General features: G+C 50.5%; 1 protein-coding gene across 3 annotated transcripts; it reads left to right on the top strand.

The window, feature by feature from the left end:
- The first annotated feature begins 3,590 nt into the window (after window positions 1–3,590).
- On the top strand, window positions 3,591–29,239 carry SPARC (secreted protein acidic and cysteine rich). Of its 3 annotated transcripts, none has more exons than XM_021708311.1 (10): window positions 3,591–3,878; window positions 16,060–16,129; window positions 17,088–17,147; window positions 17,737–17,824; window positions 19,393–19,514; window positions 22,181–22,301; window positions 23,998–24,131; window positions 24,755–24,903; window positions 27,258–27,406; window positions 28,087–29,239. In XM_021708311.1, exons 1-10 carry the CDS (start codon window positions 3,682–3,684, stop codon window positions 28,113–28,115), a joined length of 1,119 nt encoding a protein of 372 aa, XP_021563986.1. In that variant the 5' UTR covers window positions 3,591–3,681; the 3' UTR covers window positions 28,116–29,239. The 3 variants fall into 3 exon arrangements, with proteins under 3 accessions (XP_021563986.1, XP_021563985.1, XP_021563984.1); XM_021708310.1 differs by having other exon boundaries at window positions 17,085–17,147; window positions 27,258–27,404; XM_021708309.1 differs by having other exon boundaries at window positions 17,082–17,147; window positions 27,258–27,404.
- Window positions 29,240–51,277: the final 22,038 nt, after the last annotated feature.

The following is a 51,277-nucleotide window of genomic DNA, read 5'->3' as shown; positions in this document are numbered from 1 at the left end:
AAAAAAAAAGGGTGGGGGTGGGTGGGTGGGAAGGATAATAATAGCCCCAGATTTCCAAGGGCTAAATCAGAAAATATATGCAAAGAGTTTGGCTGGGTACTTGGCCCATAGTAGGTGTTCAGTAAGTGCTGACTCCAATTCCTACAATTCTGCTGTCCAATCTGTTTCACAAATGAAAAGGTGTAGCTCAGACAGGACAGGAATGAGCCCAAGTCACCCCAGGACTCAGTGGCAACGTGGGACTTGCACCCAGGCTGGTGTATCTGGCTGTGCTGTGCTTCCTTCTGTGCCTGTGAGGCCCGCGGTGGTGGTGGCCTTAGTCCTGGTGGTCTTCCTTTCTAGGTCAGAGTCATCCTTGCTCCAGAGGTTCGTGCTTCCCAGGCACTCTTGTCCCTAGATAGATATCCTACTGAGTTTTCCTTTGCTGAGGAATCTGGGCTCAGGGTGTCGGAAGGGGCCTTCTGATGGTACCTCTGTCCCAGAGCTTCAGCCTAGCCCAAACAGCTTTCCACTTCTCAAGGTGAAGGTCATTGGGGAACCCTAGCCAAAGGCTGGGAGCAGTTCCACGGCCTCAGCCTCATCAGAATCATCTTCTTAGTTTATGAAGAAAACACAAAACTTCAGTTAATTTTAGTCCCCAGGATGCCCAGGAGCTACAGCAATCAATGCCACAAAAACATACATCTGTCCAGATGGCAAAGCAGAGATCTGGCGAGTCTGCCAGCATCCTGTATTCGAGGGTCAAAAACCCTTGGCTTTTAGGTCAGTGAGATGCTTTGGTGGGGTCATTTGTTTTTTGAGATAGGATGTTGCTACGTTGCCCAGGTTGATTTCAAGTTCCCCTCCTCAAGGGATCTTCCTACCATGACCTCTTGAGTAGCTGGGTTTATAGGTGTGTGCCACCATGCCCAGCTATTTTTATTTTTATTTTTTTGAGATGGGGGTCTTGCTATGTTGCCCAGGCTGACTTCAAATTCCTGGACTCAAGCAATCTTCCCACCTTGCCTCGACCTCCTGAGTAGCTGGGATTACAGTTGCATACTGCCACCAAACACCCCTTGGGGGCCATCTGGAGCCACGCTCCTTCTTGGATTCCTGACTGGTCCTTTTGAGGACCTGAAAGAAGCCATGGACCTTCTCTGCAGAACAATGCACAGATGCCCAAACTTTTATATTCAATTTTAGTAGGTTTGATGGTCTCTTGAAGACTGGTGTTTGGTACTATTCTCGGCTAGAACCCTAGTAAACGACAATCCCCCACTTTTTTTTTCAGATGAGTAAATGGAAGTCCATTCATTTGTTGCATAAACATTGCTTGAGGGTATAATGGTTCATGCCTGTAATCCCAGCACTTTGGGAGGCCAAGGCAGGAGGATCATTTGAGGCCAGGAGTTTGAGACAGCCAACTTTGTATGGGGTTAGACAGACTGTGGAACATGGCAGTGAACAAGATACAGGGAGTCCCTGTTCTCATGGAGCTTCTATCTAGTGCGGGAGACAAATGGTTTCTGAGAGTGACAAGTGCTGGGGAGGAAACTAAACAGTGTGAGGGGACGACCCGTGTCTGCGAGAGGCCAGGAGATAGCTCAAGTTGAATGGCCAGGAGGACCCCTCTGAGGAGGTAATGTTTGAACAGGCACGGGAATATCAGGAGGAAACGTGTCTCCAGCAGAGGTGGGAGAGGTCTGGGAGTAGTGGAGGTAGCGGAGGGCCTGGAAGGAAGCTGATGTGGCCGGAGCATGTGGGCACAGAGGACAGCGGCAGACAGCGGCAGGGGAAGAGAGGCGGGACCACAGAGGGCGGAAGTGTCTCTTCAGAGTGTTCCTTGCCTCCTCGCTTTCCGTGGTATGCAAACCCAATCCACACTGTGAGGTTTACCTCTTCCAGGAAGCCTCTGCCAATCTGATCCTCCAGGATAAGCCTGAGAGTCTGTACGCTCATGTAAGCGGGTATATCCGTAAGGCACGTACTTGAGATCAGGGTACTTGAGACCCAAAGCGCCTTGAGATCAGGGACCAGGTATTCATTCTTGTACCTCCCAAAGCACTGGGCATGCAATAAGTATTCCACCAAGACCTGCTGCACGGAGTCGTTCACATACAAGAGGTAAAATTTAGAATCAACCTGTTTACACCACGTTTTTGCCAGGTGATCTTAGGCAAGATACTTAGCCTCTCCGAGCCTCTGTTTCCTTATTGTTAAAATGGGCATATTAGAGACACATAAGGCAAGGAGTTGCTGTGAAGATTGCTAAGTCGTCAATAGAACCTGGCTGTTGTTACTCCTCTGATTGTTGTCAATATCAACAATCAGGCCAGGTGCCGTGGCTCATGCCTGTAATCCCAGCACTTTGGGAGGCCAAGGTGGAAGGATGGTTTGAGCCTAGGAGTTCAAAAGCAGCCTAGGCAACATGGTTGCCTCATCTCTACAAAAGACCTCATCTCTACAAAAATAAAAAAATTAGCTGGGTGTGGTGGCGCACCTGTAGTCCCAGCTACTTGTAGAGGCTGAGGTGGGAGGATTGCCTAGGCCCAGGAGGTCAAGGTTGCGGTGAGCTATGATCATGTCACTGCACGCCAATCTGGGCAATATAGTAATACTGCTACAACAACAACAACAAAACAGATTGTACAGTAGCACAATCATGGCTCACCCCAGCCTGGACCACCCAGACTCAAAGGATCCTTCTACTTCAGCCTCCCAAGTAACTGGGACTACAGGCACATGCTACCATGCCTAACATATTATTCTGATTTTTTTTTTCAGAGATAAGGTTTTGTTATTTTGCCCAGTCTGGTCTCAAACTCCTGGGCTCAAGAGATCTCCTGCCTCGGCCTCCCAAAGTGCTGAGATTATAGGCATGAGCCACTCAGTCTGGCTACATATTCTTTTCTTTTTTCTTTTTTTTGAGTTGGAGTCTCACTCTGTTGCCCAGGCTGGAGCGTAGTGGCACGCTCATGGCCACCCCAGTCGACTTGCTGGGCTCTGGCAATCCTTCCACCTGTGCCTTCCAAGTCGCTGGAACTACAGGTGTCCATGCTCGGCTAATTTTTGATTTATTGTAGAGACAAGGTCCCACCAGGTTCCTGGGTTGGTCTCAAACCCACGGGTTCAGGCAATCCACTTGCCTCGGCCTCCCAAAGTGCTGGGATTACAGGCTGAGCCACTGAGCCCGGCCCACATATTCTTTTCTCTACGAATGACACAGGTGCTCCATCTAGAAGTTTAATCCCTACGTGTCTATCAGTCATACAACTAGAGTTAAAGTGGTTTTTTTGGACCACGCCCAAAATCATCAAGGATGATGCCACTAGTAGCAGCTTGTCTTGTCTGTACAGAGGCAAGTCCTGGCCTTTGTCACAAATACAAACCCCTTGAATTGCTGTGCCCTTTTCAGAGTTGCCTATTATTGGAAGGACTCTTGTCCAGATCACTGGCCAGAAAGTCAGGATGCTTGGGCCTGGCTCTGCCCCTGGGGGCCATTGGGCAACCCCCTGTACTCTCCAGGCCTCGGTTGCCCTCTGAACAAGAAGGAGGCTGTTCTAGGTGATTTCCTTCCAGCCCTGGCACTCTCTGAGTCTGTTTAGGCAGCAGCCCCAGAACAGATGAGGCGAGCAGGGTTGGGGTGTCTGGTCAGAACAGCCCACCGCAAAAGGAGGAGGAAAGAAATGAAAGACAGAGATGGCTTTGGCTGTAGGAGAAGGGGGAGGCTGGGGGAAGGAGGAGACAGAGGAGGAGGAGGGACTGTGGGGTGGAGGGGAGCGAGACCCAGCCCAGAGCTCGGAGTGGTTTCCTGTTGCTGTCTCTAAACCCCTCCACATTCCTGCAGACCTTCAGACTGCCCGGAGCGCGCTGCCTGCCGCCTGCCTGCCACCCAGGTATGCACGACCCCCGCCCGACCCTTCCCTGCTATAGTGGCATCAACTCCGACACCCCGGTTCACTCCTCTGTTGTGCAGGGGAGGGGACACGCATCTCCTGTGGCTCCATCCTGGCTCCCCTTAAGGGCGCCCGGGCACGTCTGCCTGTTGCTTTTCGGAAGGTGGACATACCGCATGACTTGGTCTCCCTTTTAGGCTTGCACAATGTAATTTCATCATGTCTTTTGGGGAATATTTCTTCTCTCTGTGTGTCTCTGCGTCTGTCTCTCTGGTTTCAGAGGCTGCCTGCCTGTCCTTTTTGCTCCCTTTGCAAATGTGGCAGTCTCCTCCTGTCCCAGGAATCTGATCCCATCACAGCTGCCACAGGGACCTGGCTGTCAGCCGGCGTTCGTTCCGCTCCCCGCTCTGCATTTCAGGAGAAGAAACTCCTAGACTCGGTCCTTGCTCAGGCACTGTATTTTTCAAAAGGGACTTTGCCCCAATGATACATCGATCTCTGAAAGGCAAAGGGGGAGACTTCCCCATTAACCCGCACCTCCAGGAAGATCCCTGTCTCCCTCTGATTCTCCCCACTCCTAAACGCCCCCTACCCCCACACTTAAACTCCGGCGCCATTCAGCCTGAAATGGCATTATCACATCCTCTGCCTTGGTTAGGCATTGTTCCTTTCCTGGGTTCCCTGGGACGGTAAACACAGGCACGCCCAGCAGAAGCCCTAGGTAATCTCCATCCCAAGAACCCAGGTGTCGGGTGTCATCCAACCAAGCGAGAGGGGGGGTGTGGGGGTGTGTATTCACAGGGATGCGGAAAGGTACACAGAGGACTCCAGGGACCCTTTCCACACCCCACACAGGACCAGCGGGCAGCCTGTCAGGGTGTTAGGTCTTCCTCAGACACCCTCTTGCCTTTCACTGACTCCACTAACTGGTTGTTGGGTGAACTTCCTGAACGTCCCAAAGGACACCAAGAGAAAGGTAGGCAGTGGCACGAAGCAGTCTTGCAGGAATCCCAGTCTGCCCAAAGGAAACAGAGAGGCATGCATTTTCTTCAGGAAATGACCACACTTTTGCATTAGAGAAAATGTCTTTACCAGTAATTCTCTGGGGTTAAAATTCTATGGGGAGCCCAGTGCCAGTGGTGTCACGAGGGCTGAAGTGGCAGGATCACTACACATTTTACGTGTGATCTTCGGTAAGTGTTTCTCCTGGACTTGGCTTCCCCGTCTGTAAAGAAAGAGGGCTGGACTGGATAGTCTTGGGTTCTTGATTGTCTTGGGGTGCCTGGCATCCTCTGAAACTTTCAAAGGAAGATAAGTGGAATTTATGGACTGGCCTTTGAAAGGAGTCTTAAGATGTCTACAAAGCCCCTTAGAATTGTATGGTGTGTGTATGTGTGTGTGTGTGTGTGTGTGTGTGTGTGTGTATAAGAGAGATAGAGACAGGGAGAGAGAGGGGAAGAGAGGGAGGGGGGAGAAAGAGAGAGAGAGAGAATGGGTGTTCACACTTTCAGCCTTAAGACATTCTCAAGTGGATGCAGAGGGCATGAAGTGGGGCTGGAAACTAGGAACAATTGAGTGTTTGCACGCTGATGAAATGGGAGTGGCTGGGAAGAGAGAGAGTTAACTCGCAGCTATCAGCTGCCACATCGACAAAGCCTGGTGCAGAGATGGGGAGGAGGGGTGGAAGGGGGTTGCCTGGAGAAGGAATCAACTTTTGAAACTTTCTCCAAGTCCCACCCACCAGAAGCCTCTTCTCCATGACTCACACTCCGAGGAATGTGAGTTGCCACGGTAACCTTTTTTTCAAGGTCTCTGCCTGCTGGCAGGGAGGGGACGCTGGGAACCTTGAGAGAACATCAGGCTCAGTCTGAGTGTCCCCACCCCACCCCCAAAGACAAGGCAAACTCTAGGTCCTGCCCTTGCTGTCTCCCAGGACCCTGGGAACCCTGGGCTGAGACACTCACTCCCTGCTTCTCAGGGTGTCTGAAGACCTGGGTTTCAGTCCCAGCTGTGCCCGGAAGGTATCTTTTGACTTTGATCGAATCTCTTTTCTGGGCCCCAGTTCCCTCCTCTGTTAACAAGCAGGAATAGCACCTACCTCTTGGGGATAGCGTGTGGAGGAACTGGGACCAGACACAGGGAAGCAGTTGGCAACCTCTGGCTCTCTCACCTAAGACGAAGGGTTCCAGGACTGATGATTTACCTCATCCAAAACACTTGGGAAGTCACTCTCAGCTTTTTTTCCCCTGGCAGCCCCATCAGCTTAGAGTTTGTATAGAATTTCCCTTTAGTAAAAGTGCTGGCATTTTGATTTGGGGACTCTCTCGTGTGTTGCCCAAGAAGGTTATGCTCTCCATGTAGGAAGAGCACTGGACAAGGGTTCTAGCAAAAGTGGGTTTTTTGGTTTTTTGTTTTGTTTTGGTTTTGGTTTTGAGACAGGGTCTCACTCTGTCACCCAGGCTGGAGTGCAGTGGTGCAGTCATAGTTCACTGCAGCCTTGACCTCCTGAGCTCAAATGATCCTCCTGCCTCAGCCTCCCTGCCAGCTGGGACTATAGGTGTGCACCACCATGCCTGGCCCCAAAGTGGGTTCTAACTATGTATGACGTTGGGAAAGACACCTCCCCTCTCTGGACCTCAGTTTCCCAATCTGTGGAATGGCGGATCTAAGCTAGATGGTCTCCCAGGCATCCTTCTAACTCTGAAGTGCTGTAAACCTAAATTCCAGATATGGCTTTTATTCCAAGGAATAGCTGGTCTGCATTTTTAACACCCCTTTTCTCCCCCTAGTTGAAAAGAACACAAGCGTGCAGGGGCTGGAGGACCCTGGGTTGCCTAAAGATCATGCTAAAATCTTTATCCACTGTAGACTTGTCAACCGACAGCATGGTTGGGGCTTGCTGTTCCCAAGAGCATTTTCCTCGCTGAAAACAAGCTATAAATAAGAAAGGATGTGGGGGAAAGGAAAGGGCGGAGGATGTGAAGTAAACAGTGGGATACTTGGCTTTTGAGGCTCCTTAGGTGGGTAAATGAGTATGCAGAGTTACACAGGGACAGAGACAAACCCACAGGAAAGCAGAGAAGAAACACTGATTTCATCAACAGGCACACACGGGCACAGCTCAAAATAAGTGCCTCACGACAGGCACAGACACAGGAAGCCGTCACTCACACACCTCTCCCCAGATAAGGCTTTGACTTAGACACAGACAGGTTCCAGGAATACAGCTTGATAAATATGAGAAGTCAGACCCTCACCTGTTACCGGTGGAAACTGACAGATGCTGAGTCAGGATGTATGGAACTCGAACAGACATTCCACCAGGTGTGCAAACACACTATCACCTGCAACCACACATGATGTGCACAATCAAACGTGACCAGAAGACTTGTAACCCACAGATACCATCCGGCCGCCCCTGTGTGTTAGAGAGAGAGAAATTGAGGCTCAGAAAGAGAAATCAGTGCCCTGGAGGGCACATGGTGAGCTGGTATCTGAAGCAGACTTCCAAATATTTGGAGCTGTTCCAATGTTCCCCTTGCCTTTCTTCCTTCACCTGGTAGGTCTGAAATCCTTCTCAAGCACCTTCCTTCATAGGCCACAAGCCCTGTGGATAAGAAGTAAGCAACGTGTTTTCCCTCCCCCTTGCTGGCTGATCATGCCGATCTCAGCCCACGTGGCCTTGTCATTAGACCCCAGGGACCAGCGCAAGTGGCCAGTGGTCAGCTTCATGTGCCTCCTGCTGCTCCCTCCTGACATGGACTTAAGAGGAGAGAAGGAAAGTTTGACCCTTTTCAGCCAGCCCTGAAGATGAAGGAGGAAGCTGTCTTTTTTCTACAACACAGAATCCATGCTTCCCTCCCTCCCGACTCCAATCCTGAACCCAGGGATGCCAGCCTGTGCAGAACCAGGACCAGCAAGTAGTGATCTGGCAGAATTATTTAGAAAAACAGCCTCCCCCTTAGTCAGGAGGAAAAATCAACTCTACTGTCACCCATCCAGCCAGAGAGCTTGATGTCTGTAGGGAAAATATGAACAGATGCCAATCCTCTTCAGAGCAGGGTTCTTTCAGAAACTTGATATTAACCCTTCTCAACTGGGGGTTCCTCTGGGTTACCTTGTATTGGCATGGCATTAGAATTTCTGATGGATCCGATTTTTTTTAAAAAGCAAGGTGAACATCTGGATGTTTCTGAACATCTGGACATTTGGCTCAGACACCAGCTTGCTATATGACATTGAGTTACCTTCTCTCTCTATGCCTCGATTTCTCTATCTCTCAAATAAGAGACATGACCAGGAGGCTTCACGTGACTTGAAAACACTAGTCCATTGGTAGTGGCTGCCAGTATTACGTTCAGGATTCTGATACCTCTCTAGGCTATGGGGGGAAAGGACATTGATTGATTAGTAATGTCTGCCACATGCAAAGGAGGGGCAGGTGGAGGCATATATGCCACGTATTTGCTATGTTTGGGATCTTTTAAGCCTTTCCAGATGTGATAGTCTGGACACTTTGATGTTATTTCTCATCCCTTCTTTTGTGGTCACCCCAGTGCAGCAGTGGTCCCCTAGAGGGAGCCAAAGAGGAAGCCTGAAGCTCCTCCCAGCCTCTGCTAACCACAGTGAAACGTGGCATCTCAGATGCCTTCATGGAATGCTGGTCAGGCTGACTCCAGCCTCAAGCTCTGGAGCCACCTCTGAGTTGATCCAGAACCTCTCCAATCCTAGGTTTTAGCATCCACAGCACCTTTAGTGCTTTCCCTTAGCTTCTTCCCCCCAAGCAAGAAATATTAGAAGTAGAAACAGAGAGTAAAGGGGCAAGTAATACTCTTAAAAGCCTCTGCGGAGTTAATTCAGAAAGTCAGAACTGGCCAGCCGTGGTGACTCACGCTAGTAATCCCAGCGCTTTAGAAGGTCAAGGTGGGAGGATTGCTTGAGGCCAAGAGTTCGAGACCAACCCGGGCAATATAGCAAGACCCTACCTCTACAAAAAAATAAAAATATTAGCTGGGTGTTGTGGTGTGCGCCTATAGTCCCAGCTAATCAGGAGGTTGAGGTGGAAGGACTGCTTGAGCCCAGAAGTTTGAGTCTGCAGTGAGCTAATCCAGCCTGGGTGACAGAGTAAGACTGTTTCTACAGAGCTGCAAGAAGTCTTAGGGACCACCCTGTCCAGGGGTTTTACACTGTGGTCCTAAGAGAATCTTCCAAGGCATCTTGGGGGAGATCCATGTGTGTAGGACCCCCAGCCCCCATCCCCACTCCATTGTCACCTGCTTTTTAAAAAAATTTTTTTGGGGAGGGTCAGAATCTCACTCTGTTGCCCAAGCTGGTGTGCAGCAGCATGCTCATGGCCACCACAGCCTTGACCTTCCAAGTAGCAGGAACTACAGGTGTGTACCATCATGCCCAGCTAATGTTTTTTATTTATTATAGAGAGGAGGTCTTGCTAAGTTGCCCAGGCTCGTCTTGAACCCCTGGACTCAGGCAATCCTCTCGCCTCTGCCTCCCAGAATGCTGGGATTGGAGGTATGAGCCAATGCATTCGACTGCTTTTGCTTTTTAATTTCAAACTCATTTATTGAATAGATGATAGTCACTCATATTTCAACAAGTGCTAAAAGTGTTCATCTGTTGAAATATTGGACTTCTGCAGACGACTTCCTTGAAAGACAGGTTCTCTGGCTTGCATGGTTTTGGTCACTGATCTTACACCGTCGAGCTGGGGTAGGTGTCATCTGGAAAGCAGAGACTTCTCTGGGTTTGTGGGAGCCACGTGAACTCGCGCTCAGGGTTCCTGACTCCGACGTCACCAGGCCGCCTCCGAACCGCTGTGTCTACTCCCGGGTGTAAACCCCAGTGCCAGTGTGGCCACACACGGTCGCCTCTCTGGCCTGCTGACCTCTCCATCCTCCCTTTTCCTGACCTGGCTCATGGCTTCCTTTATTCGCCTCTAGACTTGTTTTCCTCTCTGTGGGCTTGTTTACCAGCAGCGGGTGTTTTTGGAGCCCTTGTTTCCAAGCCCAGTCGTGGGAGTGAGATGCTTGGCTTGTGTCACCTGCACAACAAAGGGGCCAGCCCGGGGCCTGGGCTTTGTCACTGCATCCTCTGGAGGCTGCGCTGGCATCCTTGGGCCAACAGGGGCAAGAGATCCTTTGTTTCACCCCAGCACCCCTTTCTCCCTGGGCTTGTAGACAAAGCACTGAGATTCTTGGGCCGCATTCTTACAGGGGTGGGTGGAGACTCTGGGCTCCCCGGATTTCCAGACGCTCTTCCCAATGTCAGCATTTCTCTCCTCTCCACTGGTATCCTCTTGTGTCAATCACCCACGCACCTCTCAAGACATGTTGTTATTTCCATTTTACAGATGAGGAACAAGTTGAGGTCCAGAGAGATAAAGTTGGTTTCTGAAGGTCACATAATTGCTAAGTGGCAGAGCCAGGATTTGAACCAGACAGGCTGGCTCCAGAGCCCACGAGTTTACCTTTATGCCATTCTGCCTCTATAAATGTTGATGGCCAGCTGCTGGGCATTTGGCTCACACCTGTAATCCCAGCACTTTGGGAGGCGAAGGTGAGAAGATTGCCTGAGCCTAGGGTTCAAGACCAGCCTGGGCATCTTGTTGAGGCCTTGTCCTTACAATAAATCAAAAAATTAGCCAGGCACAGTGGCACATGCCTATAATTCCGACTACTTGGAAGGCTAAGGCGGAAGGATCTCCTGAGCCCAGGTCGAGGCTGCAGTGAGGCAGGGCCTGGGAGACAGAGTGAGACTCTGACTCAGGAAAAAAAAAAAAAGAGGTTGATAATCACTGTCTGCTATGGTAGCCACCAGCCACATGTGGCTGTTTAGATTTAAATTAGTGAAAATGAAATCGATGAACATTCAGTTCTTCATGTGCACTGGCAATAATGAAGTGTTCAACAATCACCTGTGACTAGTAGCTGTCATATTGGGCAGTAGAGAGAGAGAGAAGACATTCATCATCACAGAACATTCTGTTGGGTTGCATTGCTTTTAAATCCTTTCCACTCAAATTGGATTTAATGATTATAGCTCAGATTCCCTGTTTCACGTTCTGAGTCTATGATTCGGAGACCCATAGTCTGGGATTCTGGGATTTCCCCCAGATCTAACATGCAGTGACTTTTCCACATCCAGGGAGAGCCCGAAGGAGGCCCTTTATGTTTTGAGGGAGACAAACTGGGGGGGCCGGCTGTACTTTTCCATCCCCAGAGTCCTTCCAAAGAGAGAGAGGTGACCTCAGCTTCGGGTCCTGCTGGCAGCCAGGGACGGGCTTTCAGCAGTCTCCAGAGCAAATAAAGGCAAAGGAAGGGACTCTATGTACGGAACAGGAGGCAGCAGCGGCAGGGTGGGGGTGAGGGGCGTCTGCCTCTGATGGCCGCCAAGCCAAGGGAAACACACCTTCTGTTCTTCCCCTGGCCCAGGACGTTTTCCCTCCCAGCACCTTGGTCCCATTCACGGCCCAGCTGGGCCCCATTCAGGTGACTACCTGGGAGGGGGTGGTGCCAAGGAAATAATGTGCTGAGGCAGGGGCATGCCTCACCCTGGCCCTGCCACCCACACACTGCTATTGGCTATAGGATTTTTTCCCTCTATCTAGACCTCAGTCTTCTCGTCTGTACTCTGGGCAGAAAGATGTGCCTTGAGTTCCCACTGGGATACTGGATTATGAAAACACTCTGGAAAGGATAAATGTGCGCATCATCATAGATTAAAGAGATACAAAGGAGGGGATTTTCCTTTAAAGCTGGTCATTTAGATGAAGGGTGATTCTGTTTTCACAGGGTGTGCGGCACCTAGGTTTGATTGGCAGAGGATCACAGCTGTGAATGCTGAGGTTCGACCTTGTGTTCTGACCTTGCTGGGACGACTGTTGTACCCTATTAGCTTAGCAGGGTGGACCCGGGCCACTTTGGCCAGTGGCGTCTTCGAGACCCTCAGAGAGGTATCTCAAGGGTGTCCAAGGAGCATGAATTGTGAATCAAGAATCGTCCAGATACTTCCCTTCCCTCCCATGCCTTCACCTGGGGAAATAGTTCTGGAACTGCTGATGCAGCACTGGGCACTGGACAGGAACCAGAATTTGGAAAGTAACTTTTCCAAGTATATTTGTTTTTACAGTTTTCTTCCAGAATCTCAGAGGAGGATTCCAAGATTCCATGCCATGTCCTTAACAGGCTCTCTGCATTTCTCTCAGCCTCTACCCCAGTCTCTGAGCATAGTAACTGCTAGCCTCACCCAACTTCACGAGAAGGGAAGCTTGCCAATCTGTCTTGGGCCTGACTGTCGTATGACTCTGGGCAAGCAAGTGCTTCCCTCCCTCAACCTCAAAATCCTCATCAGGAAAGTGGGACTGAGCCCCTTTCCATGCCTTCTGCCCACCTCCCGGTGTTGTCAGAAACTATGAAGCCCTGCATGACTTAGAGTTATTTTTCTCTCCTGGCTGCAACAGCGGGAAAGGGGTGGCAGAGGGGTGAGTGTCCAACTGGGAGAAGAGTGCAGGGGTATGGTAAGGCAGGACTGATGGAAGAGCCGACCAGCAGAACCTTTCCCCAGTCACAGGGGGCCATAGTCCTTTGCTAAAACAACAGAAATGTCTATTCTCCTGGTTTTCAAACCTGAGGCTTATTTAAAATTAAAAATTAAACAAACAAACAAAACCCCCAAGCCTTCTTACCTTTCCAGTTCTTGCTGGGCTGTTTCTCTATGACATGACTTTTGTGTCAATATAGCCTAGGCAGTGTGACTTTTTTTGTTCTAGCTTCTAGTCTCACTTTGATCCTCCAAATTCAAACAACCTCAGACAAGTCCTGTATTGATGTTTTGCTCCTGCTCCTTTTGTCCCAAGTCACCTTCTGGAGTTGTTTCTCTTGTGTCTTCCACATAGGGAAGCAACAGGGAGATTTTTCCACTTAAGCCTTGGGGAACAAGTGAACAACTGTGTAAGGGGAAGGAACAATCCAGAAACTGCCTGGAAAGGAAAGACTCGACTCCACTGGGAGTTGGCGTCTTTGTGAAACAGTGCCAGGCCCCCAGGTTAATTCCTTTAAGTTCCGGTTCATTTTATTTCATGCACATGCCATAAAATAGGGGGTGAGGCTTTTATTTATTTATTTATTTATTTTAGTTGAAGTCTCACTCCATCACCCAGGTTGGAGTGCAATGGCAAGCTCATGGTCACCCCAGCTTCGACCTGCTGGGCTCCGGCGATCCTTCTGCCTCAGCCTTTCAAGTAGCCGAAACTACAGGCTCGTGCTACCACGCCCAGCTAATTTGTTTTTGGTTTATGGTAGAGATGAGGTCTTGCCAAGTTGCCCAGGCTGGTCTCAAACCCACAGGCTCAGGCAATCCACTCACCTCGGCCTCCCAAAGTGCTGGGATTACAGGCTGAGCCACCAAGCCTAGCCTTGTATCTTGTTTTAGCCTATGAAAAGACCATTATGACATTGGCTCTTCCTCTGCCTGTTCCTGCTATCCAAATATTATAATCCAAGTGAAGATAGGTGATTCCCAAGAAGAGGTATGCCAAGACCAGTATGTGCCTGGGATATTTTAAGAGCATTTTCGAGGTTGAGCACAGTGGCTCATGCCTGTAATCCCAGCACTTTGGGAGGCTGAGGCAGAAGGATTGCTTGGTGCCAAGGTTTAAGACCAGCCTGGCCAACACAGTGAGAACCAATCTCTACAAATAAAAAAATAAATTAAAAACTTAGCTGGGCGTGGTGACAAGCATTTCTGTTCCCAGCTACTGAGGAGGCTGAGGTGAGTGAGAGGATCGCTTGAGCCCAGGAGATCGAAGCTGCGGTGAGCTGTGATCACACCATTGCACTCCAACCTGAGTGACAGAGGGAAAGCTTGTCTCAGAAAAAAAATAATAAATATAGGGTGCAATGGCTCATGACTGTAATTCCAGCACTTTGGGAGGCAGAGGCAAGAGGATTGCCTGAGTCCAGGGTTTTGAGACCAGTTGGGCAATGGGGACAACTTGGTGAGACCTCATCTCTACAATTAAAAAAGAAATTAGCCAGACGTGGTGGTGCGTGCCTGTGGTTCCAGCTTCTTGGAAGACTGAGGCAGAAGGATCACCTGAGCCCAGCAGATTGAGGCTGCAGGGGCCATGAGCATGTCACTGTACTTCAGCCTGAGTGACAGAGTAAGACTCTGACTCAAAAAAAAAGAGCATTTTAAGGTCGTAGCCTATCACTTCAAAGTTCACCCTAGTTTCGCCCTTTCAGTTGACTGATGGGACAACCAAGGTCTAGAGAGGCCAAGAACTGAACTGATACATCCAGATACTATTGTGGTAGAGGAAGAACCCCTGACCCTTTGTTTCAAGCTGAGTGTTTTTCTCCATGATGCTAGGTTACCTCCCACCATTGTGCTTGGTCAGTTGAGAAGTCTTGGAAGGAACTAGGGATGAGGAGCCTGAAAGGGAAAGTTTGGAGAAAAAAAGAGGGAAGACAGGGCCACTGTTGCCCCTGACCGGAAGGTTTGTTCCGTGTGCAACAGGAGGGACTGAGTGGACAGACCAGAAGGTTTGCAGGTGGCAGATACAGATTAGTACAAGGAAAAACTTTCTAAAGCCATTACGAAATGGAAATTCAGTTTGTTGGCCCAAGAAAGGAAACATCCCTAGTCATGTTGGTATGGAATCATCAGAGGAGATTCTGCTCCCAGAATCCTCACAGTCGTGAGAGTATTGGCGTTTAGAGAGCAAAGTCCTAGCAGTGACCAGGGCAGGGGAATTTTCTAGATCTCAGCTCCCCCCTGCAATCTATGGAAGTGGTTAGATTGTTTCTCTAGAAGACTTAGAGGCGTGCTGCCCCTTCTGGGTAGAATGGAGGAAAATGTGCCTCCCCCCCAACTTTCCATGGGCCACGCTATTGTTCTTTGTTTGAAAATGTGGATCTCATTGTCTCAATCTGGCAAGAGGTTGCTGCTGATTAACTTCTCTCATTCCTTCCTACTCCCTCTGCAGTGAGGAGGAGGAGGAAGAGGAGGGGGCGGGGAGAAAGGAGGAGAGCTTTGGGTGTAGGGGAAAAAAAATAATAATCTTAGAACATCAGGGATTGACGGACCCTTGAAGACGTTCTAGTTTGGCATTTCCCAGTCTTGACTAACCAGCCCTCAACCTCAGTCAAATCACTTAAAACTTTTTTTCAATAAGTGTTGAGAAAGGAGACTTTATGTTATTACCATAAATGGAAAACTCTGTGTACCTTTGTCATAAATGGAAGGAAACTAAAAATAAACACACACACACACAAGCACACACACATACACCACAGTTTTATTCAATTCCAGCTGGATAGAGTTTCCTGTGGTAGCTTTGAGCAGGAGGGCTACTTTCAGGGTTAAAGGGGGAGATAGATGAGTGTTCGTGTTAAAGACATCTTAGCACCAAACTGAGACTTTCTCCTCACATCATTGGGGTTAAAAGAATATTCAGGCTGGGGCCGCAGTGGCTCAGTCTGTAATCCCAGCACTTTGGGAGGCCAAGGTGAGAGGATTGCCTGAGTCCGGGGGTTCTAGACCAGCCTGGGCAACTTGGTGAGACCTTGTCTCTACAATAAATCACAAAAACTAACCATGTGTGGTGGCATGCGTCTATAGTTGCATCTACTTGGAAGGCTGAGATGGAAGGGTCGCATGAGCCCAGCAGCCGTGAGTGTGCCACTGCATTCGAGCCTGGGCGACAAAGAGTGAGACTCTAGCCAAGCCTGGTGGCTCAAGCCTGTAAGCCCAGCACTTTGGGAGGCCGAGGTGAGAGGATTCCCTGAGCCCAGTGAGCCCACTGCATTCAAGCCTGGGCAACTTGGTGAGACCTCGTCTCTACAATATATCAAAAAAATCAGCTGGGCATGTTAGCGCACGCCTGTAGTTCTGGTTACTTGGAAGGCTGAGGCGGAAGCACTGCCGGAGCCCAGCAGGTCGACATTGGGGTGGCCGTGAATGAGCCATTGTACTCCAACCTGGGAGAAGGAGTGAGACTCCTACAAAAAAGAAAAATAATATTCAATGAAACGAGCCTCCTCTCATGTCTTTCGCTATCATTGAACGTTACCATCTAGGTTGTCTTGCATATCTCAGGAATTCAGAAGGCGGTCCCCATGAGGAAGCTTCCCCTTCCCTGAAATCTTATCTCTTTTCCCCACAGGGTTCCCAGCACCATGAGGGCCTGGATCTTCTTCCTCCTTTGCCTGGCCGGGAGGGCTCTGGCAGCCCCTGTAAGTATCTAACCATCATATCTTCTTGCTCAGACTCCTACCCCCAGCTCCAGGAGTTTGAATCTGCCAGCCCTGGAGGCTCAGAGGCGACAGGGACTTCCCAACTCAAGTCCATTGTCTTATCTTTTTTTTGAAGTTGTTTTTCTTAAACTAACTAAGCTCAGGAGAAAAACTGGGATGTGGAGGTTCCAGAGAAAAGAGAGGGTTCCATGTCAGACCCTGGCAACCCTGATTATCTGGTAGATTTGGGCAAGAGATTTGGCAAGGTTGGCATTGATTTTAGAAGCAACCCTAGGCAGGAACTTCAAAGTTATGTTATCTTGCCTTTTCCTACTCCAAACTGAAATGACAAGAAAGAGTTGCCTAATAATAATAATAATAATAATAATAATATATTATCACACTGGGGAAAGATAATGGCATCTGTTAAAATTCATGCCATCCCCTCTGGGTGTCAGTTTTCTCATCTGTAAAATGGGAGAGTCAATGATTTTCAGGGTCAGTCTGGGTCAATGATTTTCAGACTTTATAGGAAATCAAAGCAGCAGGAATTCTTTTCCCAGCTAAATCTCAGACAGACACTTTAGATCTAAAATATATAAACAGGGAGTTGGGCCAGTTGCATGACTCATACTTGTAACCCCAGCATTTTAGAAGGCCAAGGTGGGAGGATTGCTTGAAGCCAGGAGTTTGAGACTAGCCTGGGCAACATAGTGAGACTCCATCTCTACATTTAAAAAAAAGGCAGGGAGAGGCTTCAGTGCTCGATAGGGCTCACACATCCGGTTTCTCCTCTGTCCTGCCCCCCACCCAGGCTATCCCTGAGGCCTGGCCTTGGGGATCTCCAGTGAGCTATTTTCCAAGCTCCTCCAGCCTGTGTTCCAGGACAGAGGCACTTTAGGGGAAGCTGACCTTGGTCCTGACCCCTCTGAACCCTGCTTTCTCTTCCCAGCAGCAGCAGGAAGCCCTGCCCGATGAAACAGAGGTGGTGGAGGAAACCGTGGCTGAGGTGGCCGAGGTATGTGGGCGGTGACCCCAGCCCTAGCCCTGTCTACCCACATCTATTCCCTGGGGAATACAGACAGGTGCTGTGGGTCTTGATTCTGGAGGGGAGCACTGGTCCCCATGTCCACACACAGCATGGATGCAAGTCCCATGTGTCCCCAAGCCCTGACACACCCCCGAATGCCTCCCAAACTTACAGTGGAACCCTATATTTAGGGGCCAGGATTTTGACATTTTTGGGTTTTTTAAGCGATGGGACAATTTTTCTTCCATGACCACCCATAGTCTCCCCATGCACAGACAGATGAAAGGTGTGGCTGACTAAAGGGGTGTCTTGTCACCCTCTCTTGCCCTAACACTCCTGCAGGCCTCTGAGTTTTCTCAGGAGGATTCTGAAGCACCACGATGTACTGTGGGTCTACGGACTAAATCTGGGTTCTCTACCTTACGTCTGTGCTCTGTGACCTGGACCCAGCCCGCTAGCTTGTCTTTCACAGTCCTCTTGTGGGTACTGACACTCCAGGCACATCCCCTCTCATCTTCACCCCTGCCCTCTAGGTCTGGGATGGGAGTAGGGACCACCTGACTCTTCCCCCATCTAGGTACCTGTGGGAGCCAACCCTGTCCAGGTGGAAGTAGGAGAATTTGATGAAGGTGGCGAGGATGCCGAAGAGGAAGTGGTGGCTGAAAGTAGGTCTCTCTCCTGTGACTTGCGCATCTGGCCTGCCTTGGGCTTCCCGGGCCTGTGGTGTGGGGACAGCCGCCATGAGCCTCCTTCCCAGGGAAATGCAGGGTGGGTCCTCAGTGAGCTATGGGGGAAACACGGCTTTGACTTAAACACCAGAAGACTCTGGCACTCCGTCCCCTGGGATCTAGGCAAGACCAGCTTGTGGCCAGGCCCTCCTCACTGTGACTAGCCGAAGGGAAGTGTCTCAGCTGGAAGTGACCTTCTTTCAAGGATCTTTGCCCTAAGTCCAAAGTTGGGTTTCCCTGGCCCACTGAGGTCTCTGGTCACATGGGATATCTGAGAGTAGAGATAGGGGCTCGCATGCCCATGAGCTCATCTGACTTTCCCCCAGCCCAAGGACATGCAGCCACGAGGAAATGGACCTGACATAATCACAAAGTGTACCCATAGGCCAGTACCCCTGGAGGAGAATGACCCAGAGCCCTCGGCTCGAGCCCCCCGTGCTGAGGCATTTGTGCCCACGGGGTGAAGAGCAAAGGTCTTGGAAGCAGACCAGGCAAGGGATCTGGGGTTCATTATCGCCTGCTATCACGTGCGATAATGAAGGTGGTGGTCATCCTGGGCTGTCAAGAGGCTCATGAGACAAGTGCGAGGGCACCTGGCCCCTCAGGGTCTGGCCAGGTAGGCATTCATTCGGGGATGATCAAAATACCCCAACTAAAGCTCCACAAGTTAAGGCTATGGTAAGCTCTCATTCTGAGGGGCTAACTAATGGTGTAAGCACAGCGGGTTTTTAAGATATTGTTTTTGTTTTGGGGTCAGGGTACATATTATGCTTGTTTGTTACATGGGTATATTGCGTCACAGTGGGGACTGGGCTCCTGGTACATGTCACCAACTACTGAGCACTGTACCCAGTAGATAATTTTTCAACCCTCTTTTCTGCCCTCCCCATCTCTGGAGGCTCCAGTGTCTGCTATCTCCATGTTTAGTCCATGGGCACAGGGTTTTTGTTGTAGCCGAGGGATGTCCACTGAGTCATGTTCCTTCCGCCACCATGCCCACCTCCTCCGGTGTTTACCAGACACTGCCGGGCTCTATTGTTCAGCGTGGGTCTCGGGTTCTTCTCCTTTTCCGTTACAGCTGCTTAAGTCTGCTTTGTCGGGCCTCACAGCTTCCTGCCTCCATGTCCCAGTCATTCTAGAAAGTCGATTCTAGAATCCAGAAATGCCTCACTGTGTTCAACTGAGAGCTGTGAACACAAAGGCTGCTTCAATCCTCAGGGAAGCTGTAGGGCATCCGGTGTTTCTGGGTCCCCAACTGAGCCTCCAACCTCCCCAAAAAGTACCTGATCTTGACCTTGGACTGAACTTCTAATCCCCAAACTGAGTCAACTGCTCCCCTAAATACTGATTGCTAGGCTCCGAGCAAGAACAGGGAGGAATCAGGGCTCCCCAAAGCCCAGAGTGGGGGCCACAGCCAAGGACTATCAGCCCCAAGATGTCTCTGGTTAGGAGGGGGTGAACGTACCAGCCTGGGGGTGCTAACTCCATGCCCTTGTGTCCCACAGACCCCTGCCAGAACCACCACTGCAAACACGGCAAAGTCTGCGAGCTGGATGAGAACAACACCCCCATGTGTGTGTGCCAGGACCCTACCAGCTGCCCAGCCCCCATTGGCGAATTTGAGAAGGTAAGGGCTAGGACTGGGGCACGGGTGTGGGATGGGCTCTTCAGAACACAGGGTGTCTGCCCAGGAAGCTGTTGGCTTGGTGGCTCTACAGGGCAGCTCCAATCTCAGACATCCCCTAGCTAGGTGTGGGCACAGCAGGAAAGTGAAGAGGACTCAGAGATGACATTGCCTGGCACCAGATCTTTCCAGCAGCCAGAAAAAATGTACCCTGCACATTAGGTTCCAAGCCCTTAGCCAGGCTCAGAAGAGAATGTAGCTGAGACAGGAGCGTGAGCTGGGCCTGAGATACGGGCTTTCTCTAATTGGGAGCAGCTTAAAAAGCACTGGGTGCAGGCTGGGCTCAGTGGCTCAGCCTATAATCCCAGCACTTTGGGAGGCTAAGGCGAGTGGATTGCCTGAGCCCACAAGTTCGAGACCCGCCTGGGCAACTTGGCGAGACCTCGTCTCTACAATAAATAAAAAACTAGCTAGGCGTGGTAGCGCACGCCTGTAGTTCCAGCTATTTGGAAGGCTGAGGCAGAGGGATCGCCAGAGCCCAGCAGGTCGAGGCTGCGGTGGCCGGGAGTGTGCCACTGCCCTCCAGCCTGGGCGACAGAGTGAGACTCCAACTCAAAAATAAAAAACAGCACCAGGTGCAAAAATGTGGGTTCTCGGGTCAGGCTGAAGGTCAACTTCAAATCTCCTCTCCATCACTTGTGAGAGCTTAGCTAAGTTGCTGACCCTTTCCAAGTCTCAGTTTTCTCACCTCTAAAGAGGAAATAAAAAAATAGTCCTTGGAAGGCTGAGGCAGAAGGATCGCCGGAACCCAGCAGGTCGAGGCTGCGGTGGCCGGGAGCGGTCACTGCACTCCAGTCCGGGCGATAGAGTGAGACTCCAACTCAAAAAAAAAAAAAAATAGTCCTTAACTCATAGGACTGTTGTGGTGATATGCCAGCTAATGCCTGGTACACAGTAAATACCCAATAAATGCTACTTATTCTTAGAATTATCTCTCAAATATGTCCATTCTGTCTCCAGTAGGACTCATCCAACCATCTATCCATCCAGCCAGTCTGCCACCCACCTATCTACCCACCCTTCCTTCCTTCATTCCTTCCTTCTTTCTTTCCTTTCTTCCTTCCTTCCTTCCATTCAGCCAGCCAAGTAAATGCTTTTTGAGTACCCACTCACGCCACCCACCATGCTAATGGCCATCTGGTTTATGATGGCAAATCTGGGACCATTTATTCCAACAACATTAATAGCATTATTCTATAACCTCCCATCTGATTTCTCCACCCTCCGTCTCTCTCCTAGACAGCATAGCCTCTGGTGTCCAAATTTTAACATAATTAACCCCTTCCTCCTCCTCTCCCCAGCCCCGCTGCCACTTCCCACCACTCACCAATATCCATCACTTCTCCCTCTGCAGTGACATACACGCCATACCAAGCCCCTGCAGGGTGTCCAAGGCAAGCCTCTCTTCCAACACACTGCTTACTGCCTCTGTCCTTGTCCAGCCCTCAGCGTCCCGGCTTGGCCTCCTCATGTTCAGAGATTCACTAGGCGGACTCAAATGACTCTGCTTACAGTTGTAGTCATAGCTGAGGTTTGTAGAGATCAGGATACATAGCTGGATTGTGAGGGAAAAAGAGACACAGGCAGAGTCTGGAAGGATCCTTGCGGAGACTTCCTTATGCCCTCCCCCCAAGGAGGGGTCACAGAGCATACTCTTACCCCAGTCACAGGATGCAGCCACGTGCTAGTGATGTTTCTGCCCAGGGAAGCTCATTAGAGACTCAGCACCCAAAGTTTTAATTGGGGGCTGGTCATACAGGCACCCTCTACCTAGCATGTACCAGAATTCCAGACTCCCAGAGGAAACCAGGTGCTCAGCATAACCAGATGTTTTGTAAAGCAGTCCAGGCCGGGTGCAGTGGCTCACACCTATAATCCCAGCACTTTGGGAGATTGAGATGAGAGGATTGACTGAGCCCACGGGTTTGAGACCAGCCTGGGCAACTTGGTGAGACCTTGTCTCTACAATAAATCAAAAAATGAGCCAGGCGTGGTGGCACGTGTCTGTAGTTCCAGCTACTTGGAAGGCTGAGGCGGAAGGATCTCCAGAGACCAGCAGGTTGAGGCTGCGGTGGCCGTGAGTGTGCCACGGCACTCCAGCCTGGGTAACAGAGTGAGACTCCAACTAAAAAAAAAAGCAGTCCAGCGAGCCCCATGATCAGCGAGGGAAAGATCTACAACCCTTCAGGGAACTGTTGATCAGCCAAGTTCTCAGACACAGGCCAAGGCCAGCTGCACAAGCAGGCCTTTCTGAGGACAGCAAACCCAGGTCACTATGGGAACTCTTCTGTGCACTCTCTGGTCTTTCCCTCCTCCCCATCTTGAACTCATCCTTCAAATCTCTTCCAGGTTTGTTTTTCTGTAGCTCAGCCCTGACTCAGTCACATTTCTGCTCAGAGACCCTCCATGGCTCTCAGCACGGGCCGAGCATTGTCCTGGGTGCCCAAAGATGGGCTCCTTGTTCCAACTCCACCATAAACGCTGCATGGCCTGGGGCTGACCATATTCCTTGCTTGGCCCTCAGTGTCCCCATCTCTGAAATGGGCAAGGATAGTGGGACCCGTGAAGGGCTTTGGGATTGAAGAAGGCGCTCTGGGCTTGGCCAACAGGTGTGCAGTAATGACAACAAGACCTTCGACTCCTCCTGCCACTTCTTTGCCACAAAGTGCACCCTGGAGGGCACCAAGAAGGGCCACAAGCTCCACCTGGACTACATTGGGCCTTGCAAATGTGAGTCTCTCCTGAGCCCTCCCAGACTCCCACCTCAGGGAGATAGCTCTGAACAGGTTCCAGTGTTGGCTCTGCCACCGCCCCCCGCCCTTGCTGGGTGATCTTGGGCAAATCTCTCCCCGCTTCTGAGCCTCAGGATTCCCATTTGTAAAACGAGGTGATTGTCTATGAGTAGGGTCCCCTCAATGCTGAGCTTGGGATGCCTCCTGGGGAAGACCTGGGCAGTCGTGGAGTTCCAGGTCAGGGAGGATGTCTGCAGGCCCTCACTAACACCCAAGACAACTTCATCTCATTTCTCTAACGAGGAAGAAGTTCTTCTGTAAGGCTGACCCGAATCTTTCCTGTTTCAATGCTATAAAGCAAAAATGATGCTTTACCTGGGCCTACCAAGTGTTGACAAAGTACTGGAATGCAAATGCTTTGAACAGGGGCACGCCTGTTGGTTCCTTTGGGACCCTGCTACTCATTACTGTGATATCCTCAACGCTTTTACTCCCTTATGTGCCTATCTGCCCTCTGAAGGCAGACGATAACCACCCTCTTCCAGAACCTGGGAGTCCGGTGTTTGGGAAGGGATGCCAGGGTGTTGCCTGGCCTTTGGTTAGTGACCCCAGCCCGTGATCCAGACCCAGCTGGCCTGGGCACCTTGTTCAGCGCCCCAAGACCATGCCTGCTCCCTCTGAGGCAGCATCCACATTGTGAGTCTGGTGCATTCTGGCCCCGGATGGCACGAAGGAGAGCCACTCATCTGCCTCAGGGGTGCGAGGTGCAGAAGCGGCGCGGGAAACACGGTTCTCTTGTGGTCCACTCACTCTCCCAATTGTGGGGCCCCGGGTGTGAAGTGGGAAGGCAGAGAAGGAGGACTAGGGGGAGACAGTGGGACTAAGGGGTGTCCCGAGGAGTTGGTCCAAGCGGCTCCTGCCTTCCCTGCGGCCTGTTGGTCACTCGCTCACCCCCAGTGGTTCTACCACAGACACTCTCTTCTGCTGCTCAGCTGATGGCAGAGGAAGCCCCCACAGAAGGGACTTTCTACGACCCAAAGATGAGGGAAGACAGACCCCTGAGTCCCAGGCGACCACGCTGCCCTGGGTGCGGGACAGGACTCTGATAACAAGGCCTCGAGCAAGTCCCTTCTCCCCACGCTGACCTCTAAGAGGCTGGATAAGAAGGGTGGATGTGGGTGAAATCTTCAGGTCAGATATTCTGGGATTCCAAGTTCTAAAGACCAAGGCGGGATCGTGATCTCTAGGAAAGTTCTGACGGTCAAGTACTCCTGATTCCTCTGCCCCCTCCCCACCCCCGCCACCCTGCACCAGGGGATAGACGTGATTCCTCAGCTTCCCAACTCCAAATACCAACCGTGGTTGATGCCAGCAGCATGGACCCAGCCTTGCTAGGGTCACACTCAGGGCCCAGCACCCAGGAAGGTACAGGAACTGCAGGGTGAACCATCTCCTCAGGGGATCATAGCCCTCCTGTGCACTCTCCATTTTCAGAGATTTCCCCACACACGGTCTTTTTTGTTCAATGTCTCGTAAAGACACCAGCCCAGAGAGGTGAGGCCACTGTGCCAAGGTCGCCAGTGGAGGTGTGGGGGACGGAGGGCCTGGGTGGGGAGCACAGTCCAAGGCAGCACGTCGGCCCCCAGCAGGGAAGGTCAGGGTCCGTGCCAACCACTTCTGTGTTTGGAACCTAGACATCCCCCCCTGCCTGGACTCCGAGCTGACCGAATTCCCCCTGCGCATGCGGGACTGGCTCAAGAACGTCCTGGTCACCCTGTACGAGAGGGACGAGGACAACAACCTTCTAACTGAGAAGCAGAAGCTACGTGTAAGTGGCCTCTTCCAGCCTGTCCCAGGGGGTCTGCCTGGCTCGGCTGGCTCTGTACTGGTGGAGAGCCTGTCCCATGCCTAGAACTGGGTCCTTTACCTCGTGTTGATGTCCTGCCCTGGAGCACGTGTTTATCCCTGGGCACAGGGGCACATGCTTCTCCTCCTGGTCTGGAGGCTTGTAGCAAGGCTTCCCATCAGAACAAAGGCTCTGAGAAGTCCTGTAAGAGAGACCTGCCCCCTTTGTTCAGCCTTGTGTCAAACAAGAAACAGCCCTGTTCCTCATTCCTCCTGTGGCTGTGGAAGCTTTAATGGTGCCTCAAGCACCCCAAGATACTGATAAAATTCGGATTCCTTGGCCCTGCCTCAGGCCTGCTCAAACAGTCTCTGTGAAGCAAGGTCAAGGAAGCGGCATTCTGACACACTCCCAAGGTGACTCTGATGTGGGTAGCCCATGGAGAACCCATGGAGATTGTCCGGGGCTTCCATTTCTGTGAACGGGATGCTGCCTCCGCCTCTCGCTGGGAGCTTTGGTCTCATTTGGTCCCTGCCTGCCCTGGTCTCCCTGGCCAGCCCGATGGTCTCCCTTGGGTCCCCCGTCATGCACCGTCTCTGCCCCTGCAGGTGAAGAAGATCCATGAGAATGAGAAGCGCCTGGAGGCAGGAGACCATCCCGTGGAGCTGCTGGCCCGCGACTTCGAGAAGAACTACAACATGTACATCTTCCCCGTGCACTGGCAGTTTGGCCAGCTGGACCAGCACCCCAGTGATGGGTGAGACCCGGGCCCTGGACCCCAGGGCTCTGTCCTGGCCTGCCCCCAGAGCAGGCAGGGTCAGGGGTGAGGCTGGCTGGCACTCCCCACTGGGCTCCCACCACTGGCCCAGGCATTGGGTGGAAGGAGCCAGCGTTTAGAGAAAGGAAGCGAAGGGCACCAGGACACTCTGGTGACAAACGCAAAAGTCGGTGGGAACTGGAAACACCTCCGGGCCCCTGCCTGTTCTAGGGTGTGGGCACCCGATGGAGGGAGCGTGAGCTAGAGGGAGTACCAGGTCCCAAGGGACAGGGGCTGAGGTGGGTGCAGCTGTGGGCTCACCATCCTTTGTGGAATGTCCAGGAGCAGAGCAGCTGTCTGTCCTAAGGCCCAGCCTAAGCAGGGCTCAACTGACCCTGGACGTTTCCTAGGAAATTCAGAGTCAAACTTGTTTACACTTCAAGCCCCCGGTTTGAGGGCTCTTGCCCTGTGTCCAGATGAGCCATGCAGTGCCACGCCACTGCCCTGCAGGGTGGACACTTAAGTGCTCATTACGTACCTAGCACTATCCTGGGCAGGGTTCGGAGCAGTGGTCAGAGTTGACACAACTCACACTTCACGTCGTCACCACCTTCTGACCTTCTCTTCCTGTCACCACCTTCTGACCTTCTCTTGTGGTGATGCGGTGAGAACCCTGCTCAGTCCCTCCTGGAGCAAGCCATACCTGAACCTTCCTGGAACCTTTCTTGTTTTTTTAAAGGCTAGTCAAGTGAAGCAGTGGGAGTCTGGGGTCCTTTTTGCATTTTTATTAGCGAAGCAGAGCATCACCCAGAGAGGAGAGGAGGGGCCGCCCTGCTCCAAACTCAGAGATGCTTCTCTCTGGGGCGCTCAGTTCTCTCTCTGTCCAGCTTCTGTACCAGGGGCCCACCTGCCCTGCTGGTGATCCACATGACTGGGATCTCCTGGACTCTGGGAGGCTCCCAGCTGCCTCTCTCCCAGGCTTTTGCCACGGCTGGGATCCAACGGGGTCACTCGCTGTGGCCAGGAGGGGAAAGGTCAAGGGGGAACATCCGGAGGCTGTCCATGCAGTTGGATCCCACTACCAGAGGGGCTGCAAAGTCTGCACATCTGGGAGTGTGCTCTAGCTGGGCAAGGGGTTCACTTCCTCCTCCCCTCATCTCCAAGTTGTGGGCAACCATGCCTGCCTCCCACCCTTCTCCGGGTCTCAGTTTTCCCACCAGTATGTTGAAGCGAGTGAGTCATGCTGTTGGGAAAACTGAGTTCTGAACCGACCAGTTCAAACACTTGTGTGCTTCCTTCCACGAGTGTGGGTGGGGCTGGAGATCCAGAGGTTAAGACCGCAGTTGGAGTCACACCGTTCCCTGGAGATCCTTGAGGGAAGAGTGTTTTGGGCACAAGTAATCGGGGGCTCTGGGGAGCAAATTTAAAAGCCATACATATGGAGTCCTGGAGTCCAAGGCCAACAGGGAGAGGAGGGATGGAAGACGGCGGGAGTGAAATCAGAAAGGCAGCCGGGCATGGTGTCTCATGCCTATAACCCCAGCAGTTTGGGAGGCCGAGGTGGGAGGACTGCTTGAGTCCAGGAGTTCAAGACCAGCCTGGGTAACACAGTGAGCCTCATCTCTACAAAAAAAAAAATTAGCTGGGTGTGTGGCACTCCCCTGTAGTCCCAGCGACTTTGGAGGCTGAGGTGGGAGGATCGTCTGAGCCCAGGTCAAGGCTGTGGTGAGCCATGATTGTGCTGCTGTACTCCAGCTTGGGTGACAGAGTGAGACTCAAAAAACAAAAACAAGAAACTTCTCTCAGACACTGATCCACAGTTAGAGCTTGGTGAAGAAAACTGGGGTCCCTTCGGCCCTCACTGTCCTCCCCACGTTCCTCTCAGAAGTCAGCACTGTCACCCGATGGGAGTATCTCTTTGTAGACCCCTTTCTAGGTATTTGCAGCTGTCTAAACCTGTGTCCATAGAAAACAGAGCTGTTTCATGCTGAATCTTGATCTCCCAGCAGAAGTGCTGGATATCTTGATTTTAAGTTTCTGTGCCCCCCAGTTCTCAGCCAATGAAGAAACAACTAAACACGCCTTTGTTACTGAGCCCATGGGACCTCAGAGTAGAAGGGCCTGTAGAAATTAGGGCCAACTCCTCCTCTTTCCTGGAGGGAGAAACCGAGGCTCTGAGTGGGGCAGGGCTGTGCTCCAAGCCCCAAAGGCCAGGGGTAAGCCTGGGGTTCTAGCTTCTCAACCGCTCTCACGATCTTTCCTCTGTGCCATGGGGTGGGCTCATCCCTGCCGCCTCCCCAGGCTGGGGCACGGGGCTCTCCGGAGTCTCAGGCCCTCCCTCTCCTCCCCTGCAGGTACCTGTCCCACACTGAACTGGCCCCGCTGCGTGCCCCCCTCATCCCCATGGAGCACTGCACCACTCGCTTTTTTGAGACCTGTGACCTGGACCGTGACAAGTACATCGCCCTGGACGAGTGGGCCGGCTGCTTCGGCATCAAGGAGCGTGAGTGTCTGACGGAGGGGTGAGGGACGTGGCAGGAGCAAAGCTCCCGGGGTGCCGGGCTGTCGTCCCTACCCCCTGCTCTCTCTGTCTGTGTGTCTGTCTTCGGCCTGTCTCTGCTCTCTGGGTCTATGTGACCCCTGTCTGCTCCTCCTGTCTGGGTGGGTGCCGGCTGACTTCCCAGCCTTTCTCTGACCATCTGACCAGCTCTCCCTCTCCCTATTCGTGCACTAGTGCTCACTCGGTGCCAGACACTATTTTGGAATTGGCAGCACATGGAGAGGAAACAGGAAGCGCAACTGGGCAGTGTGCAGGGACAGGCCAGAGGCAGGGAGACCAAGGTTCCTGTGTTGGGATTTCCGGAGTGACCTTGGACAGTCATGGGGGCCCTGGCCCTGGGGATGGGTGGAGACGCACTGCCTCCTTGGGAAGGGAATCTTCACCGCCTCATTTAATATTTTTAAAACATTATTATTTCTTTTAATTTTTGAAAAGAGATGAGGTCTTGCCATGTTGCCCAGGCTGGCCTCAAACCCCTGGGCTCAGGCAATCCTCTTGCCTTGGTCTCCCAAAGTGCTGGGATGACAGGCGTGAGCCACTGCGCCCAGCCATATTTGTATTTGTATTGTTTATTGTGAACGCATTGCCTCCTTTTTAACCTGTTCTCTTTTCTTGCTTTGCAGAGGACATCGACAAGGATCTTGTGATCTAAATCTGCACCCTCCTCCCGCAGTACCAGATTCTCTTTGACCCTCCCCTTCCCGTTTCCCCCAAAGTTTAAGATGTTTGGATGGTTTGTTGTTCTGCCTGGGGACAAGGTGCTAACATAGATTTCAATGAATACATTAACGGTGCTAAAAATGGAAATTCTAACCCGAGACATGACACTCTTAGTTGTAACTTGACTCTCAAGACCTTTTGCTCACCCGTTTGCGGTCCCACTGTTCTCTAGTCTTCGCGGCATTTGGCCTTCTCTTCCCTGCATACAGGCGGAAACCGATCTGCTCAGACTGCTTTTAACACACTTGGCATCTTCAGACCTTTTCTCTATTATTCTGTTTGAAACTAACACTCGCCCAGTCAGACTTTGCATTAATTTTATTTAAGGGTATCGCGGCCCGTGGGTCCTTCCCCAGGTGGCCTGGAGGTGGGCACAGAAGAGTAACACACGATGTTGGCAAGGGTGTTTCTGGGACCAGAGCGTCAGGGGCGGGACAGACCCCTACGGAAGCCACCAGCCAAAGCCTGGTGTGCCCAAGGCTGAAACTGAGAGACGGATTCTGGGGCTGTGTTAGGAGAAGACTGAAATTCTTGCATGAGCCCTGCTCTGGCCATTTCTTCCTTCTCCTTGTTTGTGGCAGCTTCTTTTCACAGAAGGCTGTGTGATCAGACTTTTAGGAACGTGGCCTGTCAGTCCTCTGGAAGGTAGAGCAGTGACACCACACGGGACTTCTTCCTCCCCAGGTGTCTTGAAATTCAGGCCTCTTCTCAGGGCCTGGGAGGCGTTTCCACCAAAAAGGCCAAAATCCAGAGTGAGATGCAGAAAGTCGTAAGACAGAAAAAGCGGAGTTGGCAAATCGGTTGTTTCCCCCCTCCATTTGGTTGACTGTCATCAGGTTTCTAGCATGTTCTTGCTTTTCTTCCTTCCCCCCTTTTTCTTCTGTGAATCAAGAGAAACTTCCGAGTCCATGGGATGGTCGGATCTCACAGGCTGAGAACGCGTCACCTCCAAGCATTTCATGAAAAAGCTGCTTCTTATTAATCACACGAACTCTCACCATGATGGAAAGAGTTTGACAAATCTATCAAAATAAAAAGTAATGACTTAGAAATGGCCCTCTCGGGTGATTTGGCATGTGTCTTAGTGTTAGTCACCTTAATCCCTGGACACGCAGACACACGGGCACACATGTCTACACACAACTGCAAACCTTCACAAACACAATAGTATGCCTTTATATACACACAGGCTTATTTACATGCAGGGAATGCGTGGTTCCCATAAGCACTAATATAGCCGTTTTAATGTAATGACCTGGAATCTAATCCTTTTCATTATTGTACTCCATTGCCAGCATCAGACCAAGCAATTATGTCCTTTTGCTAATCATGCATTTGTTCATTCAGCCGTCCAATATTTATGATGTATCTACTTTATACCTGGTCCCAGGCCAAGCCCTGGGGACACACTTATGGCAGAGCAGACAAAGCATTTGTTCTTTTGGAGTTTATGGTCTAGCGAGGGATACAGTAAATCACCACACAACCAATGCCAATGACAAGATGTGACAGAGTATGAGAGACCTTGAGTGTATGTCACAGAAGGACACAGCATTATTTTACTGTTACTCTGTCCCATATGGTAGCCCTACCCACGTGTGACCATTTGGATTTAATTTTTAATTAATTAAAATTTAGGGCTGGGCACGGTGGCTCATGCCTGTAATACCAGTGCTTTGGGAGGCTGAAACAGGAGGATTGCTTCAAGCCAGAAGTTCGAGACCAGCATGGGCAATATAGAAAGACCTCGCCTCTACAAAAATTAAAATAAATTAGCTGGGTGTGGTGGCTCACACCTGCAGTTCCAGCTACTCAGAAGGCTGAGGTGGGAGGATTGCTTGAGTCCAGGAGGTTAAGGCTGCGGTGAGCTATGATCACGCCACTGCACTGTTTTATTTTATTTTATTTTTTTTTGAGTCAGAGTCACTCTGTTGCCCAGGCTGGAGTGCAGTAGCGTGCTCACGGCCACCGCAGCCTCAACCTGCTGGGTTCAGGGGATCCTTCCCGCTCAGCCTTCCAAGTAGCTGGAACCACAGGCGCGTGATGCTATGCCAGGTTTTTGGTTTTTGTTTTTATTTGTCGTAGAGACGAGGTCTCACTAAGTTGCCCAGGCTGATCTCAAATCCCTGAGCTCAGGCAATCCTCTTGCCTCGGCCTCCCAGAGTGCTGGCATTACAGGTTTGGGCCACCGCGGCTGGCCTGACCATATCTTAAAAAAAAAATTAAAATGCAGTTTCTCAGTCATACTAGCAACATCTCAAGTGCTTGAGAGTCATGCATGGCTAGTGGTCACCGCATTGAACAGGCAGATGTAGAACATTTTCACCATCACAGAAACTTCTGATGAACAGTGCTGTTCCGGGTCATCATAAGGCCACAGAGCATGTGTCAAAGCTCATGCCTGTTTGTCAGGCTACTGGGATGTTTCGGGCTGGAGTTCTGAGCCTCCCTCCCCCACTTAGAGGTAGAAAAACAGGCCCAAGAAATATGTTCAATTACAGTGGGCCACGTGGTGGTGCCTAGAGACTGTGTCCCTCCCTCTCTTGTTTTAAATTATTTTAAGATTACTAAAATAATACAAGCTCCTAAAAATAAATCCAGAACTGTGTTCCGGTGTTCTCTTCTACACAGTGGGAGGGAGGGGAGTAGGAGAGATCACCTGGTTTGGTCCTGGCCCTTTTGGGACTTCGAGCCCAGCACTAGTCTCATAAGCTCCAGGGATCTGCAGAGAGATGATTCAAACCAGATTCAGCATGGACTGAAACTCACCCGGCAGCATTTATCAGGGCCTGCAGCATGCTGGCTGCCGTCCAGTGGTCTCATGAGAAAGCCAGGTGATCCTTGCTCCCTGGGAGCCAACGACACAGAAGTTAACAATGCTGTTTTGGATGGAACATGGGCCCCAAAGAAAATAAAGCAGGAGATTTCACGGAAAATGATTCAGACCGTGTGCTCCCTTGGTCAGGCAGGAGACGTGAAGCTTGCCCTGCAGACCCAATCATGAAGTTTGCACTCTGGTCCCCTGGGCAGGTCGCCCATGGGATGCACAGCACCCACCCTCCCAGCAGCTCGGCCACCAGCTCACTGAGGCTCAGAGAGGTTGGGTGACTTGGTCAGTGAAAGAGAGGAGCGCCGGAACCCAGAGCTTTCTCTCATTTCTGAATGTCCCTCTACAGGGAGCTCCTCCGAGTTTTCTATTTTTTTTTTTTTTAGTTGGAGTCTCACTCTGTCGCCCAGACTGGAGTGCAGTGGTCGCTCCCCGCCACCGCAGCCTCGACTTGCTGGGCTCCGGCGATCCTTCTGCCTCAGCCTTCCGAGTAACCGGAATTACAGTCATGCGCTACCATGCCTGGCTGATTTTATTTTTTTTTTATTTATTGTAGAGATGAGGTCTTGCTGCCCAGGCGGGTCTCGAACCCGCGGGCTCAGGCAATCCACTCCCCTCAGCCTCCCAAAGGTGCGGGATTACAGGCTGAGCCACCGAGTCCGGCTCCTCTGAGTTTTCAAGGAAAAGACAGCATCAGAAAGACATGAAGCCCAAATTAGTCAGGGCCCTGGAGGTCAGGATAGGGCTGCGGGCCCCGTTGACCCTGCAACATAGACCAGCTAGCTGAATGAACGGGGCTAGAGTCCTTTAATCAGAGCTTCCGTACCCCCTTCGCCTGTCCTCCTCCTCCCCCTTAAATTAAATCACTTAGGCTGGGTGTGGTGGCTCACACCAGTAACCCTAGCACTTTGGGAGGCTGAGGTGAGAGGGCCGCTTGAGCCCAGAAACTTGAGACTGGCTTGGGCAACATAGTGAAATCTTGACTCTACAAAAAGTTTTAAAAATTGGCTGGGTGTGGTGACACCTGCCTGTAGTCCCAGCTACTTGGGAGGCTGAGCTGAAGGATTGCCTGAGCCCAGGAGGTCAAGGCCGCAGTGAACTGAGATTGTGCCATTGCATGCCAGCCTGGGTGACACAGCGAGTTTTTGACTCAAAAATACATAAATCAATAAATGAATATAAATTAAATCACTTAAAAAAACACAAAAATCTTAACATTAAAAAAATTATATTACTGCTTCAGGTGAAAAAAATTAGTATTACTTACTGTAGATTAATAGAAACCTTTCAGATAAATACAGCACAGACACATTGTAGAAATAATGTTATACTGTTATGAATGTGTCCCATGCTTGAAGAATCTTCTGTTTCTTGTTAAAAGAAGAAATCTTGGAGATGCTCTCCTTGATGATCAGAAGGTTCAAAGAATTCAATTACAGTTGATTCGAGGTTAATTAGTGTCAAACACGTAACTCTCCTGAAACCCTCTCCTGGGTGGCAGTGGTGGGCACGCCCCTTCAGGGAATTCCTCTGTAAGGAAGGAAGGTGTGGGTCCTTTGGAGATCATCCCAGCCTCTGTGTCATTTCCCAAAGGGGAGCCAGCCAGGCCCTTGGGGAGATGGGAGGCGCCCAGGTCCAAGGAAGCGGAGAATGGAGGTGTCCCCCGCCCCCGTTCCTACTGCAGAACCGGACTGAGCCTCAGGAATCCAACGACCCATACTCTGAGCTTTTTCCTCATCTGTAACATCCATTATTTTAGCTTTTTAAGAGACAGGCTCTTGCTCCGTCGCCCAGGTTGGATTGCAGTGGTGTGATCACGGCTCACGACAGCCTTGAAGTCCTGAGCCGGGGTGATCCTCCTGCCTCAGCCTCCAGCCACCACGCCCGGCCCTCATCTGTCAAACCCTGGTGATAATAGTTCCTAGGCATCAAGGAAGCCATCCCAACGTCGACGCAAAGGGCCTGTTTCCCCGCTGTCTAGACTGCTCCTTTCTCCCTGGTCTATTATTAGTCGTAAGGTTTCCTCCTTCGAGGCCACCTTCAAGGTTCCTGGGACTCAGGGGTGCTCTGTCCTGGGAGGCTGTGCCAGCTGGCTGGCGTCTGCGTTGGTTTTGGCTACAGGACTGCAAGGGTTAAACATGTCCAACTGGAAACAGAAAAGTAAGGGTACCCTAAGGAGGCGAAGGGGCCTGCAGGAAAGTAGCAATCTAGTGTCCAGGACAGCTGTGTGAGCTGGACAAGAGTCTGCCCTCCAGGGGTTCAGTGCCCTGTGATGGGAGAGGGGAGCTGGGTGAGCTGGTCCTCTCTTAGAGACTCTAAGCTCTCCCCTCCTGCCCTTCTGAATAGCTGCCCTAAGGATGGGCAAGCCTCCACCCCGCCAGGCCTTGCAACCTGGTTTCCGGGTGGCCCCCCAGAGCCAGCGGGACCAGGCGCCTCCCCACTGAGTCATGGCCGCTGAGGAGGGTCAGCGCGCCCCCTGGCGGGGATGGAGAGAAGCGCTCTCAGAGCTGTGGGCGCTCTACAGAGGCCGTCTAGCACAGATGGGGAAACTGAGGCTCCGAGGTTCAGAGAAGCGGACCCCTCAAGTAGGATTTCCAGATAAAACACAAGACTCCTGGTGATTTTTTTAAATCAGAGTCTCACTCTGTCGCCCAGCCCAGCAAGTAGCTGGAACTGCAGGCACTTGCCACCACGTCCAGCTAATTTTTTTATTTATTGTAGAGACGAGGTCTCGCCATGTTGCTTAGGCTGGTCTCAGGCAGTCCTCTCACCTCTGTCTCCCAAAGTGCTGGGATTAAGCGTGAGCCACCTTGCCCAGCTCCTAGTTAACTTTGAATTTCAAATAAATAATGAATAATTTTTTTTAGTATAAACATGTCTCATGCATACTTGTCCTAAAACATTGTTCATTGGGAGTCCGGAATTCAAATTTAACCAGGTGTCGTCCTCTTTTTTTGTTTCCTTGATCTGGCAACCTTACCACTAAGTCCACCCACCGAGTGAATGTCTGAGCTCGGACTGCACCCCACACGTGGGTTAGGGCTTCTTCCCCATCATGCCTGACCAATGTCTTGTTGCTGTTGAGTCAAGGTCTCACTCCCTTGCCCAGGCTGGCGTGCAGTGGCAGGATCACAGCTCACTCCAGCCTCCTGGGCTCTGGCCATCCTTGCGCTCAGCCTCCCAAATACCTGGGGAGCCATCAAGCCTGGTTAAGTTTTTGATTTTTTTTTTTTTGTAGAGACGAGCTCTCACATTCCCCAGGCTGGTCTTCAACTCCTGGGCTCAAGTGATCCTCCCACCTCAGCCTCCCAAAGTCCTGGGATTACAAGTGTGAGCCACCGTGCCTGGCCGGGTTTTATTTCTTAAAACACAAAAATAAAACTAAAGCAAACAGGGACACATGGAAAGGTTTTTTAAAAGCAGATAGCAAGTACATGAATATTTATGATCTGATTTACTAATTTAAATATTCTGTTAAAAATACTTTCACAACTTTTTTTTTTTTTTTTTTGAGTTGAAGTCTCACTCTGTCGCCCAGACTGGAGTGCAGTGGCTGCTTCTGGCCACCGCAACCTCGACCTGCTGGGTTCTGGCGATCCTTCCACCTCAGCCTTCCGAGTAACTGGAACTACAGGCACACGCTACCATGCCCGGCTAATTTTTGATTTATTGTAGAGATGAGGTCTCGCCAAGTTGCCTGGGCAGGTCTCGAACCTGCAGGCTCAGGCAATGCACTCACCTCGGCCTCCCAGAGCGCTGGGATGACAGGCTGAGCCACCGAGCCCGGCCTTTCACAACTTTTAAGTGAGTTTTAGGGGTTTGTGATGGAGGGGTCTGAAGACTGCACCTTGAGAAACATCGGCTTGGAGAAAAGAGAGAAGAGATACACTCCCAGAAACACAGCTGGGAGAGTCGAGAGCCAGGAGTGTCGGGGAAGTTTCTGGAAGGAGAGGGACAGGACCTGGTCTTGAAGGGCAGGTAAGCTTCGGAGAAGTAGAGGGAATCATCATGGTCAGTCGGAGCAAATGGGACAGTAAGTGCCAGAAGACTCAGGTGTGCCTTGTTCACAGCTGGCGCCTCTTGAGTGATGTCTCAAGTCTATCACAACTACCTTAGTCGCTGCACTAGCCACAACAACCTCCTTTCTGTTCCTGAGACAGGCCAAAGTCTGTGCTGCCTCATGGTCTTTGCACTCACTGCCCCTTCTAGAACTACACACGTATACTCTTTCCTTTGCTTTTCACTTAGAACCTATTTCTTCTGCACCCTCAGCTCTCAGTTCAAATGTCACCTCCTTAGCGAGGCTTGTGTTGTCTGTCCCCTCACACTCCTCTTTTCTCTTCTTCATACCAAGGATCACAGGCTTCATTATTATCTTGTTTATTTTTGTCATCTCTGACCCCTCTCCCTCCCTACTCCACCAAACGACAAAATGTAAGTTCCCTGAGGTCAGAGGCCTGGTCTCTCTTGTTCCCTGCTATGTTCCCAGCATGGAACACTTGCTACATACTCATGCCCAGTCAATGTTTGCTAAGAAAATGAAAAATTAAGACTGGGCATGGTGGCTCAAGCCTGTAATCCCGGTACTTTGGGAGGCTGAGATGAGAGGATTGCCTGAGCTCAAGGGTTCGAGACCAGCCTGGGCAACTTGGTGAGACCTTGTATCCACAATAAATCAAAAAATAAGCTTGGCCTGGTAGTGCACCTTTAGTTCCAGCTACTTAGAAGGCTGAGGCGGAAGAATCACCTGAACCCAGCAGGTCAATGCTGCGGTGGCCGTGAGTGTGCCACGGCACTCCAGCCTGGGCAACAAGGTGAGACTCCGACCCCCCCCAAAATAATAATAACTTAAAAATTAATGGCAGGTGCACAAGCCAGCATAGAGAAAGGCCTGAAATCTGGAAAAGGACAGATGACATTGGGGTCTGAGAAACTGAAAGGTTTCAGAAGAATCCTGGTGAGGGCACAAGGGTGGGTGTCAGTTTCCTGGTTCTGAGAGCAGGGGCATTTCTTAGAAGTCTCTTCCCATTAGAGCAGAGGTTTCCAAGGTTATTAGAGGCGATGGCTTCTTTTAATAATAATAAGGATATATGTAATGAAATAGATCTCAAGTCAGGGAGATTCATTGTGATCCTTGACTCACGACACACTGCTATCGGTCTCTGCATGGCCCTCTTGTACATCTATCTTTTACATCCATCTATCTATTCATTTTTTTTTTTTTTTGAGTTGGAGTCTCACTCTGTCGCCCAGCCTTGACCTGCTGGGTTCTGGAGATCCTTCCGCCTCAGTCTTCCAAGTAGCTGGAACTACAGGCGTGCACTACCACGCCTGGCTAATTTTTTATTTATTGTAGAGATGAGGTCTCACCAAGTTGCCCAGTCGGGTCTCGAACCCCCAGGCTCAGGCAATCCACGCACCTCAGCCTCCCAAAGTGTGGGATTACAGGCTGAGCCACCGAGCCCGGCTCTATCTATTCATTTATCCTCTATCTATCCACCATCTATTATCTGTCTATTATCTATCTGTCTATTATCTATCTACCTATTAATGATCTATCCATCTATCATCTAACATCTATTATCTCTCATCAATCAGCCAGTCTATCTATCCATCTATCTAATAATGCATCGAACGTCCCTGAGTCTACCTCCCAACCTGAGAACCAGAGCACTGATGACACCTGTATCTACTGTGTCCTTCTCAATTATGTCCTGGTGCTTCTCCCACATGAACTAAACTCTTTCCTGGATTTTGTGTTTATCCTTCCCTTAAACGTTTAAAAATAAATATCTGGGAGCCTGGGCAACATAGCAAGACTCTGTCTCTACAAAAAAACTTAAAAACTTAGCAGAGCATGGTGGCACATGCCTATAATCCCAGCAAATCAGGTGGCTGAGGTGGGAGGATCTCCTGAGCCCAGGAGATCGAGGCTGCAGGGAGCCGTGATTACGCCATTGCACTCCAGCCTGGGAGACAGAGTGAGACCCTGTGTCTAAAAATAGATAAATAAACAAATATGGCAACATAAGCACAAGCACACCACCTCCCATAGCCATCTCTATCTGAGTAATGTGTTGTTTCATTTTAGATCATTTTAAAGGTTTACATCAAATGCTTTGATTTCACATTGATAGAGCAGTTGCAGGTGGTGTCCTGGCCTTACCCTCTCCGCTCGGTCTTGCGCCATGAGTCCAGGCTTATCCGCATTGCTGCGTGGGCTGAGGGCATCATCCTCATTGTTCTGTGCAGGTGTCACAGCTAGTCGATGCACTCTTTCAGCCAATGCTTGGGTATTTTCCTGCGGTGAACATGCTTGCACACATTGGCAGCTTCTCTTGCATCTGTATCCCGGGTAAATATGTACCTAGGAATGCAATGAACGGGTTGTAGAAGTGTCAGAAAGTTCTAACTGGAAAACACAAAAGCCACACTGTGGATTTTTAAACACTTTTAGGCCAGGTGCGATGGCTCATGCCTGTAATCCCAGCACTTTGGGAGGCAGAGGCAAGAGGAGATTGCCTGAGCCCATGCGTTCGGGACCAGCCTGGGCAACTTGGTGAGACCTCGTCTCCACAACAAATTAAAAAATAAGCCAGGCATAGTGGCACACACCTGTAGTTCCAGCTACTTGGAAGGCTGAGGTGGAAGGATTGCCTAAACCCAGCAGGTGGAGGCTGCATTGGCCGTGAGCTTGCTACTGCACTCCAGCCTGGGCAACACAGTGAGACTCCAACTCAAAAACAAATAAATAAATAAACACTTTTAATTGTGAAATCTTAATAATTGAGTCACAAAAAGTTGCAAAAGTAATACAGAAAAGGTTCCGGGCGCCTTGTCCCAGCTTCTCCCAACCAACACCCTGTCTGCCAATACCTGGCAGGACTAATGCAGCATCGATACTGAGGCACTGATGCTGGTGCCATCCGATCTGGACCTTATAGGATTTCCCCAGGGCTGCACACATCCATCTGTCTTTGTGTGTATACACAGTTACGTGCACGTATAGAATTTCATCACGTGTGGATCTGTGTGGCCACCACCACAACTGAGACGCAGATTGTCCCCTCACCGAAAAGGTCTTTCTGGCTGCTCCTTCCTGGTCACACTATCCCTCCCGCTGACCCTTGGCAATCACCGATGGGCTCTCCATCTCTGTGATTTTGTCATTTCTAGAAGGTTCTATACACAGAGTCAAACTGCATGTAACATTCTGACTTTGGCCTTTTTTTTTTTTTTTGTAACTCCTCCCCTCCCCGCCGTGGTCCAACTGTTGTTGCATGTGTCAGTGGTTTGTTCCTTTTTGTTCCTGAGTAGTATGGTGTCCAGTAGCCGGGAGACCTTTCAGGAGACGGCGAGGCCATCCACAGATTAACAATAGCAGGAGACTCTTACTGCCCCTTCCTAGGGCAGGGGGATCTGAGGGTTAGTGTCACCACAGTCCAGGGCCAGGGTATCCTAGTAGAAGCTGGAGTCATGGCTGGTTTTCCTGTGGGAGCCAGACCTATGTGAGAGCTGTGGGCACCTCAGGGGTGCTCCTTGTGGGGGTCTGGAGGGTACTGGTGAGAAATACCCTGGCTTCTCCCTTCCTTCCACCCTCCATTGGCTGAACCCAAATGGACACCAGATGACATGGCTGCCTGAGGTGGGCAGCCTGCAGCCGTGACCATGCAGCAGAGTAAGCACCTAGAACAGCAAGGTTGGACTGTGGCAAACAGGTTAGGACCCATGCCCGTGGCAAGCTCTCCCAGTAGCCCATGGGAGAGCTTGGTTTCATTTCATTTTTAATTATCATTTTATTTTTATTTTTTTGCGTCAGACTCTCACTCTGTTACCCAGGCTGGAGTGCAGTGGCATGCTCTTGGCCACCGCAGCCTCTACCTGCTGGGCTCAGGCGATCTTTCTACCTCAGCCTTCCAAGTAGCTGGAACTACAGGCATGTACCATCACGCCCTGCTAATTTTTTGATTTATTGTAGAGATGTGGCCTCACCAAGTTGCCCAGACTGGTTTTGAAAACTTGGGTTCAGGCAATCCTCTTGCCTTGACCTCCCAAAGTGCTGGGATTACAGGCATGAGCCACTGCGCCTGGCCTATTTTATTTTTAAATTAAAAAAAAAAACATTTAACAGACGAGGACTTGCTCTGTCACCCAGGCTGCAGTGCAGTGGTGCAATTATGACTTACTGCAGTCTCAACTTGCTGGGCTCAAGCGATCCTCCTATCTCAGCCTCCAGAGTAGCTGGGAATACAGGTATGCACCATCACACCAGAGTAAGTGTCTGGTTTTAAAAGATAATGTCACGCTGTTTTTCATGGATCTATATGTTCCCCAGTACTTGGACTGTCTAGCTTTTAAAGTTTTGCCATTTTGCTGGGCACGGTGGCTCACACCTGTAATCCCAGCACTTCGGGAGGCAGAGGTGAGAGAATTGTCTGAGCTCAGGGGTTCAAGACTAGTCTGAGCAGCATGGTGAGATCTCATCTCTACAATTAATCAAAAAATTATGGCTGAGCATGTTGGCTCAAGTCTGTAATCCCAGTACTTTGGGAAGCTGAGGCAAGAGGATTTCCTGGGCTCAGGGGTTCAGGACCAGCCTTAGCAACTTGGTGAGATCTCATCTCTACAATAAATTAAAAAAAATTAGCCAGGCATGGTAGTACGTGCCTATAGTTCCAGCTACTTGAAAGGCTGAGGTGAAAGGATTGTGTGAGCACAGCAGGTCAAGGCTGCGGTGGCAATGAGTGTGCCACTGCACTCTAGCCTGGATGACAGAGTGAGATTCCAACTAAAAAAAAAAAAAATTATGGCTCAAGCCTGTAATCCCAGCACTTTGGGAGCCCTGGGTAAGAGGATTGCCTTAGCTCAGAGGTTCGAGACCAGCCTGGGCAACAGGGTAAGACTTCGTCTCTACAATAAAACAAAAATTAGCAGGGTGTGGTGGTGCACACCTGTAGTTCCAGCTACTTGGATGGTTGAGGCAGAAGGATTGCCTGAGCCTAGCTGGTGGAGGCTGCGGTGGCCATGAGCGTGCAGCTGTACTCCAGCCTGGGTGTCATAGTGAGATCCTGACTCGAAAAATAAAATAAAATTTTGCCATTTTAGTAAGCGTAGAGACTTGTCTTCTTGGGTCTTGATTTATTTTTCACATGAGGTTGAACACCTCCATATGTCTGATGGCCATGTGCATTTCTTCGTTTATAAAATGCCCTTTCTTTTATCTATTTCTTTCTATGTTTTCTCTTTTCTTGTTGATTTGTCAGACTTTAAAAAAATCTATTCTTTATAGTAATCATTTGCCAATTATAAGTGTTGCAAATATCTCCTCAGGGTATGTAGACTGTCTTTTCACTTCCTTTAAATGAATGCAAATATTTCACACTACTCTGAAATGAAATTTATAGACCATATAACTTAAAATGTAACAAACCGATGTGATACCTTAACTGTAAGATAAAGACAGAAATAAGAGTAATTAGTATAGTAAAATAAAACTTTTTAGTGTGTAAATGCCGGGGAATGACCAAGCATTCATAAGGCACAGTGAAGGTGTGAGATGTTTCTACCTGCTTGTAGAAAGAAAGTTTAGATTTAGCCAGGCACGACGGCTCAGGCAGCAGTCTCAGCCTGTAATCCCAACACTTTGGGAGGCAGAGGTGAGGGGACTGCCTGAGTCTAGAGGTTCGAGACCAACCTGGGCAACTTAGTGAGAACTTGACTCTACAATAAATCAAAAAATTAGCCAGGCATGGTAGCGCACACCTGTGGTTCCAGCTACTTGGAAAGCTGAGGTAGAAGGGTAGTCTGAGCCCAGCAGGCTGAGGCTGCGGTGGCCAAGAGCATGCCACTGCACTCCAGCCTGGGTGACAGAGACTCCAACTAAAAAAAAAAAAAAACAAGTTTAGATTTAATAGAATGGATGGTGCAGAAGCCACTACCCACATGGGAAACACAGAGAAAAAAAGAACAGGGGTGTGGCTTAGGATAAAGAATAGATGTAACTTACTTATCACAGAAAAAGGGTAATCATGTTCACTGAGAGGAGAATGACATGCCAAAGTAAACTGCAGAGAGAAGGAGAGGCATGGAGGGAGGGGTGAGGTGGTCTTGTCAACAGCCTGAGCTCCTGTGACACTTGAGGACATGGGGCTGTCACCTCTGGCCATGAAGGCCCGTGAGCAACCCCTCACGTGCCCAAGAACACAGTCAGCCTCTGATTCCTCAAAAGACTTGGAGGCCATACCCTCAAGGAGGTGGTGGAGACCTCACAATGGTGGGGGAAGAAGAGAAAGAAAAACCGCCCTGGAAGGAGCACAGGGAACCCACCTGGTGGATGTCTGGGGACAGGACCCATCCAATGGGAAACACCAGGCAACCAAAACCTGCACAAATACGTTCAGAACATGATTTTCCACGATATGACTTTCTTATTATTGTGCTACAAAAAAATGAAAAACATATAACATGGCAATAACATATATTCTGAACAACCTCTGTGAATGAAATTAAATAAAATATCTGTATTTCATATGTCTTTGTGCTACTTGAGTCGTATTTAGCTCTCCCTTTGTTAAAAGGAGTCTGTGATCTCTTTGGATACACATTTGCCAAGGAATATGGCTGCAAATGCAGATGGAGACAAGTGGGTTGAGTAGGTGACCCCCCACACAAGTGGCACTGGTGACGTGATCTTATGGGATGGTGAGCAGCTCTTGGTAAAGTGCTGGACAAAGCTAAGTTCCAGCACTCCTTGATTTACAGGGTCACTGCGATTTAGCATACTTTAAAGGTACACAAAACAAGCAACAAAAAACCCACACTGGGTGTGGTGGTACGTATTTGTAAATCCACCTCCTTGGGAGGCTGTGGTGGGAGGATCACTTGAGGCCAGGAATTTGAGGCTGCAACGATCTGTGATTGCATCACTGCATTCCAGTCTGGGCAACAGAGAGAGACCTTGTCTCTCAAAACAACAACAATAACAACAGCGATAGCAAACAAAAACCAGAAAAACATTGTGGATATTTGTAAAAGGGAGTTGGAGTCTAAGCTCAGGTCCTCTGTTCATTGGGAAGCCAGGCAGGAGGTGAAACAATCCTCTGCTGTGCAGGGCCGTCTCCTTCACTGCAGGACGTCTGGCTTCTCCACCCCTAGCCCACTAACTTCCCGTGGTGCCTTCACCTCCCAAGATATTTCTATAGTGCCCTAAGTCTCCCTGGGAGTGCTACCCTGAGAACATGGTAGTATTGAAATGCACCTTGCACTATCTGCAGAGACCAGCAGGGGGAAGCCGGATCCAAGGAATGGGAAGCCCGAGTTCTGGCTCTCTGAGGCTCTGGATCCAGAGATTCTCAAGACACTGAAAGACCTGGTTCTTCCCTGCACACGTCCCCATTATACAGGTGGGGAAACTGAGTGTCAGAAAGAAGGATTTTGCGATTTGCTCAGTATCTACTTGGTGGCATAGCAGAAACAGAACTCAAGAGTCAGACTCCCAAAGACCTAGAATGCCATCATACCTGTGCCCTGAGAAATGTCTTCTCAGTCACAGGACAGACAGTCGGAGGCAGAGTCCACTCAAGCCCCGGGTCTGGCTGTTGGGCTCAGAGGAGAGGGCAGGGTGCTAAAGTCGAAAGACAGATGCCAGGTGCCGGGGTCCCCGGAGGCTCCCTGATTCCAGCCAAGCGGCTTGTCGCTCTGGGCCTGACATTTTCTTTTTGTAATGACAGCAATACACACACGGGAAAAGTCCGCCAGATGAAAACTTCAAGCTGTGCATCAGGGTGTAAGCTGAAGGAAATTAACTAGTGATATTCCTTGTGGATCTTTCTGGAAATATAATATTGTAACAATAATAAGATGATACATAAGCTTACATACCCACTCCTAGAGGCAGCCCTAAACCTGACCCCGAGACCTATTTCCAGAGGTAGCCCTGCATCTGACCCAAGACCCAATTCCAGAGGTAGCCCTGCACGTGTCCCAAGACCTGAGCTCAAAGGTATCCTGCACCTGACCCCGAGTCGCCATTCCAGAGGCAGCCCGGCACCTGGCCCTCTATGGGAGCCCACGTGACACCTCCTGGCCAGCCTGATCCAATTTCCCACCTGGTTCAGCAGCTGCCTTCCTCTTGAGATAACATCTTCCGAGGTCTTTTGCCAAAAGCCCGCCTTTTTCTGCCCCTGGAAGGAATGAGCTTCCCTTGTTCTGAAGAAGAGTCTCTGCAGGTACTTGTTACACCTGCCAAGAAACCCGAGAGGCCCCAAATTCCTCAGCGCCTGGATCTCAGAATCGTTAAATCGGTCACTGCTCCCTCCCAAGGGACGCTAGGGGGACGGGTTACAAGCCACTTAAAGGCTTAGAGTGTCAGCTGGGGGAGGGGAGGGGCATCTGCCTCCACTTGGCTTGCCCTCCCAGCTGAAGGCCCAGCTGAAGACCCAGCTGTGGTCACGGAGATCCCTGGAGAGCCAGAGCGATTGGCGAGTGGTGTCCTCCAGGGCCAGGGGAAGACTCTACCCATAGTCACCTCACACTGGGTGCTCTACCTCCCACTGCTCTACGGGGGTGACATGTATGCTCATTACAGAGTGAAGGGTGCCTCAAAGAGTGCCAAGGGGTGATGACACGAACATGACAGCCAGCAGGGTCGTTTCAAATGCAAAAATACCCACCAAGACTTTTTGTTACACTCCAAACAAAGTCCATAAAGCTCTTCAAGCCACACTCATTCTCCTCTCCAGTCTCACACCCTACTCCCACCCTGGTTAAGTTCAAGATACGTTAACCGAGGCCAGATGCACCACTGGCTCACGCCTGTATTCCCTGCACATTGGAAGGCTGAGGCAGGACGATCTCTTGAGGCCGGGAGTTCGAGACCAGCCGGGGCAACATATTGAGACCCCCCCCCATTTATACAAAACATTAAAAAATTAGCCAGGCATGGTGGCACTCACCTGTAGTCCCAGCGATTTGGGAGGCTGAGGTTGTCTGAGCCTGGGGGGTGGAGGCTGAGGTTGTCTGAGCCTGGGGGGTGGAGGCTGCATGGGGCCCGGATTGTGCCGCTGCACTCCAGCCTGGACAGCAGAGTGAGATCCTGACTCAAAAGAAACAAAATTGAAAAAGAAAAAGAAAAGGAAAGAAGGAAAATGTACAGAGAGGATACATATATTGAGGAGCAATATTACAGATTCCCATAAGAGCAGAGGGAGTAGCATCCTTCCATCTGCCCCTCAGGTCGGGAATGTCCAGCCACATTCTCTCCTGACCAGGTGTCGCGTCCCAGAGGACTCCTGTTATTAGAGGTGCCTAATCACCCTCTCATCCCCTGAAATCGGTAGTTTCCCAGCTAAGTCATCTGAACAAGCAAAGAACGGGACCTGAAAGGGGAGGAAAATCTCGGGGGAGACGGAGTTTGGTACAAAGGGGAAGTTTGGGGGTCTGGGTTTGGACAGGAGAGTGGGAGGGAGGCGCGGCCTTGCCCAACCTCTGCCAGTCTCATCTAGCCTCAGGCCGGCCTCGAACATGAACCACAGGGAACTGTCCAAGAGCCAACACACAAACACAAGCAGCAAACAAAGAGCTGAGTGTGCTGGGGACGGCCAGTCCCACGGGTGGTTTGGGTGTAGCAGAAAGCAATGTCAGGGTTGGAACAGATGGCTTTTAAAAAGCTGGGGGCGGGGAGGCCATCCCTCTTCAGGTCTCCCCACCTATCACCCCCACAGCCAGAGGCCCAGCAGGCTCCCCTTGGGTGGCTGACCGCACTCTCTAAGCCCCTGTTTTTCCAATGTGCCCTCCTGAAGGGTGTGGCAGGGGCGACACAGAGGGCGGTAACAGCACTTGGACAGCTGGGACAGGCAGAGAAAGAGCAGGCTCTGTGGCTCTGATGTTCCACTGACAGGCTCAGAGCTTCCACACCTGGAGACCAGCGCGGGGAACGCGGCCAGACCCAGGGCTCTGGGCAAGTTTTCTTCCATTCAGTCTCTGCTGCTTAGGGGAGGGAAGTCAATTCAGCAATTGCACTGAGTTGATGAGGGTTAGATCAAGGTGTGCCTAGGTTGAGGGGTACCTAAGTCAAGGGGTGCCTAGGTCTGGGGTACCTAGATCGAAGGGTGCCTTGGTTGAGAGGGTCTAGGTCAAGGGGTGCCTAGATCGAGCAGTGCCTAGGCCAAGGGGTGCTTAGATCAAGGGGTGCCTAGGCTGAGGGGTACCTAAATTGAGCAAAGTCTGGGTCGAGGGGTGCCTAGGTCAAGGGGTGCTTAGGTCGAGGGGTGCCTAGGTCGAGGGGTGCCTAGGTCAAGTAGTACCTAGATCCAGGGATGTTTAGATTTAGGGGTGCTGAACAGGTGCTGAACAGGGGTGCTGAACAGATCGAGTGGTGCCTAGATCAAGGGGTGCCTAGATCGAGGGGTGCTTAGATCAAGGGGTGCTTAGATCGAGGGGTACTGAACAGGTCCCCAAAGCACGCAAGATTTTCCCTTCCTCTCCTTATCCAAAGCCTGCCTGCCCCTAGAGGCTCAGCCACGGCCCTCTCTAGTCCCAGCTATACTCTACCCTCTGAGCTCTGGGGACTGCTTCCTTCACTTTCACCTGGTACTTTGTCTAAGCAGCCCCGTTCACCACCACTCATGAGGTCCTGACCTCTCTCCCCAACTCATTCTTGAGCTCCTTGAAGTCAGGGCCCGTGGTGCCATCCCTAACACCAGACCATGCTGAACACCAAGCAGGAGACCCCTGATAAAAGCCTGGAGCTGGTTGGAAACTGAGTCACTCAACGTTCACTCCTGTCTCATTATAGGTGGAGAAACTGAGGCCCAGAGAGGGCAAGGGACTTGCACAATGGAGGGTTGGTCAGGGCTGAGGTATTCACTGAACTAAGAATCAAAGGCAGTATGTTCCCTGTGGTATGTCTGCACTGGTAGGTGTGGAAGGTGGGTTTCAGTGGGTGAGTCTGAGATGTTAAACTTCTGGATCAATCACATTTTAAGAAATAAAATTAAGCTGGGCTTGGTGGTTCAGCCTGTGATCTCACGCTTTGGGAGGCTAAGGTGAGTGGATTGCCTGAGCCCGCAGGTTCGAGACTCGCCTGGGCAACTTGGCGAGACCTCACCTCTACAATAAATCAAAAATTAGCCGGACGTGGTAGCGCGCACCTGTAGTTCCAGCTACTTGGAAGGCTGAGGCGGAAGGATCGCCGGAGCCCAGTAGGTCGAGGCTGCGGTGGCCGGGAGCGGCCACTGCACTCCAGTCTGGGCGACTGAGTGAGACTCCAACTCAAAAAAAAAAAAAAAAGAAATAAAAAGAAATAAAATCCATCTGGGCATGGTGGCTCAAGCCTGTAATCCCAGCACTTTCGGAGGCTGAGGCAAGAGGATTGCTTGAACCCAGGGGTTCGAGACCAGCCAGGGCAACTTGGTGAGACTGTGTCTCTACAATAAATCAAAATACTAGCTGGGCATGGTAGTGCACACCAGTAGTTCCAGCTACTTGGAAGGCTGAAGTGGAAGGATCGCCTGAGCCCAGCTGGTCAAGGCTGCAGTGGCCGTGAGCATGCCACCGCACTCCAGCCTGGGCAGCAGAGTGAAACTCCAACTCAAAAAAAAAAAAAAAAGAAAGGAAAGAAAGAAAATCCTACTCTAGCTGTTGGGGTATTGTGATTAGATAAATTATATAGCGTATCTTTCCTTATAAGCCAGTGATCAGCCAGGAGTGGTAGAGTGGATGGTACACACCTGTATCCCAGCTACTCAGGAGGCTGAGGCAGGCGGATTGCTTAAGTCCAAGAGCTCAAGATCAGCCTGGACAACATTGCAAGCTCCTGTCTCCAAAAATAAAATAAAAAATATATTTTAAAAGTCAACTGTCAATCAGGATTCTTTGCCTGTGAGCATCAGAAACCGACGCTAGGTGATGTAGCAGAAAGGAAATGTGCTCGAAGGATGTGGGATTGCCTTCAGAAGATGAGGAGGAATTGCGATCCCAGGCCTGGGGAGGGTTGGGAGCTGTACGAGTCTGGGGGCCCAGGTAGGGGAGCCCGTCAGCAGCGGCAGTGGGGACGTGGGTATGATCGGCTTCTACCACCTTGTCCCCGCATCAGGACACAAAGCATTAAGAGAGAAAGGCTTGGGTCACCGGTCCATCTCTTCACCAGAGCTGGCAGGGCACTGGGACTGGCAACTCACTGAGCCCACAGACGCTGGGAAGACAGGGGGGTCATCAAAAGGAAGTCAGGGTGCGTCACCACAGGTGGGGTCAAGTGGGAACCCCACCGCGCTGGCTGGCCCCACACTTCAGTGTATCGGTTTAGAGCAGGGATCAGCAGATTGCAGACCATTGCCTATTCTTGCAAGGAAAGTGTTATCGGAAGACTGCCACACCCATGCGGTTATGTGTAGGTCTGTGGGTGCTTTCACACGGCAATCGCAGGATTGACATGGAGACGGTATGGCCGGCAAACCCTTTAGGGACAAACAGTAAATATCACATATTTCAGAGAAAACGTTTGCTGACTCCTGGTTTAGTATCCTGTGCCACCTCCATTCGTCCCTCATGGCATGACCTTGAGCAAGGTGATCTATCCAGAGCCTCTATTTACATATTTACTCACTTGAAAATGCTGAGTTTGGCCGGGCACGTTGGCTCATGCCTATAATCCCAGCACTTTGGGAGGCGAGGTGAGAGGATTGCCTGAGCCCACGGGTTTGAGACCAGTCTGGACAATTTGGTGAGACCTCATCTCTCCAATAAATCAAAAAATTAGCTGGGCGTGGTAGTGTGTGCCTATAGTTTCAGCTACTTGGAAGGCTGATGTAGAAGGATCACCTGAGCCCAGCAGGTTGAGGCTGTGGTGGCTGGGAGCATGCCACTGCACTCCAGCTTGGGCGACCTGGGCGACAGAGTGAGACTCCAACTCAAATAAATAAATAAATAAAAATACAGTCTCGGCTGTGCATGATAGCTCCTGCCTATAATCTCAGCACTTTGGGAGGCTGAGGCGGAAGGATCATTTGAGCCCAGAAGTTCAAACCAGTCTGGGCAACATAGCAAGACCTCATCTCTACAAAAACAACAACAACAAAAATAGAAAATCTAGCTGGTTATGACAGCATGTACCTGTAGTCCCAGCAAAACAGGAGGCTGAGGCAGAAGCATTGCCTGAGCCCAGGAGGTAGAGGCTGCAGTGAACCGTGATTGTACCACTGCACTCCAGCTTGGGCAACAGAGTGAGATCCCAATTCAAAACAGAAAAAATAAATTAATTAAAAAATATAGCCGGGCTCGGTGGCTCAGCCTGTAATCCCACGCCTTTGGGAGGCTGAGGTGAGTGGATTGCCTGAGCCCGCGGGTTCAAGACCCACCTGGGCAACTTGGCGAGACCTCATCTCTACAATAAATCAAAAACTAGCCAGGTGTGGGAGCGCACGCCTGTAGTTCCAGCTACTTGGAAGGCTGAAGCGGAAGGATTGCCGGAGCCCAGCAGGTCGAGGCTGCGGTGGCTGGGAGCGGCCACTGCACCCCAGTCTGGGCAACAGAGTGAGACTCCAACTCCAAAATAAAATAAAATAAATAAATACATACATAAATAGTCTTTATACCCATTAGAATGGCAATTATTGGGGGGAGGGGAAGAATAAAGTAACATGTGTTAACAAGGATGTTTAGAAATTGGAAATTTTGGCTGGGCTCGGTGGCTCAGCTTGTAATCCCAGCACTTTGGGAGGCTGAGGTGAGTGGATTGCCCAGGCAATTTGGCAAGACTTCATTTCTACAATAAATAGAAAATTAGCCAGGCGTGGTAGCGCGCGCCTGTAGTTCTAGCTACTTGGAAGGCTAAGGTGGAAGGATTGCTGGAGCCCAGCGGGTCAACACTGGGATGGCCATCAGTGTGCCACTGCACTCCAGCCTGGGTAACGGAGTGAAACTCCAACTCAAAAAAGAAAAAAGAAATTGGAGCACTTGAGCAGTGTTGGTAGGAATGTAAAATGGTGCCGCCACTGTGAAAAAGAGTAGGATAGTTTCTCAAAACATTAAGCATGGAATCACCATATGATTCAGCAATTCTGCTTCTGGGTATACATGCAAAGGAATCAAAAGCAGAGTCTCAAGGAAGTATTTATACCCCCATGTTCTCAGGAGCACCATTTACAATCGTCAAAATGTGGAAGCCACCCAAGCATCCAACGGCAGATGAACGGATCAACAATGGAATATGGTTCAGCCTTGAAAAGGAAGGAAGCCAGGTTCGGTGGCTCAGCCTGTAATCCTGTGCTTTGGGAGGCTGAGGTGAGTGGATTGCCTGAGCCCGCGGGTTCGAGACCTGCCTGGGCAACTTGGCGAGACCTCATCTCTACAATAAATCAAAAAATTAAGCGGGCATGGTAGTGCGCGCCTGTAGTTCCAGCTACTTGGAAGGCTGAGACAGAAGGATCGCTGGAGCCCAGCAGGTCGAGGCTGCACCAGCATGGAGCAACCACTGCACTCCAGTCTGGGCGACAGAGTGAGACCCCAACTCAAGAAAAAAAAAAAAAGAAAAAAGGAAGGAAACAGATGCGTGCCACAACTTGGATGAACCTTGGAGACACCACGCTAAGTGAAAGAGGCCAGTCACAGAAAGACAAATACTGTATAACTCCACCTATACGAAGAACCTAGGGGACCATATTCATGGATCTAGGAATGAGAATGGTGGTTACCGGGGGCTGCTAGGAGGGGGCGAAAGGGAGTTATTGTCAGTGGGTATATAGTTCCAGTTCTACAAAGTGATAAAGTTCTAGAGATCTGTTTCATAACAATGCAAATATACTTAGTGCTACCGAACTGTACACCCAAAACTGGTTAAGATGGTCAATTTTATGTAATGTATATTTCAGCGCAATTAAAAAAATTTTTCTTACATTCTTTTTTTTTCCATTTAGGGAGATAAGGTCTTGCTATATTGTCCAGACTAGAGTTAACTTTCCTACAGAGTGCAGTGGCTATTCACAGGTGTGATCTCGCACACTACAGCCTTGAACACCTTGGTTCCAGCAATCCTCCGGCCTCAGCCTCCCCACTAGCTGGGATACAGATGCTTGCCACTGCACCTGGCTCCAAGAAGTTTGTGAAGCTGTTATGTGAATGATCAAACATAGACGCTCCCCAAGGGCAGAGTTTTAAGACTGTCTTGCGCCTTGCCATGTTCCCAGCCCCTAGATTGGTGCCTGATGGAGCAGGAGCTCATGACATGGAGTGGGTGGGCCTGGACACTTTGCCATGATGTTTCGCAACCCCTTAACATGTGAGGGTGACATTGTTGAAAGTCAAGGCAAACCCCAGAGGGTCTTTATGGGACCTCCCTTCCCCTCACTTCCTGCCACCAGTTGAATCCACCCAGCTCATTCCAGGGCAAGGAAGCTGATGTGCACAGGCAGTGACAACTGGGAACCTATCCACACCAAGGCACACCAGCGTTCTTATGGATAACTTAAATGGCCACACCTCAGAACACTCTTAGGTCATTTGCCCTGACAGTCACAAATGTATCAAATGAGATCTGAAATTAGGAAAACAAACAAATAACTGTGTCTGCAAGTCACAACACCTATTATTTCTTCTATTGCTGTCTGGCCATGTTGGGGCCATTCCTTCTTCTACAAGTCACCTAGCTCTGGGACAAGGAAGCTGTGATTTTCCTTGTCCTTTGGTCCTGCACAACAGTGGGAGTTCCTCAATGACCGTATTTTAGAGCTGGACGAGTTCCTGTTTTATTTTAACTTATTTGAGTCGGAGTCTCACTCTGTTTCCCCGGGTGGTGCGCCCACGGCAACCACAGTCTCGACCTGCTGGGCTCCAGCGATCCTTGCGTCTCAGCCTCCCAAATGGCAGGGATGACAGGCACATGCCACCAAACCCGGCTAGTTTTTTTATTTATTGTAGAGACGAGATCTCATCAAGTTGCCCAAGCTGATCTTGAACCCCTGGTCTCAGACAATCCTCTCACCTCAGCCTCCCAAAGTGCTGGGATTATAGGCATGAGCCACCACACCCAGTTCCTATTTTAAACATTCCCACAGGAAGCCTCAGACATCTTCAAAGGAGGAATCCCAATCTCATCCACAGACTTCAGCAATGATCGGTTCGCATCCAATTTTGCTGCATCTTAATTTGTGCTCCTCCTATATTTTTTAAAGTTTATGTTCAATTTTTTTTTTTTTGAGTTGGAGTCTTACTCAGTTGCCCAGACTGGAGTGCAGTGGCCGCTCCCAGCCACCGCAGCCTCGCCCTGCTGGGCT

Source organism: Carlito syrichta, unplaced genomic scaffold, assembly GCF_000164805.1.
Source record: "Carlito syrichta isolate Samal-C Ts95f unplaced genomic scaffold, Tarsius_syrichta-2.0.1 Scaffold135732, whole genome shotgun sequence".
Taxonomy (NCBI): domain Eukaryota; kingdom Metazoa; phylum Chordata; class Mammalia; order Primates; family Tarsiidae; genus Carlito; species Carlito syrichta.
The sequence above is the reverse complement of the archived record's forward strand: the minus strand, read 5'-3'. Positions and strand labels throughout refer to the sequence as shown.

Excerpts from the sequence above, each read along its gene's own strand:
- SPARC (XM_021708309.1), top strand. The coding sequence starts at position 3,682 with ATGGCTTTGGCTGTAGGAGAAGGGGGAGGCTGGGGGAAGGAGGAGACA. Across the intron at positions 3,879-16,059 it reads GCCGCCTGCCTGCCACCCAG|GGTTCCCAGCACCATGAGGG; the intron begins GTATGCACGACC and ends TTTTCCCCACAG. Across the intron at positions 17,148-17,736 it reads CCGTGGCTGAGGTGGCCGAG|GTACCTGTGGGAGCCAACCC; the intron begins GTATGTGGGCGG and ends TCCCCCATCTAG.